The sequence below is a fragment of the Dreissena polymorpha genome, chromosome 3 (genome assembly GCF_020536995.1).
Source record: "Dreissena polymorpha isolate Duluth1 chromosome 3, UMN_Dpol_1.0, whole genome shotgun sequence".
Classification (NCBI taxonomy): Eukaryota; Metazoa; Mollusca; class Bivalvia; order Myida; family Dreissenidae; genus Dreissena; species Dreissena polymorpha.
The window spans coordinates 87274320-87330968 of NC_068357.1; the positions used below are offsets into that span (position 1 = coordinate 87274320).

The 56649-nt window shown below is 33.7% G+C and overlaps 1 protein-coding gene, 1 long non-coding RNA gene and 1 pseudogene across 2 annotated transcripts in view; 2 read left to right on the forward strand and 1 right to left on the reverse strand.

Moving 5' to 3' along the window:
* The window catches only part of LOC127875141 (uncharacterized), a 3505-nt gene extending 3410 nt beyond the window's left edge, over positions 1–95 (reverse strand). The window contains exon 1 of the long non-coding RNA XR_008047306.1: positions 1–95. This exon is cut by the window's left edge and continues 71 nt beyond it. This is a non-coding gene — a long non-coding RNA (uncharacterized LOC127875141).
* Positions 96–6508: 6413 nt separating this feature from the next.
* LOC127875142 (N-acetylated-alpha-linked acidic dipeptidase 2-like) lies at positions 6509–32988 on the forward strand. Its single transcript, XM_052419979.1, has 17 exons — positions 6509–6780; positions 8432–8714; positions 10237–10359; positions 10747–10930; positions 11346–11439; positions 12103–12192; positions 13168–13253; positions 13818–13937; positions 25852–25937; positions 26419–26482; positions 26860–27025; positions 27465–27555; positions 27938–28024; positions 28848–29013; positions 29315–29396; positions 31056–31148; positions 31426–32988. The coding sequence occupies exons 1-17, from the start codon at positions 6515–6517 to the stop codon at positions 31634–31636; spliced, it is 2292 nt and encodes a 763-aa protein (XP_052275939.1). The 5' UTR covers positions 6509–6514; the 3' UTR covers positions 31637–32988.
* Positions 32989–35542: 2554 nt separating this feature from the next.
* On the forward strand, positions 35543–55191 carry LOC127872385 (N-acetylated-alpha-linked acidic dipeptidase 2-like; annotated as a pseudogene).
* Positions 55192–56649: the final 1458 nt, after the last annotated feature.

Sequence of the window (56649 nt, forward strand, 5' to 3'; positions counted from 1 at the left end):
GAGTGTATGCTTTTTAAACAGCGCAACCGGGGAACTGTTATTAGCCTGGATACACACTCGATTGTAATTTAGTCAAGATTTGTGTATATTTTGTGCATGCCACAAACCCACTAATCGGGGAAGGCGTTGGATTTCTAATATAAATTGACAGTTTGGTATTCCATACACGTAGATTAGAGATTTTCGCCTAAAACCATCCGGGGAATTCCCCGGTTGGTAGGTGTTCCCCGGTTTGTTGGTGTGTATTCATACGATTTTCCCCGGTTGGTAGGTTTTACAAACTCACACACACACACACACACACACACACACACACACACCCACCCCCACACACACACACACACACACACACACACACACACACATACACACACACACACACACACACACACACACACACACACACACACACACACACACACACACACACACACACACACACACACACACACACACACACACACACACACACACACACACACACACACACACACACACACACACACACACACACACACACACACACACAGACACACACAGACACACACAGACACACACACACACACACACACACACACACACACACGCAAACACATACATACATACATACATACATACATACATACATACATACATACATACATACATACATACATACATACATACATACATACATACATACATACATACATACATACATACATACATACATACATACATACATACATACATACATACATACATACTATTGGTCCTTTCAATGCCTATGTAACCAAATTGGCTGCCCAGTGTTTAGCTCACATAAGTGCTCATGGTGATATTTGATCGACCTGTGTCCGTCGTGAAACTTTGCCTTGTGAACACTAGAGACCGCATTTCTTGTCCGATCTTCATGAATCTTTGTCAGGGCATTTATTCAAATTATACCTCAACCGAGTTCTAAACTGGTCATATGGGGTCGGAAACAAGGTCACTTGGTCAAAAAATAAAGACCTTGTGAATACTCTAGAACTCACTTTTACTTTGCCAAAATGTTTGTGTAAATGATATGTCGCTTCTTGAGTTCGAAAATGGTTCTGGTCGGTTGAAAAACATGGCCGCCAGGGGGCGGGGTAGTTTTCCGGACATGGCTATAAAGTTACATTGTAAGTCACATATTTCCCTATCATGAAACTTAGTCAGAATATTGGTTTTATTGATTTCATGGACGAGTTCGAAAATGGTCAAGATCGGTGGGAAAATATGGCTTTTAGGGGGTGGGGCAGTTTTCTCTATATGTATAGTTTGTTTGAAACTGGTTCTGGCTTTCAAAAAACATGGCCACCGTGGGGTCATTTTCCATATATTTTATGTAGTAAAAGAAGCTTGTGAACACCCTTAAAGATACTTTTTTTGCAAATCATTATGAAACTTTTTTTAATTTTTATTTTTTTATTTTCCATTGTGTATATGTATATATATATATATATATATATATATATATATATATATATATATATATATATATATATATATATATATATATATATATATATATATAATAAAAGTAAAAACACCTGTCTGGGATTTTAAATATATATTGATTTAGCCAACGCGTTTCGCATAGCTCATCAGGGTATAATACAATATATATTTATTCATTTAAGAGACTATTTGTTCCAAGTATTCTGTGAGTAATTCTATATTGGAACCACTGCACTTTTACGTCATTGGTTATTAAAATGGTAGCTATAATATGTAATTCCATTCTTTTTCATTAATTGTGGCATTAAGTTAAGTACACCATTTTGCTTTTACTGATGGTTGTTCATTATTTTTATTTATAATGATGTATAGTCTTTTTGCTCCAGATTCTTTTTTCAGTAAAAGTTGTATTAAAGGGGGCAAAAAGGGTTTTATAATTTATTGGGTGGGACAAGATACATTTTTTTTTCAAAAACTCATCTTTTGCTTTTTTACCCCTGTATAATGAATGAACTTTATGTACATTCTATTTATTTCATCTAAAGGAATAAAGGTTCCATTTTAAATATATCCCCTATACAATGAATTCCAGCATCAAACCGTGACTTAAAGACAATATTGTTATTTCCTATTAATTTGTTTGGATTGTAGAAAAGTGGATAATATAGAAACTCTTCTGTGTTTAAATCCAATTTATTACAATAAAGTGAGAAGCTATTTAAAACATCTACCCAAAAAGGATTTCAAATTCTATTAGCTGTATTTAAAGCGTAATGATAACTGCAATTAAAGAGTTTATACTTATTAAAATACAGTTTTGTGATGTATATCCAATTTCCACTAAAGGATTGAAGTTTTTGTAGCCAGGTAATTTTCAATGCTGGAATAAATGCATCCAAATTGATCATTTTTAAACCTCCTTCATTATGTTCTTTAACTATTGTTGTGAACTTTATTTTACTATGCCCATCCCAAATAAAACTGAGAATAGAAGATTTTATTGAATTTAATATGGTAATGGTTGGTTAGGCAATGATATGAACAGGTGATTGAATAATGACACAATAAGTGTTTTTATAATCACAATTTTGCTAATGTGTTAAAATTCTTCTTTTCCAATTTTTCAGAATGTTTTCCATTTTAACATTTTTTTCATCGTAATTTAATTGTTAACATTTTTGACAGGTCTACATGGAAATGTATTCCAAGCATTATAAAGCTTTGTTGCATCCAATTTAGTTTCCATTTGGTTTTTATGATATATGACCTATATTTGTTCTTGCCAATCCATACAACAATTGTTTTATCAAAATTAACATTAAGGCCTGAAATATATGCAAAATTATGTATAACAGTAAGTGTCTCATTTAGGGATTGTTCGGTACCGTCTTATAAAATAGTAGTATCATCAGCAAACTGGAACAATTAACGTACAGTTCCCTGAATGGTTATACCTTTTATATTATTGTTATTTCTCAATACAAGTGACAGAACTTCGGCACAGAGGATAAAAATGTAACATGAGAGGGAATCTCCTTGCCTGCAGCCCCTTTCAATAGGGGAAAAGTTAGATAAGTACCCACACTGAGAAACGGCTGATTTAGAATCTTTATATAAAACCTCAAACCAACGTTTTATGTCAGGACCGAAATTAAAGAAAGAAAGTGTACTTTGTACAAAGGACCAGGCCAATGAATCGTTCGCCTTTTCAAAATAAATTAGAGAAGTAAGCCTGGGATCTCGTTTTCTTCAGTATAGTGCATAATGTCATAAATTAACCTAGTATTTACCCCTATGTATCTCCCTTTAATAAAACCCGTCTGGTCGTTATGATTTAACTTGTCAATAAATAATTTAAATCTATTAGCTATTACTCCAGAGGCAATTTATAAACAGTATTAAATAGAGTAATTCGACGCAAATTTTTCATATAAAGCCTAGATTTTTCACCCTTTGGAATACAGGTTATGATACCTTGAGTTTGTGTTACAGATAAATGACCACATTTAAAAGCTTCATTTAAGAATCTGACAATAAAAGTACTAATTTTTTCCAAAACATTTTATATAATTCTGCACTGAAGCCAGAACTGCCTGGGCTTTTATTATTTGACATCTTTTTTAAAACAGTTGAAGCTTCCTCTAAAGTTATAATACCTTCGATAAAAATGGACTCACTCTGGTTTAATTTTGGGCAATTTATGTCTTTTACATAGTTATTAAAGTCTTCACTAATGCAATCATTATTGTGTTTATAAAGAGACTGATAATACGATGCTATTGAATTAAGGAGACCGGTGTGGTCAGTTATTTCACTATCATCTTCATTTTTAGTTTATATATTGATGTTGTTATTGCATTATTTTTGTCAAGGCTACAAAAATATCTAGATGGCTTTTCACCTTGTTAAGTCCACTGGAATTTGGATCTTAGCATGTATCCTTTTAAATGTGTGCTCTGAATATTAATTATTTCAGTTTTCAAATTTTCAAGTTCTTCAGAGTTTTCATCTAGGAAGTTTTCTTTCAACTCTTTAATTCTTTTTTATAATTTGCTTTCTATAAGTTTTGTTTCTTTTTTTTTTAAAAGACCCATATGAAATAGATTTGCCCCTTAATTCCATAAGCAGGGTTTCTAGTAAAAGTTGATCACTTATCGTAAACTGTAATTCACTGTAATATAAAAATCATTTGTTAATTACTCACCGATTGGCTAATAGCGTGTGATATTGGCTGCAATAGCCAATGAAAATCGCTGACGCTTTACAAGTCGACTTGGCACAACGAAACAACCCGTAAACAAATTTTGAACAACACTTTCGGCAATCTGCGCATTTTTTTTTCTAGTTTGGGATAAAATACCAGGTCGGCGGGTAAAATGTATATAAAAAAACGACAAGCAAGATAAGCAACCAAGACAAACTTATACAATGACATACTTTATTGGCCAATATGCATCATTGCGCATGGAAACCGTTGTTTAAGAGCTTAATGGTCATAGAATGAATACACTATCTGCAGTTCTAATGGCAAACACATACTATGAGTCGCGCTCTGTGAAAAGGGGGTTTAATGCATTGGCGTTAAGTGTCGTCCCAGATTAGCTTATGCAGAATTTTGCTATGAACGACATTCCTTAAGAAGAAAAAAGCATAAAGGCGGAAAGTTTCGTCCCTAATTAGCCTGTGCTGACTGCAAAGGCTAATCTGGGTCGACACTTTACGCATATGCATTGAACCCCCTTTTCACAGAGGGGGCTCATATATTATGGTATGATGTTTGAAAAGTGACTTTACTTATCGTCTTTGTATTCATTTAGTTTGAACCGCCAAAACTTATTCAATGTCCATGGCGATGTCTGTATTTTTTTCTTGCATATATTATTTGGCCGTTTAATTTTGTTTTATATTTGTCCAATCCACAGAAACAGTTATTGAAAAATCTTATTGTAAATAAATAAATGTAACAGTTGCTATTTCCGGACCACTGCTTGATGATCATTTAATTATATTAAAAAGGCATTTTAAAAATTGAAAACTGAACATGATCACCGTAGTTTTAATTTGAATCCATAATGATTGCAAGACAATATCTATTTTTCACTAGTGTAATGGGTGATAAACACGTATTTAAAGCGTTTAAACCTATTCAATTTACCTCGATTGCATAGAAAGCAAAAAGATAATTTGAAATGCTATGAGTCCGTTTCCTAGGACTAGAGCCAGTTTTGGTGGCTTTAGGGTAGACCTAAGGAACGCTCCCAAAGTGGGGATCGAACCTGTGTCCTCCCGGTAGCTAGGCGGACCCCGTATCCATTATTCCACGGCGACCTTTTAAAGCATTTAAAGGGGTGCAGAGTATAATTCCTGATAAGCCCATAGTAATAAGAGCTGCAAGTCAATTATTTAGAAAATATTAAACGTTAATCATTATGTTAGGATAGGCATTACCCTATCCCACCATTCTGAAATATCCTATTGATAGGTTTTTACAATTTAAAGTAAAGATGATGAACATATTTAAATACCAAGCGTGTGGTAATTTGATCGAGACCATGTGCTAGAAACGAAATCACTGTGGAGGACAATTTTTGAGCTATTGAAATGTGTTTTGATGTGTATATAGATGCATTCCATAACTGTGCCCCGTCCCTTCAAAGAGGCGGGTCATATTGTCTTCAAACTGTCGGTCGGTCGGTTAGAAAGTCGGTCATTTTGTAGGTCAGTACACAATTTCGATTTCGCATGGTATATTTGAAACGCATTGACCTTTCATCATCTAAATGTGTAAGCTGGTTACTTGCAGAAAAGGGAAACGTATATCGATTTTGAGGTCAAATGTGAAGGTCACATGGGAATGTAACATACAATTAAATATGTACAATAGTAATTGGAAGTACCGTAAATACCTATTAAACATCCCTAAGACTACTCTTTCTTGTGATAAAACATCAAATTAACATTTTGTAATAGGGTGAGGTAACAAGCGCACTTACACTGTCTTAATAAACATAAGTTAGCTTTTATAGTTAGCTGGTATAACGTACCGTTTCCGAGTTCATAAAGAAACGACCCCGCAGACACATGCTGTTCTTTTTTATGGGGGGGGGGGCGGGGCGGTGGATAAGTGTTTTACAAACATCTCACTTTTTTGGATATATTATGGTACTATGGTCAATAATTGCGTTCGACTATGAAATATTCTTTGTCATTTTCGACTTTCCAATAGACAAGAATTCCGTGTTAACTGGTTACTTTCGTTTGCAGTATAATTCCAGTGTACCTTTTCACGTACGAATATCATTCTAAGAAAAAAAATGTGCTAGACCACAAACACACAGGGTGGTGTTGATTTCGTTTTAGGTTTTTTACGCAGCCACTGTTTTAAACTAGCATAATCCTATATTAACTGTTTCTCTCATTTATGTAGATTATAACACGTGATTGTATTACTAGTTATCGGTTCCTCAACGTTATTGCGGAGAATAAATATTGCTATATCAGTGTTTTATTTATTGTTATATAGACGTTTAACGTTTTCCAGTTCGCAAGTATGGGTACGAATTCAGAGACGACTTTCAACAAACAAACGTCTGTGACGAGATGTGGCATCTTTGTATTGCTCGCTTCGGCCATAGCAACGTTTATCATCGGGATTTTGATTGGTCGATTTGCTACGTGCCTTGACCCGAAAACGGACGTGCGGAAAGGACCATATTTACCGAATGTATCCGACAAGCTCATGCGTGACGAAGACACGACTATCATAGACGAACTGATGAACAGTATAGATTCTGACCACATACGAAGCAACCTAAAGTAAATACTTAATACGGTATTGTATTATTATAAATAGGTATAAAGTTACTTATAATTAAAAGATTTGCCTCAAATGTTTGCAACACGCGTCCTAGAAGAACTGACGAACAGTAAACATTGTGACCATACACGAGACAACTTAACGTAAATACTTAGTCAGTATTTCATTATAAGAATTATACAAAGATGTTTTAAAAATATTGCATTCATCTTAATTCATGAGTATTTTACTAAAGTATTGTCACAGTAGAGTAAAAACGCCTAATAAATCCGTGTTATACGAAGGTGACACATTGCATCATAATAATTCGTCAATCCTTAATATTGATGGCCTTTGATATAATGGGTCCTCTGGTAAGAATACATTTTATCGGCATAGCTGTCTAACCCAGTTTTTTACCTTAGCTGACCTTTGTGTAAGCGACCAATCAATTTGAAAATAAAATTTCCGGCCGGTGGGCTTGAAACCTTTTGAAGTAAAAAACGTGCAATAGACAAACCGTTTTCACATTAACATTTATATGTTATTCAATCGACTTTCTATATTTGGGAAGTATAAGGTAAGACAAAGGATACTACAGATCGTTAAGCAACGATGCTGACTGCGTATTCAGCATGAAACAATTTTATCTCTAATGATAAGACATTGGAGATAAAGCAGTTTCATATTCAATTCACGACATCGATACAGAGTGTGTGTGTGCCCCTTTATATTTAGAAGATTGTCAGCGCCCGAACGTTTGTACTTAAAGGCTGTGTTCTCATATTTGGTAATTAATGCGATTTTGCATTCTGTGCACTCATAAAATTGTTTTCGAAATTGACCGTTAAACACAATAATGTATAAAGCTTTTCCGTCTTTCCACTAGTGGAATCGTAACCTCAGTTTAATGCATTGCATTCTAAACCCCAAGGTATCGAGGTATCAGTTACATAAATCGTCTCTATAAACGCTATCGCGTAAATTACCGGTAAGTGCACTTGAAGTTTATTTTGGATCAGAAAGATACTGAATGAAGATATATGGCGATATTATTATGGTATGTCAATCATAAATTTGTAATGTGTTTTCAACAATTGCATGGGTACCATTTTTTATTTATTTTATTAAAAATATTCAACCATATGGACCGATTTATTAAGCATGAGCGCGTTGATTCACGATACTACATGTATGAAAAATGGAATCAAATAACAATGTCCGACAAACCACAAAAACAGGTCCGTTCGAAGAACGCGCCTATAAAAATTTCAAATATTTTACGGATGATTCGTGTGTTTCTGGTTGGCCTATATGCTTTTATTTATGTTCATTCTTCTTGTGTTTTTCTATTCTGTAAATAATGATAACTGATCATTAATATCTTATAAAGCGAAATAAGCTACGAAATCTGGCACCATACCCCGTAATTGATTTGCGTGTAATGCAGCAGGAAAAAATCATTCGCAATCTTTGATCTTATAGATATAACTTTTAATCGTTTATCAACACCGACCTCAATCAACGCCGTATAACTTAAACAAAGATATTTATCCAGGTAAACATTTAATCGTTCTTCTCCAACGCACCACTGTTTTAGCCGGTGTTGTTATCTCATGTATACTGTTTTGTATACTATTTTCTTGTATACTCTAATTTTCTCCTTTGCAGAATGTTGACAGAAAAGCCTCACCTTGCAGGGGAGCAAAGCACGGAACTGGGAAAAGTATTGCAGAAGAGATGGCTCGAGGACGGTTTAGATCACGTGACTATGACTCCTTACTACGTGCTGCTGTCATATCCGAACATGTCGGATTTGAACTACGTCGAGCTCCTTAACGGCAACACGATTATGTACAAGTCTAACCTGACTGAACCGACGTTGACACCTGAGGAAGACAAACCGGGCGTCGTTCCACCTTTCAATGCATATTCGGCGCCGGGGGATGTCTATGTAAATAACGCAAAAATTATGGATCTGGTTTGATGTGTAATAATATTCTATATTTTGTGAAACGATTTCATGAATTTTGTTAGTAGTTTCGACAAGAAAGATTAGCGAGCAAAAGGCGAGCGTACTAAACATTTTCGGCAAGAGTTTCGTGAAATTTGGTATTTAATGACAACGGGTTTCAACTCTATTCTTATTATTATCATAAAGATAATTTCACTGAAGTACTTTTTAAAATCAAATACAGAAGATCAGATCCAAATTCTGTTTCTTAAAGTGTGAATTTTAAGGAAAACTGTCAGTTACTTTGAAGGATGTCATTAATTTACACATCATGATTGCGTTCATGATTAATTGTTGAAAATGTAAAGTTCAATGTTATGTTATGTTAACATCCCGAATTTACACATCATTAATTGCGAATGTGATGTTAATGTTGTTTTCCATCGTGTCAAACATCTGCAAAAGTTCTTGGTTTTTAATTTCCGATGGTTTGCATCGCATTCGTTAATTGTGCAAAATTGTATTCCACTTGCCCGCTTGGCTCGTTAAATACAATGTCACCATACATCTGTGCAATACAATACATATGAATGCAACCATGTATTTCCCTCTTAATGTCTGTTAACGAAACAGAATTCGTTTGAATTGAAAACGGTCATTGACATCATGGAAATAAATGTGTATGATTTTCGCTAAGAATGGAATATAATGATTCCAGTTATATAAATATGAGTTTAAATATAAATTCGTGGAAGCATCGAACTATTCTATTTATACATGTGTGTTATTGCGGTAATAAACAACATTTTGCTCCGATGCGTCTTATCAAACTTCCGGTGCTATCGCCGAAGTTGTTTAGTCCTTGAGCATCGGATCTCAAACCCATGCATTATTATTGCAATATTGCAACAACTATCACTACTGTTACCGACAATCATGTTGACAATCATGTTGGTGACTTTATTTTTTTTAATAATGATAAATAATATATATATATATATATATATATATATATATATATATATATATATATATATAATTTTGAAAAAGTAAACAAACGTCGCATGGGGATAAGAAAAACTCTATTAAAATATGCCGACTTTTAATACAGTTTGTATTATATATATATATTATATATACATAATATGTTGTGCTATGACAATTCATGCTAGGTCATATATAGCTTACACATGTTTAACAAAAAAAGGTTCGTAATGGTTTAACTACACCAGAAAAACCAGAAACAATGTGTGTAACATTGTCATGTGATTTGGAAATATTGGTGCCTACCTTTCTGCAGATACATACGAACAAACATAAATATGTGACCACATTTTTCTACCATACACCACAGAAAATTGTCAACTTATTATATCATATCGCATTTCAATCGTTAAAAAGTTCAACTCCTGATTACCATACACGAATCCGCTGTTTGAAGTATGAAAATTGCATTTATTTTAAAAACGGTAATAACAGATTTGTAAAGTAACTCCCCAAATCAAGAGTCCGTCTGTTTCAGGGAGAACTGGTGTACGTGAATTACGCGCGACTCGATGATTTTGACCTGTTGAAGTCGATGAACATATCCGTGGAAGGGAAAATCGTGTTCGCCCGTTATGGGAAGGGCTACAGGGGCGATAAGGTATCTTTTTCCTCATAGATTGCCTAACATTTAACACGAAACTTTTGAAACACTTTTTGTGTAAAAATCTAAGTCACGTTTCGTGCTTTGGGGGCAGTCTTGTTATATTTTCGGAAAGTGTTCATTTGCGGTTTCTGTCACTACTGCCTCTAAATTGTTGTTAAAAATAACGAACAAGTGCCAACATGTTCTGAAATCTGAAGTCTAAATCCTACAATACAAGCATATGATGTTGTCATTAGAACGAAATTCTTTCTGTCTTTATCATCGCCATTTTTGTGTTCGAACGGCGCATGCTTGTTATGGCATGTACAACTTATACAGCGGTGCGTTAGTTTTGTATGAAAGCGATTTTCTGTCATGTTTATCATGCGAAACCTTTCACAGGTAGCCTTGGCGGAGAAGCTGAAAGCCACAGGAGTGATTCTTTTCTCGGACCCAGCGGATATTACCAATGGCGATACGTCCGACGTGTATCCACATAGCTGGTGGCTTCCTGCTACTGGTACCCAGCGTGGGACGCTCTTATTAGGAGACGGGGATCCTCTGTCGGCCGATTATCCGGCTATAAGTATGGTGTAAAAGACTAATGTATGAAACATATCGTGAATATATTGCCTATATGATGCAGTTGTTTTGTTTGTTTGTTTTGGGTCATTTGACGGGAGCGTTTGTGTCAATAAAATAAGTAAGAAAACTCCTCTGAATGTTTAATGAATTATTGTGCAATTACGTTCAAAGTTGCAATTCTGTGTTAGATGCTAGTATCTTACAATTATTTTTAATACGCAAACATCATTCTCCCTTAATTTTGTTATCACCGCCATGAACACAAACACATTTATTTGGGAAAGTCACCAAGGTAATTCATTTGAAGGTATCCAAAGGAAGTGACATGACACTCAGGATTTAAGTTGATGATCGTTTACGTATTCATTGGCTGCATTTATTTACCATTATATTTAATTCTGTCCGTCCATGTGCAGGCTCAGCGTACCGTGCGAAGATTGACCCGAAGTTCCCTCTGCCAAGCATCCCCTGCCATCCAATCGGCTACGGCATCGCGGTGAAAATCATGGAGTAAGTACAAACATAGAATAGTTAAGGACGTGTGTGACATATATTTTGGTGTGACTGCCCGATTGGCAGTGTAATCGGTGGTTGGTACAGGTCATCACACTAGGTGATCCTTGTTCCCACTCACGGAACTTGTGAGTTCGGTAAGTGTTCGCCGGTTTTCTCACGGTATTCGGGGTACTCTCATATCAACTTAATTGAATATATTAAATAAAATCTTACAAATCCGGATATTACAGTTTCAATTAAAAACTAGTCCCAATTTTGACGAGTGTTTCATGTTTTTTTTACCTCAATAATGTATTTAAAGCGCGGAAGAACCTCAGAATGTTCCCAAAAACAACAACAACGCACACTCCTGAAACTATGACCCACTGCTGCCTTGAGCCTGGTTGTTCGAAACGTAACAGCCAGTTAAGTTCCCAACCTATAAATTTTAGACATTAATAAAATGACCATGATAAGAAACCTGAACCAACGTGCCAATCACTCAAACAAATTGAATTAAATTCGTTGTTCACAGTTATCACGCAGTTACAAGTTCAGTCTGTTGCTTATGACAATTCAACAGTCATTGTGTGTACTAGGCGTTGATAGTTTGAGCACCTCGACCCCTGATATTAAGTTGCTATTGTATGTGATTTATTGGTCCATCTGTTTCTACAGGCAGTTGAGCGGCTCAGAGGTTCCATTAGCATGGCGGGGTGGTATGAATGTTACCTACAGGTTCGGAAACGGATTTGTGAAGCCAGGATGGTATGTTATAAAACTGATATGTGTATTAGTTAAGCGCTAAATTAATGGAATGTGCTTATTGAAATGGTTGTTAAAGTGCTCAGCAAAATGTGTTGATGAACAAAATGAATTAAGTTTGTTTAGAATTTGTTTAATTAAACTTTTGAGTGAAATTACTGAAAATTGTTTATGAGTAAACTGGGTTCATATATGTTATATATATCATAGTAATGAGGAAAGTATATAACATGTGTTAATTGCAAAATGAGTTTATATGTGTAATATCTATCATAATGTTAAGAAAAATATTTACATTTGTAAAATATCGATCCTTGTGATATGTAAAACGAGAATTTCATTTGTTCATGTGCCATGTGAGCAACATTTTTATATTAATGAAGGATTTGTCTCATGTTTGCTAGAGGACAAAATGAATAGCATTTGTGCAAAATGAATTACATTAGTTCAAATGATTGACATTTGGTAAAATTTGTCATAATGATGCGCACATGGAACTGCATGTGTTAATTAGCAAAAGTAAGTCTAATTCGTGCGACCATTGTCATATTGATCGAAAAGATGTTCATTAGATCTTGAACAACATGTGTTTCATGTAAGCGACGCACGTCAAGGTTGTAGCTAAATACATTAAATGGGTTCATTAGGAAAATTACGTGCCTGTTGGCAAACTTTTATAGTAATGAGGAAAATGTATTACATTTGGTTTTGTGCATGGTAAACGCAACTTACTTCGTTCGTTCATGAGCAAAGTAAGGTACAATTGCGCAGCATTTGACACTATGACACAGAGGTATTCTAAACAATAAACAACAAAGAAGGCTTGAATGCATAGGATGGATGTAGTATTTCAGTTTCCGTATATGTTTATAAAATTATAAAAGAAAAGTGTTTAACGCTTAAGAAATTCGGTGATAAGTCTATCATAAAACTAATATTTTTCCTGAACCGCCTAGAGTAGAGTTTTTTCGTTTCTAGGAGAGCACACATACATGTTACAACACGAAACCAGAATGTTACAATTTACAACACTGTTGGTATCATCAGGGGCGAGTTCGAACCAGGTAACTTACATGTACCCGATATGCGTATACGTTATTGTTCAATACCTTAAACTGGTGTCTTTTTAAATATCTGTTTATCTTAATATAATTGTACTACATGCCTTCAATGGTTATCCATTTAAAACAACCGTTACTAATACATAAACGTTACACTAGTTTTGGATACGTGCTGGACCTACTCATTAGTTACATTTTGACCTGTTGTATTTGGTATAGTTCGAACATAATCACTTGCTGCATTTGATCTTAATTATTGACAAATTAGTTACATTTTAAACCGTATCATTTGATTAATTTTAAACCTTACTTTGGCTTATTTAGAACCGTTCAATTGGCTTCATTAAGAACCTTATCATTATTTTTATTCATCATTAGCCTGTCCTTCTTTTCCGAAAACGTTTTTCGAAAACGTCAAATTACCTCAGTACAGTAAACATTTTTATGAATGCGTCAGCTTGTCGTTGAACAACATTAACTAAAAGCTTTAAACACTACTGGTCGCTTCAATTCATTGTATGTGTGTCCTCAATTTAAACACGCATTCACTATATATTGACGTTTCAGATCGCTACGTGATACTGGGTAACCACAGAGACGCCTGGGTGTTTGGCGCTCTGGACCCATCGAGTGGCACCGCGATCATGATGGAGATTATTCGAGTTCTGGGAGCCATGGTGAAATCCGGTAGGCTAACTTGTAGTTTAATACAGCTAGATGTGTGTGTGGTAAAATTAATTTTAAACTATTGGCGAGCCTGGCCTGCTTGCCCTGGTTTCTTTTTACTAGTGATTAATAACGAAACAGGATGCAATTATTAATGATCTGTAACAGCCACATATTATAATATGTATTTTTAGGGCTCGCGACCAGTACAAAATAGAGAAAATTAAAGAAAATTCAAAATACAGAAACATTAGATAGTTAAACATGTTTTTTTTATAACAAAACATAATATTCTTGGAATACACGTTTTGCAGCCTTATCTGAGTTCACTTCCAGATATACAAATAGGATATGTTTATTATAAGTTTATCAATACGTTAGCTGATAAGCTATGTATGTATACATATAAGAAGGTATACATTTTTGTAAATAAAAGTAGTTCATGCGACTGCATGTAGCATGCAAAATGCATACTTGAATTAACCGTTTTGGGTCTGTTTCATTAAATTCCAAATGCATAACTAAGTCACCAAATATCTTTTTTTTTTAAGTTCCTGTCATGATATTAAGTCTTTATAGTCAGTCGTCTAATATTATTAAGGGAATTTATAGAGGAAAGAAAAATAATACGGGGATCACACATACTTTTTCCATAATGACGGTAATATGCATCCTTTTAAGGACATATTAAATAAAATCGATAGAGGTACACAAACTGTTTTGGCAGGGTGTTTTAACATGCAGCTACTTATAACATCGCAACCAATTGCTTTGCCGTGCTTTAAGAGAATTACAATATCAGAAACTTATGACACCGATATTGACATTGGCGCACACGTTGACACTGGTATAAAAATCGGACAAGTTAATGTAATCATCGTTTACATTCAATATTAAAGAAAAAATAAGTGTCTAAAAATATCGCTTTGGACATATCATCAAATTTGACATTTCAAACACATTCTTACAAACGAGGAATATCAATACATGATCTAACACCACTTGTAAGATTTCCTATTAATTTTTTTTTTATTTTTTTTTTATTCAATATCATACATATAATGTAAACATGTATAGGTTTCCGGTTCCGGTATAAACAGTAGAAAACAAAATGTAAAAGTTAATTTCAAAATAGCGTGTGTAATCAGTGTGATGTAAAGTGAAAACAGTGCACAATAAGTGAATATAAAGGACTGAACTTCAATAAAATGTATGTATGATTGAAAATATATAAAACAAAATAAGAATTTTGATCGAACTCTAATTTTGTCAAAGCAAATGTGTTGGGTGGGGAATAGATTTTCGTTAATAATGTTATGTCTTTGAGCGGTTGTCAAGTACCGTTCATTCGTCACGCTCTGCTTTCGCGGATCATCGTCACGCTTGAAGGGGCAATAATTGTGAATTCAATAGTGTACTTGTATTGGTGTATTGGTGTATTGGTATATTGGCATTGGCATAAGCTGCGCATTTACCGTATAATCAATTTTCACGCATAAAAAGACGCTCATGCTAGCGAAAATGAATGCAGGCAAGCGGACACTGTCGTCTACCGCAAGTGAAACCTCTACCAACAACAGTATACTAGAAACGTCCGTGTTTGAAAACAGCGACCATAAACAGAGCAAAACTAAATTAAAACAAAATAAACCTGACCCCAAAAAACAGAAAACTATGACTACTTTTGTTACTAGCACGCCAAACGAAAATTGTGACATAAGTGGATTATCGATCGAAAAACGATTAGATGAAATATGCAATAAATTATCACACGTACTAACAAAGGATGATTCAGCGTTTATTAAAGATATTATAAAAGAAACTGTAGAACAATTAAAAGATAAGCTGCTGGGAAATGTAATCCGACGAATTGAAATTCTAGAAAGTGATGTGTTTGAACACAAACTTGAAATTGACCTACTGAAACAGGAAAGTGCCGCCAAAAACAAACAAATCGAAGTGCTCAAAACAGAAAATGAAACCCTACAACGCGCGAAAAACGGTGATTCAATAAGCCACGACGAGTTCGCTAACAACACCGAACAATATAGTAGACGGAATAATCTCAGAATAGCCGGTGTTCCGGAGGATCAGGACCGACAATCCTCGGTGTCTGTGACAAACAAAATCGTCTCGCTCGTCAACACACACCTGGGAATCTCGATTGAGCCTCACGATATTGACATTGCTCACAGGCTAGGAAAATTCAGTCCTAACAAAAATCGGCCTGTAATAGTGCGATTCGTAAGACGCCAGATAAAAATTGACATCCTTCGCAAAGCAAAGTTATTCAAAGGATCCGGTATCTTCGTGAACGAGGACCTCACGAAACTAAATGCCGAGGTGCTAGCGTCCGTGCGCCTGAAGCAGCCCAGTGCCGTTGATAAGACATGGTCCTTTGAAGGGAAAATTTTCGCTTTGTTCAAAGGGAACGAACATGCTATCCAAATAAAATTCGCTGATTTCAAGGACTGGCTTGAAAAGCCTTGGCCCAAAAAATCATACTCAGAGTGTGTTGAAACCCCAGCTTGTGCAACAAACCGAAAATCATCAAACATGTCATGAAATGTTTTTCTTTGACAACCTTTTAGTTTACTGTTATGAATAGCTAAAATACGTCACCTGTGTTTTCAATAATAGCACTCCGTCAGGCTACGCAAATGCATTATAGTTGTTCTTTAGGCATAGTTATCTCCCTGTTAAGAAATATTTAATTAATGAGCATTTAAGCGCACATGTGTATTTAGACGCACGTGTAAATTGTTTAATACCTTTATTTTTCATGGGGAATATAAAACACATATAAACATGGCGTCATGTATAATTAAATTAACTTTCTTAGCGGAACGTTTGTTTGTTCTTTTCAACAAAATGGTCTATTTATTTCAGTAAAGATATATTTGATCTTGTAAAACCCGGTTCAAAACATGTCTCAATTTAATTAATTTGATTTCGCATAATAACATTTTCGTGTATTATTAAAAGTGTTTTTAATAATAATACATTATGCTACCAGTCCACTGTTGGAAAAATTGTGTCAGAAAACAAAACATTAATCCTGGATATATCTTATTTAAGCTTGTATAAATTGAATATCTGTTTGGAACAGCTATTGTGCGTGTTAATCTTCTTTGCATTTCTAAACCTATTTGACTTGCTAATGTTTCATGTACATAAATGTGTTGTGTTTATATTTTATTTTTGCTTGTAAAGATTGGCTGTCGGTTTGTTTATAAATTTTTTTTGCTTGTATAGACTGTCTGTTTGCATGTTAAATGTATTGGTCTTACTACCCTATTAGTCATCCCTGTCACTCGACAAAAATACTTACTAATATTCATATACATGAATTTTGAATTCGATTTTCTTGTCAGCAGCTTTAAGATAGTTTCATATATTTTATAATGTTCATAATGAGACATAAGCTTTAATACTTAAATAAAATAGTGTAAATTTTAAACCTTATTTCAATACTGATCTTGCAGTATTACCACTTACTTAATCAGGTTTGCATGTAGGCACCTTCAATGCCAATTATAACATTTAAATTTTATCTGTGAAAATTAAAAATGGTTTTGAAAGAACTAGGATACTAATCTTTCAGTATTACAACTTACTTAATAATTTATGCACTTATGTACCTTCAATGCGGATTAATACATTACGTTTTTAACTGTGAACATTAAAAATGTTTTGAAGGTACAAGATGTGATGAACATAAGATCATCTGCTTGTTTTCATTTAACACTTATAGTTTAGCCTTTCATGCTATATAGTTGTAAACCTTGCTTCATTTTCGCTTTCAGATGAAGCTTTTTTAAGTGTTAAGTGAACTTTAGATGTTGAATGAAATAAGTATCTGATTTAATATAATTGCCTCCTTAATAATTATACTTTTTTGTCTTGTTTTAATTTGTTACAACATAACATACTAGACACACTTTAGTTTGTGTTTTTTTTCTGATGCTTATTAGCAACCGCATTACATGCTTGACACTTTTTGGTCTTTATACCTGTAGTTGTAGTTTTTGTTTAGTTGTTTATAACAACACTTATAACCAAAATCAACGTGTCTGTTCATGTTGTCATAATTCTGTTTCTTGTTGGTTATTCATTTCTTAATAACATTGTATGAGCTTATAACTGCATTAAAAATGGGGGGGGGGGGGGGAAATGAGACAACAAAAATATAAATGTTGTTAGTAAAAATTAAATCAAGTTAATAAATTTTTAATAACATTATATTGATTGATATAACAAATATTACGAAAAATACTTTATTTAAACATAACTGTTCGAAAAATAATTCTGAAATTAACTATTTACTGATTGTAAATGACTGTTAATCTATTTTTAATTGAATACACGGTCATTCAGTGTTACACATCGCTAAATAATGTATCCACTAAGATACCTTCATTACATGATTTTTCTTTCTAATCTGTGAATGTTAAACAAGCTATAAATACATTTGAATAAATTATATTGTTGAAGGTATTAGACGCACTGAACTTACGATTATTTTTTTGTCTTCATTAACATTCTGAAGCTGTATTGTTTTTTGTTTTTTTATGAAGGTGTAAAATAGTAGAGGACTAAAATCATCCTTTTATTTTTCACTTTACACTTTATAAGTAACAACTCTTCAATAATATATTAACTCTTACTTCATTTTCGCTTTCATATGAAGTTTTTTTAAGTGTTGAGTGAAATTTGGAAGTAAAATATAACTAGACTGTCTTATTCAATATCACTGTCTTTGTATTCTCTTTCTCATATAGATCAGTTACAATATTATTAAAAAATGTGCTTGTCAAATATATACCTCCCCTACATGCCGATTAAAATAAACTGATACTACAAATAAAAAAGGATTGAAGGTGATTATTTAAATATACTTTTTTATTCCAAAATTAACATGCTTGTTAAAAATCTAGTTTTCACTAGTATGAATAAATGATAATATAACAATATTTATTCTACAAATTACTAATTTATGTTTGAGCAATTGATTATATAACTGTATTTATTCTACAAAACACTATCTTATGTGCTATCATTATGGCATTTAGACATATACATATACATGTTTACATTGTATGTATGATATTGAATAAAAAAAAACAAAAAAAACATGTATATGATCATACAACACAGTGATTGTATAAAGCAATAAAGTTCACACATGTTATACAAGATGTGCTAATATATATAAATATTTTTTTTTTTAGAGAGAAAAGAAAAGAACAACAGAGGAATAGTTATGAAAAATGATGAGTTGTATAAAGTCGGAAGAAAGCATACTGTATTTGTGTGTTTAGTTGTATATTCACAATGATCTTGTCAGATTGAAAAAAAATATATAAACAAAAACTATATTAGAAAGATAAAAAAAAAACTATTTTAGGAAGATAAACTAACATTAGAGTGAAATGTATATAAGTGGACAAAACATTATGAGAATTTAATCCGATTCCATTTTTGTTCAAAGATTTGTAATGTGTCATTACTAAGAGCTATTTCTTTCTCAATCTGGATTTTTTGTTTAAGACTATGGACAAAACAATTAAAATTTGGTACTTGTTTTGTGTACTTCATGTTTAAGATAAAATATTTCATCAATATAACCATAAAATTCACAATATTATTACCGTCTATTGATTTCAATGAGTTAATTCCGAAACTTACATTTAAGAAAGATAGTTTAACGTTTAGTTGCTGTTGTTCAAGAAAAGATGTTAATTGATTCCAAATAGGCTGGATGTGTTTGTACTCCCAAAAAAGATGTTCTATAGTTTCAATGTTTTCACTGCAGAAGTCACACAGATTTGAGTTAGATAGTTTGCATTTAAAGAGATATTTATTTGTAGCTATAATTCTATGGATGTATTTATATTGAAAATTTCTCAGTGTGCTTTCAATAGTTGCTTTATATGGCATGGTAAATATGTGTTTCCAATTAAGTTCATTTTCTCCAAAAAGGACTTGCCATTTATTTTGGATTTTGGAGTTTTCCGTAGGGTTTTTAATTTGTAGTTTGTAAAATATTTTATTTGTTTTGTTTTTTCTTCCAAGTATGTTTTCTACAAATGTTGTTTGAGTACATGGTGTATTATTTGTATTGATTTCAGATTTAATATGTATGGGTATGCTTTTGATTAGTGTGTAGTACTTTAGAAAATTATTTGAAGGTATTCCGTATAAGTAGCATATATTATCAAAAGAGTAGAAATCCTTAATTCTATAGTCATATAATTGGTCGACATATTTAATGCTTCGTTCAAACCAATCTTTATAGAAAAACGTCTTATTGTTTGAAGTTATGTCTTTATTGTTCCATAAAATTGTTTTACTGCTGGTTTGGGTTTCTAAGTTATGAGTGACATCACTCCACGCTGATAGAACATCAGACAGAAATATGTTTTCGTTTGCAATTTCATGTAAGATAGTATTGCTGATGTTACATTCAAAGAGTAAGGAGTCACCATATTTTTTTAGGATTTTCTGGTAGAATAATTTCCATTTACTCGTATTGGTATTATCTAGGTATCTTTTAACCCAGTTGCATTTGATTGCATTCAAGAATGAGTCAATGTTCGTTAATTGGATACCTCCATTTTCTACAGATTGAATTAACTGAGTTCTTTTTATTTTATCAGGCTTACCATCCCATATGAAGTTAAATATTGCTGATTTTATATCGTTAATAACATCATTTGGTGGATTTGGGAGAACTGTTAATACATATATTAATTTAGGAAGTGCAAACGTTTTCAATACTGTGTTTTTTCCGATTAGTGTAAGTTTACGATGATGCCATGATTTTAAGCAGTTTTTAAATTTCTGTAATTTAGGTAGTATGTTTTTAAGAACTGTATCCTTTTCATTATTTGTGAAAGTAATTCCTAACGTTGTGGCTTCATCGGAAGTCCAATTGAATTTCATTTCTTTTTTATATAGAACATTACTTTGTTTTAATTTACCTACTTGTAACACAGTACATTTACTTTTGTTTAGTTTTAGACCCGATGTCATTCCGTAAAGGGTTAGCGACTCTATTAGGTTATGGAAAGAATCGTAATTGTCGTTTAAAAAGTAAGTTGCATCGTCAGCAAATAGGGATTGTTTGATTTCTTCGTCAGGTTCTAGTGATATGCCTTTTATGTGTTTATTTGATTGTATGTGATGTGATAGATACTCGATGCAAATAATAAATAGCGATGATGAGAGTGGACATCCTTGTTCGATGTTAAAACTGTTTGAAAAGAAGCCATTGTTAATGATTATACTATTAATATCGGTATAGAAAAGTTTGACCCATTGAATGAGACTTTCACCAAAGTTCATATTTTCTAAGCAGGAGAACATAAATGAATGATCAAGCGAATCGAATGCCTTTTCAAAGTCTGCAAAGAATATTAGACCAGGACTATATGAATTGTTGAAATAGTTTATGCATTCTTGGATAAGACGAACGTTTTCACCAATGTAACGTCCTTTTATGAAACCAGATTGAGATTTTGAAATAATTGATGGTAATATTTTTTTTATTCTGTTTGCTATACTTTTAGTTGCAATTTTATAATCATTGTTTAGTAAACTAATTGGGCGCCAGTTTGATAAGGATTCTAAGTTTTTTCCAGGTTTTGGAATAAGTGATATAATACCTTGTTTTTGTAGGGTAGTTAAGTTTTCATTGTTAAATGAAAAGTTAAGTGAATTAATTAGATGTGTTTTTATATCATTCCAGAATATTTTATAAAATTCGATTGTGATGCCATCAGATCCTGGGCTTTTGTTATTTTGCATTTCTTTTAGGGCTAATCCACATTCATATTCATTAAGCAATCCGTCGCACAGTTGTTTTTCCTCCTGGTTTAAAGCGTGATGTGTATTTTTAAAAAGGGTGTTATTTTCAACATTTTTTCGTTTATAGAGGGTTTCGAAAAATAAACGTTGTTCTTCTAGTATTTGAATTCTGTTTGTTATATCTTTGCCATTGACTACTAATTTGTGTACAGTTTTTTGTTCACTTCTACGTTTTTCAATGTTTGCGAAATATTTTGTGTTTTTTTCATTGTGTTCAACATGCTGAGCACGCGCTCTTAGTATTATTCCATTGAGATGTGTATGATAGATTCCATCTAATATTTGTTTTTTTAATGTTATTTCATTTTCAATGTCGGTGGTATCATTTGTGTTTGTTTGGTGCAATTGTTTTTCAAGTGTTTCAATGGTTTTGATGGTTTCAGTTTCAAGTTTGTGTGTTTCTTTTTGTTTAAATGATGTGTATCTAATTGTTGTGTTGCGTATATTTCCTTTAATTACTTCCCATAAGGTGTTTGGGTTTGCATCTTTATTATTTTGAACTGTATTTAATATTTCCTGTTTTATTTGTGTTTGATATTGTGTATCTAATAAGATGCTGTTGTTAATTTTAAAGTATCCTGGGCCTCTTTCAGGTTGTATATTGTGCAGTTTAAGTTCAACTAGAGAGTGGTCAGTCATGAATCCTGGTTTTATGTTGCATGTGTCAATAATGTTGCAAAGAGATTCAGATATTAAAAAATAGTCTAATCTACAAAATATTGTTGGTTTTGTGTTTGAGTGCCAGGTGAATTTGCTTTCGTTTGGATATATTGTACGCCAGATGTCTATCATATTGTAGTTTCCAATTATGTTATTTAAAATGTTTCTATTTTTAGGATGAGTATAAAGGTTTCCATTCTTTTTGTCTAATAATGGGTTAAGAACAGTATTAAAATCACCACCGATTATAATGTTTTATCTTGGTTATTAATTATAAAGGATTGTAATGTTTCATAGAATGTGGAATCATCTATGTTAGGGCCGTAAACATTAATTAATGTTAATTCTGTTTCGTGTATTTTGATATCTATACTTGCTTGTCTGCCAATTATTATTTCGTTAAAGTTATTGACTGTGATACCTATATTATTTTTTATCAGAAAGGCAATGCCTTGTTTATTAGTATGTTGTCCACTAAGATAGATGTCTCCGTCCCATTCATCTTTTAAGGTTTGTGCTAAAGTATGTGTCAAGTGACTTTCTTGTAGTAGGCATATACTATATTTTTTTTCGTCTAACCATTTGAAGATTTTAATGCGTTTGTCTTTATTGTTTAGCCCTTTTACGTTCAGAGTGCATAATTTAATCATTTAAAGAGAGGGAGGGTGTGTAAATATTATTATGTGGGTTTGTCCAGTAAGTTTCTATTTTAAAGATGTCCGTGCATTCATACAAAATTAGAAAACAAAAATTAAAGATCCAAAAATATGAAGATTCTATAGACGTGAAGAAGTGAAAAGAAATAATGACAGAAGGAAGAAACATGAGCTGTAAAATATGAGTCCCAAAACAGGTATCTTGGAGCAATATATATAATACAATATTCATAACATTCAGCTTCTGCATGTTTAGACACAAACAATTCAGCAACTTAAACACAAACATACAGTATAAGAACAAAATAACAAAAAGTACAAAAGGAGGCTTAAGGTATAATGAATGATTGTGGTTGCAATCAAACATAGGGGCTTATTTACATTAAAATACATGATTTACAACATATGAAAATATATTATATGTAATTTTATGGGTAATGTATTATGTATGGTGAAACATAAACATGTGACAAACAAACTACTGTCTTCATAAATCACACAAATAAAACCCGAATGCAACAATGTATGATGGTTAATTTTATTTCTACTTTTCATATGTTTATAATTTAAATAATTATTAATTAAGCAATAAAGTTGGATAATTTGGAAAAATCTACACTTAAATATACTTATTACAAATACATTTGAGCTAAACATTTATTTATGGAAAGAAAAAAATCACCAGATATATTAAATTAAGGATTTTCATCAACATTCGTGTATTGCAGATATCAATTATATTCATTGAAGATTTCCTATTAATATCCAGGTAGATTTTGGTCCAGATGCGTGTAAATTTCCGTTCATTCAGTCAACGTTTTTATACAATTAAGCAAGGCATGTGTTTGCATATTTGAAACTGTATGCAATCGAATTGCATTCCTACTTCTGACGTCATCCAAGCTTTACAAAGGTCTAATGGGTACCGATAAAGTGAGAATTTTTATTTTTGCAAGTTTAAATCTAAATCATTTTGATGTGATCTATTAATCCACAGGATGAACATTCTTGTTGCAAGTCAAAATTTCTTATAAGGGATTAGAAAAAACAAAACAAACAGGTTTATAAATCCATACTACTCACTTACAAAATTCCGATTAGCTTAATTTGGAATGTATATATTTTTTCCGCGTAAAGCAAGCTCTTGACAAAGACAAATCGGTAACAAAAACGGATGCATCTGTATCGAAATTCGATGAGTACCCATACGTGTAACTTTATCGTTCATTCCATACACCGATTGAATATCAGTTAACGAAACGTATGGAAAAGAAGCATCATCAATGAGGTCTACGTTACAATCACCTCATCTGATCTCATCTTTGCCTGTGGCCGCCGACCAGCTTACTCCATGCGTCTTGGTCATATAGAGAATAGGCAGCTGCCCCCACTTTTCCCCATGCGTTTATCATTTTAAGCCAATGTGTTTTATGTTTTTCTAGTCCGCCCTCTTTTTTGCTTCCCCTCAGGGTTCCAGGTGAGATTGCCTTGTCGCATTGTATGCAGGCTTGCAAATATGTCGCTTATTCATCGCCAACATCTCTGAAGGATGTCTTCTTTAACGGGATACTCATTTGTTTATCTCAATAATTCTTCGTTGGTGATTGTGGCTGACTTCATGCGGCAGGTCTTGATTAAGACCTCAATTTATTATGTTGGTGACGGTGAGTTTTAAGAAAAATCTCTACTCTAAAGAGGAGGATTGGCTTCACGACGATATTTAAAAGTCTGATCTCGGCGTTGATGCCAAGTGATTCATAGATGTTTCACAGCTGATGGAAGGCTGCTTGTGCTTTACCGATGTGAGTTCTGACAACTGCATTCATTCCTCAATGGAAGTCCAGGATTTTACTGAGATAGGTAAAACTGTCATGCCTTCTTTGGCACTGTGATGGGTATGTCGTTGAATGCGTTGGTCTGGAACACATTGCTCTTACCTTTGCTGATTGTAAGATCCAATGTTGCTGCCTTATCATGTAGGTTTTTTCTTACATCTTTTGTTGGGTGCGAGAGCGAATGGCAAAATCTTCGGCAAAGTCCATTTGTTACAACTGTTTCCAGAGTGCCAATTGTACTCTTTTTCGCTTTTGTTCCGTCGAGGTCGTCAGGATCCAATCTATGGAAAGCAGGAGCAGGGGAGATGAGCATAAACAGCCTACCTCACTCCGGGTTTCAAGTCATTCTTTCATAAGACTTCATAATGATGTTGATGATCCGCTAAAACAATTAAATTAGGACGGAGCTTTGTGGGCTGTTTCTTCTAAAATGTTTGGACATTCCATAAATAAGTACTTAGTTATAAAATAGTGGGTTTCCGAACTGCAGATGATATCGTTATCAGAGCGAATAGGTAAGGAAAGTTGTAAGTATAATATTAAAGAAGATTGTATAAATTCAAAAAATACGGCTAATGTTATCATGGAACAACCGAATAGAGACCCTATTAAATACTGCTAAATCATATGAAACGAACGTTACAATATGATGTTGGGGTCTATGTTGGTTCGCAAAATATTAAATCCAAAATAAATAGTCATTGATTGAAGAACACTCGTGTATTTGGGTAAGTACCATACGCCGAGGCTCGTTATAATAAAGGACCCGTGTTATTAAACAATTTATATCGATACAAAAATATTAATTTACCACACACTTTGTCGGATTGAATATACATTGTTAATCTTCAAGTATGTAGAGTCCGAATTAAACACGTCTTGTCTTCAGATTCAATGTACGATTTATATCTTCAGGCAAGTGGCGTCCGAGGAGGTCCATAATGTTCTGTAGCTGGGGAGCGGAGGAGTACGGTCTTACAGGATCCACCGAGTGGGTAGAGGTGAGTCATTCTCCTCCTTCTCTTCGTTCTCCTAATTGTCGGCACAGTCTTCCCAGTCAGCAAAATGATTGTCCACAGCTGTATTCATTTAACAATTGAGCACTAAATATGCACTCACTTTTTTGGGATAATTTTAAAAGGCAAGTGATGCTCTCTGTTGTATGTGTTGCTCGGTAATATGACCTGAATCATCGGAAGCAATGCAAGTCGCATGGGCGATGGAAACGTGAACTTTGCCATGTTCATTGAAGAACAATATCATGTTCTAAGTTTAAGAAGCGAACTACTTCCAGATATCCGCAGCGACTAAACTGATTTCAATTGTGTCATAACTATGTAATAAACATGTACAAGACAATATTCTATCCCCAAAACCAAACAAATTCGTGAATTACATGCATTTGATAAAACACTGAAAAGCATCGCAAGGTATACGTCATATTTGTTAAAAAACTGAAGTTTTAGATAATTTGTTTTTCAGCACTACGTAAAATCACTTGGCTTCAGGACAGTTGCATACCTAAACGTGGACATTGCCATAGATGGTAAAATACGATTCCCGGCATGGTCGTTTTAAGATACTGTGCTGTCTTTTTAAATTCAATGTTGCACATGTTTACCTCTTTTTTCTGAACTACTCTTTATTTGTGTGTTAAATTTATAATAAATATATACGTATTTCTTGCACATTATTACGAAATCATAACAACAGTAAGCGATTTATCTTTATAAGCTGATGCCTTAATACATTTCCATCTCTTTGCATATTTGAGTAAGTTTTAAATATCATCATACTCATTACTAAGCTTGTCAATGTTCCCTTTGTAAATATTTGACAGAACAACTAGTTTTAGTTGGTAGTTATTTATAAATATGTTTGTGTCTTCCTTAAATCGGTAAACTATGGCTTTTTATTTAACAGGAAACTTCACTTTCTGGGCAGAAGCGACCCCTATGATTTTTAACGCCCTTACCTCGGCGACAAAGAAAGTGCCTAATCCCAACAGAACCGAGGTTGCGGCTGGCCGAAAGTCCGTTTATGACACCTGGCTTCATACCTTTCCTGATACCGGTAAAGATAAACCGCGGTAAGTATATTTCATTAGGAATGTAAGTCGTGAAACCATAACATATATCATGAGCAAAGCAATAGTTTCACACTCAGCCCTCGATTAATTTGAATGGCATAAATTAGGACATACACGTACGTGTTTCATTTAATTATAAAGTTTGCCTTGGATTGAAACTGCATCAAAAATGTTGTCGTAAATAATGAAAATGTGTTGATAGAAAAAAAATTGGGCTTAAGTTATATGTCACAGTCAACTTTTTTTTAAATCCTACGAACTCTTGATTCATTTTCTCAACCACTATGTGTAAATCCACAGTAGTATTATGGTAGCTATGCACGCCTTTTTATTCTGGATGAAAGTCAGTTCTGGTAGCTTAATGTTTCTAACGTTCATTTTAGATTCAATATTTTATCTTCCTTTAAATACTAGGTTAATACATTGCTTTTAATTGCAGAATCAAACTGCCTGGCTCCGGGAGCGATCATTCTGCTTTCAGAGACCGTCTCGGAGTGCCTGTAGTAGACTTTGGTTACTTAGCGGATCCGGTAAGAAATGTCTGCATTTTAAATTTCTGTTCATCTCAACATTCAAGACGTGTTAATTGCAAAAAAATGGAAATAGTCATTTCGTAATACACATTTGTCGATGTAAAGATATATAAACAAATACATGTATATGGGTTTTATTACATCGCTTTACATTTAATACGCCAAGTCAATTTAATCGTAAACGATTCGTAAGACGAAACTATGACATTATTCAACCTAATAGATCAGAAAAATATTAAAAACGTGAAACAATATATGCAATGGAATTTTCAGCATGAATATGATTAAGTTATTAAATATATGATTTAAACGTGTTCAATAAATGCATTTGAGTTAACACTGCATGCAATTAAGATTAAAACATGTAGCGTGTTGTCAGAATATTGGAGTGTCAAACTACCCGATGTATCACTCCGTATATGAGACGTTTCATCTAGTGGACAAAATCATGGACCGCGGATTTCAGGTATATATTAGACTTACCTAAGTATTGTATTTGAGTGTGATATTTTGTGTTTGTTCTGGTGGTAATTATTGAAGAGAATGGTCTAACGGTGTATGTGCCCAAATATATATATAAAGTGTTGTAAATCAGATGCGTCGTGCTACTGAGGTCTAGGATAAAAAAATTATACCGTCTTAATATTAATACTTGTGTTAAGAAATAGGATAAGTATATGTAAAGAACATTAACAAAAGTTAAACGATGATCAGTTTGGTTGTCGTGATACCATGAGAAATGATAACTGCATTCAATTCTGCATAATATAATTTAGAAAGTTTTTGATAATAATTTAAACACTATGTATTTATTGATTTTTAAAATGTAGTTGACACCGCTATACACGCTGCATAAAATCTTAATAAAATAACGTAATTGACGTCAACGTTTTAAAAAATTGACAAACTTAAAACTTTATATTCAAATGTTAAAGCTCATGTTAAAACACTTGTTTGATAAAACACTTGGTGTCAAACAGGGTGACCCTCTGTTTCCACTTTTGTTTACATTATTGATTAATGACAGCAATGATTTTATAGATGTGCATTAAATGACTTAACAGGATATTGAACAATCATCATGTTATATTGCAGATAATTTTGCTTTATGTAGGACTTTTCCAAAAATATTACAGTCCGACTTGAAAACTATCAATCAATATGGTTGCAAGTTTAATACACATGAAGTTAAACAAAACATATTTATTCATTAAAACAATATATGTATAAAACACGTGGCACCTGACTCACCTGATCGCGCATGACTTATTTGTTACCGATGTTTTCAGTACCACCGCGCCGTGGGTCAAGTATGGCTGGAGATGGCCCGCAACCTAGCGGACTCGCTCATCATTCCTTTTAAAGTCACAAACTATGCCAATACACTGAACACTATGACTGAGGAGTTCTTGAATAGCTTTAAAACAGCTTTAGAGGAGCAACATATTAATACAAGTAAGTATATTATAAATGTCATTATATGCCTTTTATAGTAGTCCAAAATAGTGAAGCTTTGGAAGTTTAATAAAATAATTAAAAAAATTAGCGTCTATAATATTTGCGCAAATGATATAGTGAATATTTTGTGAAGATTTTTTTTAAATGAACAAAATGACCACCACTTGGGTTTATTGTTTGAAGCTGTCCGTCGGTAAGTCATAAAAAAGTCATATATTGATGTTAAAATACAGTCTTTAGTTATGTTGATATGAATGAAATTACGTTATATTTTTAGTTTTGACTATCTTCTTTTTAGCACTACTCCAGATATCAGTGAAAAACTTTACTAAGGTTGTCAACGAGTTTGAAAAAAGTCTTCAAACTTCTAATCTTCAAGAGTACGTATTGCAAAGGATAGCGTTATTTACTGTCGTTTTAAAGGGGCCTTTTCACAGATTTTGGCATTTTTTTAACTTATTCATTAAATGCTTTATATTGATAAATGTGAACATTGGATCATAAAAGCTCCAGTAAAAAATCAAGAAAAAAAATAAAAAAAGGAAAAGAACATTGCCCGGAGCAGGTTTCGAACCAGTGACCCCTGGAGTCCTGCCAGAGTCCTGAAGTAAAAACGCTTTAGCCTACTGAGCTATTCCGCCGAGTACACATTCTTGACGTATTTTATACCTTATATAAGCAATCTTCGTAGTTTCACAAAATTTAACGACAAAAACAGAACTCTCCAAATTATTCAATCGTTTCGCGTTGCAACGCTTTATAATTTTTAGGTTTTAAAATCGTCAAAAGATGCATATAATGGCTATATTAGAGCATGGTTAATGTTCAGTATTACTGTTTCCTCACAAATATCATAACTAAAACGAAAACTTACGAATCTGAAACAACTTTTTTCAATTTTGTCAATTTACCAAAGCGTGAAAAGATCCCTTTAAGGCGTAGGTATGACAAAAGATAGGCGTCATGACGATGAGTTCATGGGTTGGACTTTCATACTCTGGATTCTGCGATAACTGAAAAAGTACTTAGCTATTAAAATGAAACCTTTTGTGTATATACATGATCATAACGGAATATGCACGTTAGTTCAGTTTTTCAGTCGGATAAAAAATGTGGTTATTTGATTCCAGATATAATTAAAACATAATATCGGTATTGAGCGCAACCTCAAAAAGAACGTAAGCATGATTGATGATACTACGTGTGCTCATAGAGATCCATGTTTGCATATGCACATTATTTTAGTTTTTTTTTTTCCGTCAGAACATAATTTCGGTTTCTATGGTTTCAAAAACTGAAAACGGAGATTTGATGCTTCAATATCTAAATAGTAAATATGCAAGCTTGATGAAACTCGGTATTTTGATAAAGGGCGATTTAAAAATTTGGAACAGTTTTTTTCAGTGTTTCCTCACCGAGAAATGGTGATTTCTATAATTAAAGAAATAAGTGTTAACTTAAATCTGATTCCAGTGGTAGGTCAACAGGCGGTTGAGCTATGTAGAGTAAGCCCGATGTGATGATGGAGGGCCATATGTAGAGTGTGCACATTAGTTCATTATTCATTTTCAGACAAAAACCTATTCGGGCAATATTAACCTTGTAGAAGACTGCTGTTTTGTCTTACAAAGCTGATGTCTTTTGTTCTTCGTAAAACTTCAATCGCAATTTCTTACAGTAATTTTTCGTAAACCATGCGCCGTTGGCGGCGGATACACAGTTTGTGACAACTTCTTGTTGATGTTTACATAGTGTTAAACACTTCAGTGTTTTATCGGTCATAAACGAATGTCATTTGCTGATTTATACCGTAACTATAACATCTTTTATTCCATTTTCCTTTTAGTTGATTAAGCTTAAAGCATCAATTTATGAAGGAAAACGTACAACGTTATTTCACGTTAATGAATGTCACCAATGATGTATATAATTTCAGTCCGTTGTTGTACATCGTATCAATGTTATTTCATTCCGTTTTTGTACACCGTATCAATGGTATTTCAGATCGTTTGTAGTATACCGTATCGATGTTATTTCAGTCCGTTTGTTGTACATCGTATAAATGATCAACTGATGCAGCTCGACCGATCGGTCTTAGATCCCGCTGGCCTTCCCAACAGACGTCTAAAAAGGTATATTCTCCTAGATTTCATATCGGCGCACTTCTGCCTGCCCGTTGTTTTATCCTACAAATTTTTCATTACAATGGTCTTGATTACTTTTAAAGACTATTGATAACTAAGCACTAACCGCTAAGACGAGTCTGTGGCACTCACTGTCAGGAATTGTATTCATATCATTTGTTTATTTTGGATTTTATATTAGACTTATCTTATAAGAACATACCATACACTAGTATACTATATACTCGCATGGGCAATATTTGTTTTTGAACACCTGTTTTTGCAGACATATCCTGTTCGCGGAAAGTGTGTTGGACAGCTATGTCGGAAGTAGCTTCCCCGGCCTCTCCGATGCCTTGGTTGAGATCCGGCAAGGACGCAACGTGACCCAGCAGTGGGAGATCGTTCGTCAACACTACTCCGTCATCCTCTTTGTCATCCAGTCTGCAGCGTCAACGCTTAAAAACGTCACCGACTTCATGACCAACTACTATTGAAAAGACACGTTGACTGTTTAAAAAAGCGCTCATATTCATTCCAATGTGTGTTTTTCATGTCTATATAGAATATTTCCTCATACTTGAATTAGAAATCATTCTGCGAAAAAACAACAATAGTTACATGTTGTCCCATATGTATTTATATTTGATATGCATTCATATATCAAGTATTCAAATAAAGTAGCTAGTACATGAAGATGATTGAAATAATTATACAGTATATTATATTATGGATTTGTATGTATTATGTATTCCATACTACTACTAACCATTAAATGATATTGTAATATATTTTTTTTACAAATAAATATGCATGTATTTCAATCGTAAAATATTATCACGATGAGTTCCTATGTAATAACTAACAAAGGCATCTACTATGTATATTGAATACGTATATGCTACAATACAATATGTTGTTTGATATAAGTTTATATAGATATAGATGACTATAACGTTACAATTTGTAAATATTTATCATTTTTTTTGTTAAAGACTAGACTAATGTGTATTTTAAATTCTACTTTACCAGTTTCAGTGTATTTATATTCAATGCGTATTTTTCATCTTATTGTTTGTTTAAATCATGCTTTAAATGTAACACATTATCGCATTATCAGCATTGTTAATATATATATATATTGATTGTTTAGATTATATATTTAGATAATAAACTAATATTTACATAAAGAATAACATGGCAATTGCTTACATATCGATTCGAAAAGCAAAGTACAACATTTCTATGTATATAAACCTAAACGCAGGCACGGGCTAGCTTATTGTGACACGTGTTGTTTTTAAATTATAACAAAAAAGTTTCAGATGGAGCAAAGTATTTTTGTGGTTTAGGTCCGGCATGTGTTTACCTAAATACAATGTTTTACTCTTGAATTATGTTTTATAAGTAGTTTTTTTAGTTCAGTTATTGCCCTGTAACAATATCTGTTTTACTAATTTTAGATTATTTAGTTTACTTCATAGTGAATTTGTTATGTATATACGTAATCTTTAGTTCTTTTTGTATTCATATCCATTAATTGCACGATGTAATGCCGAATACAAAATGACATTGTTGCTCATACGTTAGAGTTTAATAAATGTATTATTACCAGCTTATTATTCAAATGGTTTATTAATTGCCGTCGATTAAAGAAGTGTTGAATAATATTACATATGTATGTTTAGAACTACGAAATTGACTATTGACCAGCTGCTGTAAGCCTCTTATTCTCTGCGATAACCTGATTTCTAAAAGGATGCAAATAGAAATATCCTTTAAAAGTATTCGGCGTTAACAATAGCTTTAATTTACTTAAGGCATGTTAAATTAGCTAATTATTTATAAATTCATGACTACTTGAGTTATTTCACATTCAATTGTGTTTCGAGAGAAATAAACACGTGAATCAAAATAGGTTTTTTAAACACTACACTACAACCTACTTTGGGTTGTGTGTCCATTATTTGCTGAGGTTTCGTGTGTTCGTCTTATGTCTTTCTGTGAATGTTATGCGTGATACTTGAACAATGCTACATGCTGTATTTTTTTAAAATGTAAATTTCATGTTTATTATTTATAAATTATTTGTATTTTGTTTCGGAACAAACGTGTGATGTTTCTCTCGTGGTTTATACGATACTCAGATTTGTTATATGTACTTAGGTTCGTGATATTGTCAGATAATGGCATTTATATCACGGTGTGCGGCACGTGAGAACATTTTTGAGCGATAAATATCGATACAATAGTGACGGCCTATGAGAATAGACCGCAAAGGTAAATAATTAGAAGATAGTAATTGAAGTGACTTATCGTGGTATCCGGTTCAGAAAGCCACGTCGACATAATAAGATGACAAAGCTTGCAGCTATATGTAAATGTGGAGAAATGCAGGACTCTAGTACGTTATGTAGACAGCGACATGACCTTTGTTTGCTTCAAATATATCGCTGGATCGGTGTCTTCTATGTAGTTAAATATTTTATAGACCGTTGTGAGCTGGTATTCTGAACGGCTTGTTAAAAGATGATCCAATTCAAGTTACTGGAGCATATCGGACTCACGGCTGGTTTTGTGTTACTGGTGTGTTGCAAAGCGCCTGACTCTTCGTTCTAAGAGAGATGTAGGCCCTTGTTTATTTAAGTCCATGTTGGGTTTACGTTAATTGTGTTTAATGTCTTTGTTTGATACCTTATGTGCGATTTCAAAGACATATACTGTAAAAGGTTTTTTCATGGTAGTGTTTCTTCCATTGCTTTTTTTGGAAACCTTTTAGTATGTAGGTTAGTTACAGTTGTAATTAAAATCTTTTTACCGGCTGGATATGATACTTAACAGTAGTGGTTGTAGAACGGGGGTTGTTCAATGAAATCCTAAGACTTCACTGACACGCATTTCTTAAATAGTGTATATAGTGCAGTGTTATGTAATTTCAAACGTACACATTTGTGCTAGACATATGTCAAGATTTTAGCGGATATAACCTTACTTCAACAATTTAATTAATATTACCCTACTAACGCTCATTCGCCCCTCGCAAACTTGTATTTTTTTTAAATTCTGATCTGAAAAATAATTTAATTTTATATCAGATCTCAAAAGTTCACCAGATGGTAAGATACCATTACTTTACATTAATCTGACATACCGGTGTTTGTTTTACCTACACTTTAGAGAAATGAACAATCCAACTTTCGACTCAGAACAACTAAATCAAGTCGGACGTTACAATGATTGTCATACTAAACATGCGAATTCGGGCACACATGAAGTTATGTGAAAATCATGAGCAGAAATATTCACAATGATAAACATGTATTCATTACTAATATTTAAATATGATGCCAATTCCGTTGCGTTAAATGCGAATTTGGTGCGCATTAAATACACTTTATTTTTCGACAAGGGAACCGGTTTAAAATGCAAATATACGTTTCAAAGAGCACTGCACATGATGGGTTAAAAAGTTATTTTTTGAAATGTTCACAATTGCGGTAATAACAGACGTCTTGGAGTTTAGATGCGTATTAAACAATGATGGCCACAGCATAATGCAGGAAGTGTTTGTCAAGTTGTTTAGATGTTTAGATTCCACGTGTAAGCACTTGCATTTCAAGAACAATGTCTGCAAATTTTCCGATTTTTTTTTTAAAACATAAAGCTCCGCACTTTGTTTCTTGGAAAATGTGACCAACTAATTTTCCTTCTTTGTCTAAAGAAAAAAGCAAACGATCCACCTACGAATATGAGAGAAATTTTTGTTCGGATCTACTACTTTAACAACAGAACACCAACTTTAAGCATACATATTTTAAAACTAGGATAACCGCAATTGAATGGTCAATTAAAAGCATGAGGGTTAAAATCGATCCGAAGGCTAGCCGAACCTCCCACTAATTCCAAAATTAATCACAACGTGCGTCCAAATTATCTCAATCAAATATACGTATTCAGAAAACAAATTAAAATATAAAGCCAAAGAATGTGACCGTTGAATTGAAGACTACATACATAATTTCGTGTACTTTAGTATCGGAAATCGATAAACACGATTAGTAGATAGGGTTTAAAGTGATAAGTTTAAAAAGAATTATTAAACAACAATGAAATATATAAAACTATAACGTTAGCGATGTATCGAATGAAAATTGTTAATCAAACTAGGTTTAACAAGAACCGTAAATATTGTTCCATCCACATTTCTTTAAGCTCTATTGCTTTAAGCCTAATAGATGAAGACTGAAATATGACAATATTGAAAGTATGAACAGAATTATGTTCAATTACATCAAGCCACCAACATAGCCAAAATCGTACTGTTGTATGATTGAATATTTTTAACGATGAAACACCAGAAATGATATCAGGATATTTGTTTGTTCTTATCAAATATTTAAAAGATGTTGGGGCTTAAAGTAGATTTTAAAAGTGGTCCTTAACAATACTGGAAACAAGCTGTAGGTCGTTGTAGAATGTAGAATAACCAATGGTTGCATATCTGTTTGTCTGTGGGAAAATAGCTGCATTTGTGTTAAAATAAATATACGCTGTGTAAATCTCACGGGACACAATTTTATTTCAGACTGTGCATTTGCGAGGGCAATTTTACGATATAGAGTTATTTGTGATCAACCTAGAGGGCTGACGCTTTAAAATGTTAATTTAGGATAACACGCACTTCAACTTATATAAAGTGAACATTTTATTACCACTTTCATCACTGAGTAATTGAATATATCTCATAAATCATACAACAATGCAATAAACAACTGGTTTCAGTAAACACTTATGTGTTTGAAGCACCATGTGAACAGTATACAAACGTAAACAATAATAACTTCGACACAGGCATCTTTAATAACCAGGCACACACGACATTTACAAGAACAGATAAATAACGGAGTAAATATATAGAGACTACATGGTTAGTGCCGAGGTGGAGAATGTAATGCGGTGAGGAAGTAAGGAAAGGACCATATTTACCGAATGTATCCGACAAACTCATGCGTGACGCAGACACGACTATCATAGAAGAACTGATGAACAGTATAGATTCTGAGCACATGCGAAGCAACCTAAAGTAAATACTTAACACACTATTGTATTAATATCAATTATGTATAGAGTAAGTTATAATTAAAAGATTTTCCACATATGTTTACACGAATGTCTTTAAAATATATCGCCACTGTAGAGTAAATCCTTTCAATTTTTAATTTGCACGCGCTTCCCCTGGTGGGTTTCCTCCGATCGCTCCAGATCCTTATCCTGAACTGACTCGAGGAAACTCGTCTGAGGCTCCCCGTGAACACAGCACATGTGAAAATAATATAATTCATCGACACATTATATGAGCCTTATCCTGGGAAAACGGGGCTTAATGCGTGTGTGTAAATTTGTCATCCTATGTTAGCATGTGCAGATTCTGGCTTCGAGGATACTTCGTTCAAACGAAATATGCCATTAAAGAGCAAAGTTTCGTCCTAGGTTTTAACCTGTGAGGACTGCACATGCTTATCTGGGACGACACGTTATGCACATGCATTAACACCCATTTTCCCAGAACGAGGCTCATATAAAGTATGCACGTAGTAATAGGTCAACGGGTGCTAATGATGCGGAATTTCGTCTGTTCTTACTTCATGTTTATCATAATACTAAGTTGACAATTTGTATTATTTTAATAAAACAATAACAATTTTGTACTGTCTTGGATAAAATGGATCCGATGGCATCAATAAAAAATAGTTTGGTCAAATTGTCATCAAATCGTTGGTCCCTTATGCAACTGTTCGGGACGTTGCTGTTATGTAATGTCTTTTTATTTTTCCATGCATTAGTTTAAATTCTTCTGTGCAGAAATTGATAGAAAAGCCTCACATTACGGGGGATAACAACACGGAACTGGGAATTATGCTGCAAAAGAGATGGCTCGAGGAAGGTCTTGATCACGTGACCATGACTCCTTACTGCGTGCTGCTGTCATATCCGAACATGTCGGTTTTGAACTACGTCGAGCTCCTTGACGGCAACAGGACCGTATACAAGTCCAACTTGACGGAAACAATTTTAACTCCTGAAGAGGACTAACCTGGCGTCGTTCCGCCGTTTAATGCATATTCAGCGCCGGGTGATATCTCTGTAAAAACGGAAATCCTATAAAATTTCGCTCGATTTTTAATTGAATTGCATATTTCATTAAACAATTTTAGGAATAAAGTAAGAAATTTTGTTAAATGAAAGTGAGTGAGCATACTTAACATTTCTTACAAGAGTTTAATGAAATTAGGTATTGAATGACAAATAGCGTAAACTCTATTTAGTTACATACATTTTGACATTCTGACGTAAATTCCTCGGTGTTTTGGTTGCAGATACAAAGTGCCGAATTAAAATTTGATGTCTGTCATAGCGTAAACCGTTTCAGTATCGAACAGCTGAAAATTTCGGAATTTTTGAATGACTTCAAAAACTTGACTTGTTTTATATACAGAGAGAAGGAAAATAATGGTTTATCGTGTTATCTGTCACAAACGTTAATGTCGTGAAAGAAGTTACAGAAATTCAACAAAATGTACAGTAAAATGCACGAGCTAATGAATTTGTTACATAAAATAAAATTACGCAGCTCAGTTAATAACACAAACAAACTTTTCTTATTTTTAAGCTCATCAAAATTCTAACGTTAATTTATTTAAACGTTAAAATATAAATAATTTAAATATTATTATCCATTTACTTAATAATACATATGACGTCACATCGATTATTTGTTTTGTGTTTGAATAAAACCGACTACATTTTAAACTGTTTCGGTGTAATGACGTCTCGATAACGCATGTGTATGTTTTTCTCTTAAAAAGAAGCGAGCCTTTAATGCTTTAAAAACCAACGCTTTGTTCCGATGCTAGTTATATCATCATCATATGTACTTTCGCATACTATAAGTATGAACCAGTTTCTTTAATAATTTTCTTCAAAATTGTTGAAAATGTAAGGGACTAAAGAAAAGTTGTTCGCTTATTTGAAGGCAACTTATTTGTGACTTTATTTCAGTAAAAAAAAACGTCATGTGATGGGTCAGGAAAAGAATATGCATTGCATGAAAAACATTTATTTACATGCAATAAAATCATTTTTACGTAAAACATGTATACCAATGCTATTATTTTTATCTTGAACATACGTATTATATTGTAGCGTTTTCATGGGCTAAGTTTTGTTTGATTGACCAATCTCGTTCTGTTATTGTGCTGGATTGATGTTTAAAAGATAAATTAAGTCACACAATCTGAACAATTTTAAAGATTTACAGTCACATAAACAGAAATATTTTGTGTTTTACTGATCATAAGGTATGCGATAAAAAAGATCTTACATTCGTTCTCATTACATACCATGACGTATTAAACTCTTCATGTAAGGTAAGCTCGCCAAAGGTACACGTGTGAACACAATTCTTTAAATCTTGTCGGAAGTTATATATCTTTCACATGTCAAAGATCTCAATGGTCGTAATGATGTAATAAAAATAGAAACAAGGTGTGACAAATTATCATGAGATTTTCATTATACATGCTATAGCCTTATTAACATACATATGAACATGTATAGTTTTATTGAGTTGTTTCAAACAATTTCACCTAAATGATGCGGTAAGATTCAATAACGGCAATCAATGTATAGGCATGTATTGCAATCTGAAATCAAATGCAAAACGTTAAAACATTTAGAAATGTTCTATCTGTAAACTTTTCTTTCGACCTATTAACCCCAAAATATTGAAATCAATATTCCGGTTGTTTCAGGAGGGACCTTGTATACGTGAACTATGCGCGCTTGGAGGATCTTAAGCTGTTGGAAAAAATGAACATTTCCGTGGAAGGGAAGATCGTTTCCGCACGTTATGGGGAGAACTACAAAGGCGACAAGGTATTGTATTCGCGTTTCCTGATAGATAGTCAAACAGCAAACACGGTACTTTTTCCGCAATTTAATATAAAACGTTAAATTGCGTTTTGTGTTTTGGGGGGTTTCTCGTCATATTTTCTTCATGTGTCCATTTGTTGTTACTGTGAGACTGTAAATGAACAATCTGGTAAGAATCACGATAAAGTGCTGTTCGCACACCTTGTTCTTTCTCTTTGCAAAGAAGGTCTATATCCTAAAATACTGGAATGTGATGTTATTATAATAACAAAATTATTCAAAATCGCCGTTGCTATGATCGGATTGCACATGTTTATTAAAGCATATAAAACATGGGCAGCTATTTGTTAGTTTGCCCTAAAAACTTGCACAAGTCTATCGTTTCCGTTTCATATCAATCATGTCGAACATTTCATAGGCACACATGGCGGAGCAGCGTAAAGCTATAGGCGTGATTCTGTTTTCGGACCCAGACGATATAAGCAATGGGGACATAACCGACGTGTATCCGCATAACTGGTGGCTCCCGCCAAGTGGTGCCCAGCGTGGGACTCTCTTGCTCGGAGACGGGGACCCACTCTCGGCGGACTACCCGCCAATAAGTATGATTGTAACGACTGTTTTTTGAAAATGTTTTGTAGTTTTTTGGAATGTACTTACACTGATGTTTGTTTTTGTGTTTTTTACTAAATGGTGTCTATAGTGGTGTCGGATATCAAGATTCACGAAAGCTCTTTTTCAAGATTCATTTATTATTCTTCAATGGCTGTTAAAGATGCAATCCGGTGTTTACCTAGAAATTGAACCTGACAATTACTTAAAATTGATAAACACCATCTTCCCCTATTCTAATTTTTTTACCTATTTCTTACATTTAATGTAATTTGTGAAGTCGAAAAGGACAATAAATGTCAATATCAAGTAGAACTGACCGACGCGCAGAATGTAAATTGTCGATTGTGATGTAAATCCTGAACGCAAAGACTAGTTAATGTGCCGTTTGAAATGTTGACAATCGGTTGATCTCCCGTTTTGGAAATTACGCTCAATTGCGACTTATCGCTCAATAAGTGAGAGCTCATTTGCTGCATTTATTAAAGGGACTGTCCAACAGATTAAAGCGCCGTTCGACGCGAATCGATGTTTGGGAAACTACGAGGATTGCTTATATAGCTAAAAAATACCTCCGCATTTGACGTGAGCGTGGATGGTCGAGCGGTAAAGTCTGGAGACATTTTACTCCAAGATGCCATGTCTCTAGGGTCAGTGGTTCGAGCTCAGTGGAGGTCAGAGGTCCAGATAAGATGCGTATTTGCGTAAAATACGCATGAAAAAAAAGAAAATACGCATGGCTTAAAATTTTGTTGAGTAAAAAAACTCCTGGCTAAATTCGGATTACGTATCGTGTGCAATTTCAATGCGTATTAGCCGTTTATACATGAAAATAAGTTCATGTAATCATAACTGGTTCCCGTCATTGTGTCCACACCAGTAAAAACGTAGTGACATCACCATCTGTGTACATAATGTGGTTCCCGACCTAATTTACTCCTCAGTCAGAACGGTATCATTTCATTTTGGCCCACGATAAAGGCTGATGTTGACACAACGGACTCTCCGCTGCATTGTTGAAAATCGATATACGCTAATGGTGAAAACATTTGACATCACATTCGAAAAAACCCCAAATCGCCCAACTTCAAGCATATAAGTTTTGCTATTAGTTCATCTCTTGTGTGGCACTATGGAAACACCTTTTTCCTTCAAGTACTTTTTAAATGGCAGCCGTAATACACATATATAATTAACAAGTTTTACGGATACCACCCGCTTACCATTCAGATAATTTGACTAAGCACATGTTTAAACTGTTAGATATATTAAAATCCGGTTTGCAATCAATGAATCCACTAGAGTCATTATGTAATGCGAAAACTTGCTGCTTGTTTGTTTTTCATATGACCGTCACGATCTGTGCCGCCCTGACCGGTAGTCCAAAAAATTAGACGTAAGCTACCCCGCTTACGTCTAAACGGCTACCGTCGTTTTCCTATAGCAAATTGAGTTCAACTTAAACTTCAGTTTTTCTCGTTAATTCTTTGCTAATGCATAAAATTATCATTAATTAGACATAAATGTGAGCGATTACCTCTTAAATGTGTAAAAATTGTGCTTTTAAACCACTTATGTACATTTTTAAAAATAAACCTACACAACACACGAAGTGTGTTTGTCGTTTATAGAATTACATTGAATTATATTGAACGAAATTATTTTTTGAATAGGTTACACATAACCAATTGTTGTTGTACAACAAACCACATCACTTTTTAGCTTTCTGTACTTTTTAATTAAATGAAACCTATATGTGTGTGTTAAAACTACCAGTTGTATCACGAAGTGTATATTGATAGGAGATGAATCGAGTATGTGACCCTTACTGTAGTAAATTCAATCTTGTGTAAAAACTATTCATCCGATTTTATTGGTTTATACGTTATCTTGTTGCTTATTAATTCCTCTTTCAAAAAATATACGTTTTAGTATACTCCCGTTGCTATTAATGGATTTATAGCGAGATAAACACAAGAAATACACATTTTATGTCTTACCACCGCGCGTTTTACCGTGTTGTGGCTATCGATCTTGTACAATTAGCGTACAGCGAAGCGCCGAGGTTATACATTTTGATGTACCCACTCACGTCTTTTGTTGAATTATAGTTTCATTTCTCGGCCGATTTTGACAAATTATATATCATTAGAAAGCTTACGTTACGTAGTAAACAGATATATGAACATATATTAAGTTTTTCTTCTGATTTCGACAGCCCGGCGAGTTATAACTTTAACTTTTGCAAATATCATACCGCATTGGAGTTTTAGAATCTAGATTTACGGTTGACATGTTCGTACTTAATTCCAATTTGTAGCGTTCTTCTGATTTCGACAGCCCGGCGAGTTATAACTTTAACTTTTGCAAATATTATACCGTTTTGGAGTTTTAGAATCTAGATTTACGGTTGACATGTTCGTACTTAATACCAATTTGTAGCGTTTATATTTGGAGTTCAGTTTTAAAAATTACATCTTGCTTAGGAGAATAGAATTCTGTATACGATAGAAAAAAAATTGTTTAAAAACGAAAGTAATTAAGGAATGAAGGCGGAAGAAAGTAGCGCGCGTTCCTAACGCACTGAACTGATGCTACGGTCTTGGCGATTATGCTTTTGTTTAGAAACCGGCCATTGAATTTCCTTTGCCATGATTATTATATTTTTTATGGAATATATTGTGGTATTTTGTTCACGAAACATATCAATAAAGCTTATTATAAATAAATCTTAATAAATTAACGATTTCAGCTCTTGTTTATAACAAAGAAAGGGTGATAAATTTATGATGAAACAGCGTATATAGCGGACCCTCTCGATTTTATTCGGCTTTGCATGCATACTTGAAATAAAATGGGTGTCAAAAACATTCATCGTTTGCTGTTAATTATCAACGAGGGAATTATGTATAATTATATGAAATGTTATTTACCTTAAATTATCAATTTATTAAAGATTCTTGAAAATCACAGTCGGTGTTACGCGGGTCATTTCGTATTTTGACATCAGGGCATCATGTCCAACTATTCAAAATCAGATTTGTTTTCACTGGGACGATGACGGCTTAGATTAAGACAGGCAGACAGATAGTTTATTCAGACTTATACAACAGTTCATCGTCTTCAACTCAAATATATGAATTATTTTTAGACGAATTGTTAGGTGATTACACATATAGCAGTGATGATTCTGAGAATGTTGCCATGTTCCTTATCCGTGTAATCTAGAGTCCGTGGTTTGAGCATTTTTATCGCGGTGTTCAACAAAAGATATCTCAATAATCTTGTTTATTGATAGATCTGTGGTTTTATTGCCCCTGTGTTCAGCACAAACCAATTATCTCTTTATGATCAGATACTGTGCCGACCAATACTAAATAACACTATGGTGTCATACGCCACAGCAGGGACATATACTTGTGATCATGGAGTCTTAGTGCAAGACTTTAAAAAGTATGTTGTTTCGCTTGCGGTTGTTAAAGCCAAAACGGGGCTTCCCAGCTGGCACAGCTGCTACAGCTGCTGATATTCGGATCTGAATACCTAAACTTATTCAGACCTTATTCTTAACCGTTGCGCGTTTTACGATATCGGATTTTAGGCGGTAATACAACTCAGTGAAACTATTCAATTTCTTATACAACATTAAGCATATTAACAGTTATTGAAATTAACAATATCAGCGACATCTTTTTAAAGACTAAACACGTTTTCAAGTATCGAATTTAACATGTCAATAAAATATATTAATACCAAAAAAGGTTTCATTTAATATTGTTCACATTAAACCTTTAAATGAAAGTGTCGCTTTAACTATTTTCCGTGTCTTATTAAGCCGCGAATCGTTTGCTAAAAACAGCTAACAAAAAGGGCTACACGTTCTAATTCTTAATGAAATACAAAAATAAGTATAACATAATTATTAACGTCCATAAACACACACGGCAAGATCAAAGTTTTAATGGAAAACTAATATGACATTCCACGTAAATTATTATTTTCGTCTAAATCGAATACTATATGTAGAGAAACAATGTATTTATAACCGACCCATGAGGTAACATTATGCAACTTTCAATTTACACAGTGCTATATGGCAACAATATGGAATTTGAACAGTGGTAGTGTTTTAAGGTCTGGACTATCATTACTTGTAAGTTTGTATAAACATTCTTCTAATGCAATTAGTAAAATAATGTTTATATTTTATGTTTAATAATTTATTGCATGATTATTCTGTGCTGTTATATGAATTTGATGCCGTTAAAGCTTCCGACATGAATTCATGTCGGAACGATGCTATTGCAAAATAACGTTAAACGATATGAGGTCGATGTAAATCGACCTCATATTTATAGGAGTACCCTGACCGGCAGTCCCTGTCCCGAAAGCGCTTTTCTTTTTGTGACATGTTCAGCAGCGTCTGCATGTTTTGTGTTTTATTGTCATGTAAATTAAACAAAAATTAAAGGCGAGCCAGTTATAAATGGTCGATCTCTATTAAGTCGACATCGTCATTAGTAACACCAGAAAAAAGTGTACGCCCTATTATTGACAGTATATTAAATAAAACAAAAGTTATTGCTTTATTGTGTACAAAACTGCTTGTAATAGCAAGTTAACACTACAAGTACAATTTATTATTAATTCAGGTCCTTTGAACATAAATACTCCTTAAAATTATCGGATTATGATTTTTACTCATCAATTAAAAAATTCATGAGTGAAATACCCCTCGGCTGAAAAAATTATCTGGAGCTCTGGTGGAGGTTAACGTTTTTTCTTTTTTTTTAATTGTATGCTTATTTTTTACTGGAGATTTTTAGTTCAATTGTTTAAATTTATCAATATAAAGCATTTAAAGCAGTTAATGAAGACTTTAATACATGCCAAAATCTGTTGGACGGCCCCTTTAAGCACGATAATTATGTCTCTCTGCAGGTTCGGCGTACCGTGCGAAGATTGACTCTAGTTACTGGCTTCCGGGCATTCCCCGCCATCTGATCGGCTACGGAATCGCTTTAAAACTCATGAAGTAAGTGCGATCTTAGAGTATTTGAATACCTTTCCTAAACGAATGTTGCTCTGAATGTTTGGAAAGCGCAGTGGTTTACTAGGCGACTAGGCGACTCGAGCATGTGAGTTTTGTCTGTATTCACTATACCGGGCATTTGGGTCTTTCTCCAAGCATTATGATTTCTGCAAAAAACACACACCAAAGTTGGATATATTTCGATCAAAACAAAAAAGAAGGATACTGCAGCTATTATTTTTAACTCGTCCCTACCTTTCAGGAATAAGCTAATTACCTGACGCATCTTACTATTATTTACTACCGTCTTTGGCCTGGTTGCTAAAATATGAAACAGGCAAATTGATTTCCCAACCTGCTATATTTAGATGTAAATAAAATACCAAACCACTCTGCCGATAGCAACGTTTCTATTAAGCAACGATGCTGGATATAATTGGAGAATAGCTATTTGTTAACAATCATCTCCCAGGGAAAAAGTTACTAATGCATTTTGCAAACATAAACTTGCTCAAACGTTAACGGTCACAAGGTGGGCTGGTCGTTGAGAGTTGGAGCAAATGTAGCCAGGGATCCCTTGATGTTCAGTTGTCACTGAATGTGGTTCATTGTCTCTCTGTTCTTACAGGCAGTTAAGCGGGGATGAGGTTCCGCCAGCTTGGCGTGGTGGTATGAACGTAATCTACAGGTTTGGTCACGGATTTGTGAAACCAGGATGGTATGTTATAAAATTAAACAGTATTAAGAATATATTAAGGAATTTTGTCGATTAATATAGTTTTTTTTGACGATGAGCAAACATGAAATACGTTTGTTTAACGTTTGTTGAATTAAATTTACAAGCGATATTTATTACAATTGTGTGTAACGTTCCTTTTAGGAACGATTTATTCAAGTGATAAATACAATGAAAATTAGATTTGTTTATGAACAAAATAAGTATTATGTATTCAACATTTGTTATAGTGATGAGCACATTTATTATATTTGTTCCTGAGCAAAATTGGTTGGCTATGTGCAACATTTATCTTAGTCATGTGCATGCTGCAATCCAAGTATGCATGCCCAAAAATAAGTATCCTCGGTGCAAATTGTTTTTCAAGTGATAAATGAAATGAATTACATTCGTTCAAGAAAGAGAGGATCTACTCTTTTGCAAAATTAATCATAGTGATAAGCATGCTAAATTGCATTTCTGCATGAGGAAAATTGGTTTCCTATGTGGAACTTTTCTTTCAGTAATAAACAAAATAAATATCAATTGGTCAGTAGCCAAAATATCTACTTTTGTGCTATATTGGTCATGTGGATGAGCACGATAAATTAAATGTGTCCATTATCACATTTATTTGCCTTTGTGCAATATCTATCATATATATTAGGTCAATGTATTGTTATTGTTCATGACAAAAATGAGTTTCGTTTGTGCAACATTCTTCAACGTTATAAAAACAGTAAATTACATGTGTTTATTATCTAAATGATCAACCACTGTAATAGTGATAAGCAGAATACAATTTCAACTTTTTTTTACAGCGATGATCTCATTTGCCGTTGTGCAAAAGTAATAAAGTGAGTGCATAATTTGTTGTAGTGACGAACACAATGAATTACCTTTATCCCATGGCGTGGTGTTGACTTAAGTAGAACAATTAAACTATGAATTTTACCTGTGTTGAAGTATTCAAGCCATAAGAAGCTGAAGTTGATCAGTTGGTTTAGGTTTCTTCATATATTAGTTATCACTATAACATAACCACATGGTCATTTTAATCATAAACGGTCAAGCCTCTATTGTTAATTGTAAGTTTTTTATTGATTCGTTAAGTTGAGCATATCAAAGCACGTTGAACTTAATGGTAAAGCCCCCCTGGAAAGAAGCGGAAAAAAACTGTGTTGCACCTGTCGGTCGGTCGTAGAGCCGGTCCGTAAATTGAAAAAAAAAATGTTTACGAACAATATCTCGAGAGCGCTTAAACTTCTCATCATTAAAATGTATAACTTGCTTACTTGGTATGATATGACGACTCTTACCTATTCAAGGTAAATAGGTCAAACGCCAAGGTCAAGAAGGCTTGATTGATAGATTAATAAGATTAAAAAGTCATTCAAATATTTGTTGTTATTATGTATTTTTGAGGTGTTGTTGTTAACATTATGTGTTACTCATTTGTCACTTGGTAATTTAGAATATCGACCTTTGGACATTATTGTACTGCTATAAATTATGCCCCATGCAGGCGACACATTTTAAACGCCAAAAAAGCCTAAATGTACATAAAGAATATACCTAGTTTTGTCACATTCGGTCAATATTTGTTATATTGTAGAAGATTCATGTTTAACGAATAACGAAACCCGTGTGTGAGCTTAAATGTACAGTACATATTATCCGAACCACATTTAACATAGTTTGCTTTTTTGCAGGAGAGCACACATACATGTAACAACACGAAACCAAAATGCGACCATCTACAACACTGTTGGTATTATCAGGGGTGAATTCGAACCAGGTAATCACCAGGTATTCGAAATATTCGATTTGATTGTTTTAATAAGTGAAAATATCCAGTTATAATTGTTTGTTTATCTAAATATAATTATGTTCCAACCCATCCATTGTTTCTCATTAAATACAACCACTGCGAATAAGTTTACCTTATTAATGTTTAATATTTAATTAGAAACCTAATGATTGGTTTCATATTGAACATTATACTTGGCTGCATTTTGAAACTTATAATTGGCTACATTTTGAACCTTATTTCTGAATAAATGTTCAAGCTTATCATTTGCTACACTGATATCGTCATAGCCATATGAGGTAGATAAGTATACAACTTGTGCACTTAGACTTTAAAAACTTTATTTAAAAAGCATCTCATCAAGCCCTTACTCTAGTAGTCATTTCATACAATATTTTATTCAAATCATACAGGAAACTGGTAAATAAGCTCGTTAAAGGCTACTATTTTAGAGAACTTCCTGAACTCGTCAAAAAATGGAATGCAGTTGAAATTTGCGTCAACTGCTTTATATTTAAACGTGTTAATACTGGGCAATCCTGATTGCCATAAGAACTGAAGCTGCACTATCTAGTTGTGAAACATTCAATACGACCTATGTACATGTGTAATCAGGTGAAACACACATAGACAACATATATATACATTTGTTAATACATACATCGGTCGTTGTAATAATCGTTGCGGATTATGCACATTAGGGCCGGTATGTTTGATTAACCCGACAATAGAACGCACATATATACATATTTGTTTGTTCATCTTCTATTTAGATATGCATATTGTCAAAGGAGCCACACGGAACCCAGTGTTTTATGGCTTTAATTCCCGCTCCGAACGGGACCATCTTTATTATAAAGTTGTCTGAAGTAGAAAGAAGACAAAACGATGTCACGCTAATGCTTGTTTGTTTACAGATCGCTCTGTTATTCTTGGTAACCATAGAGACGCCTGGGTATTTGGTGCTCTTGACCCATCGAGTGGCACCGCTGTCATGATGGAGATTGTTCGAGTTCTGGGAGCCATGGTAAATTCTGGTAGGCAAGCTTATGTTGTAATACACATACATGTTTGAGTGGTAATATAACCGTTGAATGATTAACGCGCTTGTTGCTCTTGCATGTATTTATCAGTGATCGATAACTGAAAAGGCGTCATTAATACTCGATATGTAGTAGTGTTTCGGCACACATTCATTATTTGTACTTTGTAGTACATGTAGTTGCGACCATTACAAAACACAAATAATGAACGCTATTCAATAAAAAGTAACATTACAAATATAGTCCATTCATTGTATATTTGGCGTTTATTTTGAAATATGCAATGTGCAAAGACTCGTTTTAATATTAAGGTTATGTTCATGATGTTCATATAAAATGCATTTCCACAGGAAAGAGGTGAATTCAACAATAATCTGTTATGTTGCGTATGTCGCATTTACTATACATTTCATTTATATTTTCAGGCAAGTGGCGTCCTCGGAGGTCCATCATGTTCTGTAGCTGGGGAGCAGAGGAATATGGACTTACAGGATCCACCGAGTGGGTAGAGGTGAGTCATATTTCTCCTTCTCCTCCTCAGTGTCGACATTATCAACACCATACTCCACCTTCATGTCCTCATCACCACCATTATCGTCATATTATTATGTACTACATTGAAGCAGCAAATGTATTGATCTGTGTTTTTCATCGTTTCGTTCGATGTTAAAATTTATGCCAACGTCATCAGTTTGAATAAAAAAGACATAATTATTATGATCGAAAAATAAATGCTGTGTCATGCATGCAGGGTAGCCCCAATGAAAGTTTATATACATTTATGACAAGGTATGCAACAATAATTTGCAGTTACTATTATTTTTATAAATTTGTAAAGCACTTCATGCTAAATAATCTACGTGTTCCTGAGTAATGTTCATTATGTGACCTTGGCCATGTGCAGAAAAATTTTCTGTTTGTGGGGCGAACTACTTCCACATTTCTTGATTTCTACAAAACAAAGACACAAGCGATTTTAATGTAATTGTGAAAGATATTGTATTGTCCATGATCAAGAAGTTGCTGAGTTATTAACATTGCAACTTAGCCATGTGCAGTGATGTTCAAAGTTTGACGAACGAATTATTTTAACATGTCACAAGTGATTGAAACTAAACAGGTCATCACCATGGCATGTGTATGAACACGACGTATGCGTATGGGTTAGTATCCCTCGAATTTAGCCATTTTATTGCTGAAAGATTTATTGTTCTAATGTTTATTAATCGAACTACGTCAACATATCTGAATCTATAAAATTTAAAATTCATTTATGCCGTCTCCATGAAATTTATTTGAACACAACACTATTTTATCCTCAGTGACCCACACACCATTTTGATTTTTGCCCTTGAACACAGCTAACACAGCGTGGCGGGTAATAAGTCGCGCTTGTTAAAAACCTAACTTAATATCTTTTGTTTTTCAGCACTACGTAAAAACACTGGGCTTCAGGACTGTTGCATACCTAAACGTGGACATTGCTATAGATGGTTAGATACAGTGGCATGCACTGTCATTAAAAAATACTTTTCTTTTTGTAATTCAATAGAATGCTCTTAAAACTAACTTTGTAAAAAAATCACGAGTCTTTTTTCAATTTATCAATCAATAAAATAATAGAAAGTATATCAGTACGGAAATTCCGGCGTGTTTTTATACGCTTTATTTATACAATAACTATAAACATAAAATGATAAAATGTGTCTTGTTCTGAGAAAACTGAGCATAATGCATGTACGTTAAGTGTCGTCCTAGATTGTCAACGCAGTTACCATGGCGACTAAGAAAGTGCCAAATCCCAACAGCGCCGAGGTTGCCGCGGGTCGGAAGTCGGTCTATGACACGTGGTTCCGTACCTTTTCAAATGACGCAAACGTCAAGCCTCAGTGAGTGTTTTGCATAAGAATGATTAACCGTGTTTCAACAATTATGAAATACTCGCCTACGTGTTCCATGTTTGATTACATATTGCACTGGATTTAAATTGCATTAGTCAGCTTGAAGAATAAACAAAGTCATCTCATTCAAGCGCAAGCCATTGTAGAAATTATCTCACAGGTTTGTTCGTAGAAATGCTGCAATATTTAACAGTAAACGCTTTGTTAAGATCGGATTTATTCTATCTTCAGTTTCAAAACCACTATATGTTTAATCCGCATAAGTATTTTGATTGCAATGCACTTCTCTGCATTTTTGTGATAAAGGCAATTTCAGAGTGTTTCCTGTCTTCTCTATTCAATTTCATTTTTATTCATATACTATGTTAATCCCTTGTTAATCAATGCAGAATCGACTTACCGGGCTCCGCGAGTGATCATCCTGATTTCAGAGACCGTCTCGGAGTGCCTATATTAGACTTTGGTTACATATCGGATCCGGTAAGAAACCACTGCATGTTAAAAAAAGAATTGCATAGCATGCGCGGGTATCTTCTAGGTTTTGAAAAATATATTTTATAATTTGCTTTAGTGTGTGTAGGTTAAATACATTCCGTTCATCTCAACATTAACGAGGAGTTGATTGCAACACAATTATTACGGTTACTTACGAGACATATACACGTTTATGGATTTTATAATATCCTTTTACCAAAAGTTTGCGACTTATTTTCAAACATTTAACAGCATTTGCACTCAAACTAAAACAAGGTCTTGGTTTATTAAAGATTTAGTGAGAACGCATTCAACAGTTTGGGTTAACAATTAATACATTTTGTTGTAGGACATTAAACATTTTTTCAGAAACTGAACTTGTCTAGTTACCCGATGTACCACTCTGCATATGAGACGTTTTATCTAGTAGACAAAATCATGGATCGGGGATTTCAGGTAAATATGATATGTTCTATAGAATCGTATTTATATATGTCATTCTTAATTCTGTATTGTTATAATCATCCGAAAGGATTGGATAAAGGTGTTATTCTCCAAATATATAAGTAGGGTTGTCGACAAAATCCATTGAGCTTCAGAAGTATAACATTGATAAAATAACAAAAAACTATATTCACTCATTTTAATAATAGGGTGAAAATATGTTGCAAACATAAACATAAGTTAAACGATGCTCAATTAGATTAATAATCTGTGAAGGATTGACTGTATTTTCATCCTGCAAATTATAATACAGAAAGTTTTGGAAAATAATTCAAAACTATATTTAGCCTTTTTATTATATTAAAAAGAATTGGACACACTCTACATTATAGGAATAAGCTGATTGACATATACATTGCAAATTGTTAACAATTTTTAAATCTCTCTAAAACTCCTTTCTTAGAATGTGAAAGCTTATGTTAAGAACATTGTACACATTACCTTATCTGAAATGTTTGAGGAAACACTTGGTGTAAATCAGCGAGAACCTCTATCTTTGGTATATTTAGAAATGGCATCAATGATTACATTGATTTGTCTAAAATATCTGAACATGATGTTGATCAATAATCAATGTATATGCTATTAAAGAGGATATTGCTTTTTACGACCGATCAAAATAGCTAAAGTCCCACTGAAAACGTAAAAACCAATATTCTTGCAAATGGGTCTCTAGATAAATTAAGCTAAACCACACATATTTATTTTTGAATGTAAAATAAAACAAACAAAATATATGGTGTATAAACAGCACTAATTTCGAGGAAGCAGGCTGTGAATCAAGCGTTATGTATTGTTTAATGTTTAACCGATGTTTTGCATGTCTTTTTTGTTGCCGATGTTTTCAGTACCACCGCGCCGTGGGTCAGGTGTGGCTGGAGATGGCCCGCCACCTAGCGGACTCGCTCATCATCCCTTTTAACGTCTCGGACTATGCCGACACACTGAACGCCATATCAGCGGCGTTCTTGACGAGATTTGAAAAGGTCTTAGATGAGAAAAACATTACTACAAGTTAGTCGGATTAACGTAATTATATTCCTGAAATAAAATACCAAAATAGCTCAGCTCTAACAGTTTAGTGATAAGGATTAAAAAATTATGCGAGTCGCATATTCTTTTTAAATGTTTTGTACCTGAAACTTTGAAGTACGTGTTTCGTGAATTACTTTGACATGATAACGATGCCTATCATCCCTCCTTGGTATGCTTCTTTGCACTTGTCCTTCGCTCGGTCGTTAAGTCAATTAGTCGGACGGAAATTCCGTGACCCGATAGACTATTTCGTTTTGACATCACAACACAATTATTGCATTGAGTTGTGAATGCGTTTATATTTTTCTAGAACTACTCCGGATATCAGTCGAAAACTTTACGAAGGCTGTGAACGACTTTGACAATAGCCTTGAGAAAGCTAATCTACAAGAGTACGTATTGCTTTTAAATAACATTCATGATTCAGACGCCGAAAGACGTGTGCATTTACACATGGAGATCGTCGTGACGGTGCGTGCATACATCCGACCAGCACACTCTTTATCCTGCGTTAATTTTCAAAGTTGTGATCTTGGTTTATGAAACGGATTATATTGACACAGTATCTTATGCGAATTTGGTTTTATTTTATCTTTTCGTTAAATAAAAACTGTGGTGACTATGGTTATTGAAATAATTGAAAACCAAAATCGGGATCATGCTCTACCTAAAACACGTTAGCAACCTTGATGTAATGTACGTTATTTCAGTTTATTTGTCAGACCTAAATTTTCTGTTCTATTACCAAAACTATGGATCCTGCCATAACTAAACAGTTCTTAAGGTAAGTTGCTGAAACTCGATTTTCTAATAGAGGCCATATGAAGATTGGGCACGTTATTTTAGTTTTAGTTCATACAGAATTTGGGGATGATATGATTAAAGAAATTAATGAACCAACCAAAATCAGGATCCTGCCATGAGTCAAACAATAATTTAGCTAGGTTAGTGAATGTACATAGTATGGACATTATTTAATATTTTGTGATATAAATTCTAACTCTGAAAACATTAATACGATACCGGACTGATGTTTCGTCTTACAAACCTCGTGTTGTTTATTTTCTTGAAAATGCAAGTGCAAATTGTTACAGTACACTTTCGACAAAACACCACTGGCTATGGATTCACAATATGCGACCGCTTCAAGTTGATGTTTTATAAGTGTCAAACTAAAAGTGGTTTCTTTTCCATCATGATTGGAATAACTAAATGCCGTTTGCTGATACCTTTAATAATATTATTGCAATTTTCTTTTCATTTTTAAAAGGTTGATAAAGCTCTAACCATGAATTAATTAAAAAAGACTAAAAATATAGTGTGAGATGTTTGAATGGCATGAATGTTGTATGTTGTTTCAGCTCGTTTATTGTACATGGTATCAATGTTATAACTGTCCGTTTGTTGTTCATCGTATTAATGTTATCTCTGTCCGTTTGCTGTATATCGTATCACTGTTATTTCAGTCCGTCTGTTGTTTATCGTATCAATGTTATTTCAGTCCGTCTGTTGTTTATCGTATCACTGTTATTTCAGTCCGTCTGTTGTTTATCGTATCACTGTTATTTCAGTCCGTCTGTTGTTTATCGTATCTCTGTTATTTAAGTTCGTTTGTTGTACATCGTATCACTGTTATTTAAGTCCGTTTGTTGTACATCGTATCACTGTTATTTCAGTCCGTTTGTGGTACATCGTATCACTGTTATTTCAGTCCGTCTGTTGTTTATCGTATCACTGTTATTTCAGTCCGTCTGTTGTTTATCGTATCACTGTTATTTCAGTCCGTCTGTTGTTTATCGTATCACTGTTATTCAGTCCGTCTGTTGTACATCGCATCACTGTTATTTCAGTCCGTTTGTTGCACATCGTATCACTGTTATTTCAGTCCGTCTGTTGCACATCGTATCTCTGTTATTTAAGTCCGTTTGTTGTACATCGTATCACTGTTATTTCAGTCCGTTTGTGGTACATCGTATCAATGATCAGCTGATGCAGCTTGACCGATCGTTCTTAGATCCCGCCGGCCTTCCCAACAGACGTCTTAAAAGGTATATGCACGACCTTCTTTTAGGTTTCATATCGGAAACACTAAATTGTTCTTGACAAGTATTGATGACAATAAAAAGCTTAGCAGTTATAGCTAGGGCTAGTCAGCGTGCACTACATGTCAGTAATTGTATTCATTTTATTTGTGTAGCTCGTAAAATATATTAAAGTATCGTATACGAACATGCTTAATTACCCTTCATACTCGTATATGCGATATTTATCTGTTTTAACATTTGCTTAATATTTTATACGGTCCTTTTTCAGACATATCCTGTTTGCGGAAAGTATTATAGACAGCTATTCCGGAAGTAGCTTCCCCGGCCTATCGGACGCCCTCGTGGAGATCCAGCAGGGACACAACGTGACGGAACAGTGGGATATCGTACGTCAACACTACTCCGTCATCCTCTTTACCATCCAGTCGGCAGCGTCAACGCTTAAAGACGTCACCGACTTCATGGTCGACTACAATTAAGGACCAACGTTTGTTATATTTAGCAAAATCGCTCCTTTTATATTCCAGTGTGTGTTTGTCATTTCTATATGGATAAATTCCTAATACTTAAAAAGGTTAACTAGACCACATTATGCACAAGAACACTAGACCACATTATGCACAAGAACACTTACATTTGACATGTATTATTTCAACAAATAGAGTTAACAAGGAGCTAGCCCATCACAATGAGTAACATGGGATAGACACCATAACCTCGATGGTTGATATGTATTTCCTAATTTACTACATAGCATTTAACCATATTGCGTAATTAAAATCATAAAAATAACATATTTACATAGTAAAATGTCATCATGATGTTTCTGCATGTGTAATAAAATAACAAGGTAATAAAAAATGTATATTTAAAGTCCTTTATACTACAAAACAATATAATATGATGTATTTTGAAAATGCTATAGATACATATTAAAGATGAAAGAGTTAAAAGTTTTTATCATACCCGTCATGAATAAGCCTTTTACACCCATGATGGGTCTCACCTGACAATGTATGTGTGAACTTTAACTTGTTATTACTACGTATTATACGGTATACTTTAATTGTCGAGTACTAATACTTTAGTATGAAACATGCCACATCTTTGTATTGTCTAGTGTTGATATTTTGGTCTAAGTCAGGCCGATTTTTTCTAATTTGTCTTGATAATCTTCTAAGTTAACCGATTTACTTTTAATTTGTATAATTTAAATGTATTAAAACATGTTTTGTATAAAATGTGCAGTGATTACTTACTTAGGGCATAATTGTATACATTTATTTTCTACATTGGAATTTTAACCGCATCTTAGCATATGTGTGATATGCACTGTTGCTTTTGTACTCATCGGCATTTTTGCTTCGATGTATTTGGGAATAAACTGTGAACTCTTTTGTAAATTCTTGTCAACCCTTTTCAGAGATGCATATATTAAAAACTTGTTTTTATTCTTATCGTTTGTTTAAATCATATTTTTAATGCAACATGTGATCTTATTAACAGCATATGAATACATGTTCGACGTTTATTTATATATTTATATTTTCCATAAACTTGACCTGACCAGTGTGTTCAGATGGAACTAAACTTAAATTACAAAACACTATCGTATCTAGATAGCCATTGAATATGATCGGAGATTCGTTTTATGAAAAAAAAACATACCGAGTACGCAGCTTTGCATGCACTCCACGGAATAGGAGGAATAAAGCATGACACGTGTTCAACATTACGCCCCCGAAGCCTGAACATTTGCTCAACCTGATTTCTTTACTAATGCATATAGATTGTAGTCTTTTAAGTAGTCGACATCTATATAATGATTATGATTCACTCAAGACAAGTTATATAAGTTCTAACAAAAATATTTAGAACAATACAACTTATCAACTAAAAAACAATAGATATTTGCCAAGTAAGTATTAAGATTAATAATTCCGGGTCTACTTGCGGGAAATTGTCCAATATTCCATTGGGTTTTGAGAGAGATGAAAATGTGGGTTATACAAATACACCGAGAAAAGGATTTTAAACACCTAAAGTTGCACAATATTGTGGATGGAACTCCTCAACAGATATAAGGTCTCTTGGGGATCCTGATTGCATGTCCGAATCATGAACAGGAAGTAGTATGCCTGTTTGATTTGAAAGTTTGCTTTGATTTTCAAAGAAGATGTTCTTAATATAAAATAACAAAATCATAAATTGCGTCAATGACGTTTGCATGTAAATGCGACATTTAATGGGCCTTCAATAGAAAATAATTAATGTAATAGGCATTAAAATAGTTTCCACAGAAGGAATTCATATTGTAACGTGTGTACCTGGTTATGATTATGTGCACACCATTAATTATTTGTTTTTATTGCTGTCATTGAATTCATTCACTGAGTTTAATACAGAT

Excerpts from the sequence above, each read along its gene's own strand:
- LOC127875142 (XM_052419979.1), top strand. The coding sequence starts at position 6,515 with ATGGGTACGAATTCAGAGACGACTTTCAACAAACAAACGTCTGTGACG. Across the intron at positions 10,360-10,746 it reads AGGGCTACAGGGGCGATAAG|GTAGCCTTGGCGGAGAAGCT; the intron begins GTATCTTTTTCC and ends AACCTTTCACAG. Across the intron at positions 27,556-27,937 it reads TTGGTTACTTAGCGGATCCG|AATATTGGAGTGTCAAACTA; the intron begins GTAAGAAATGTC and ends GCGTGTTGTCAG.